Source organism: Rhinatrema bivittatum, chromosome 18 (assembly GCF_901001135.1).
Source record: "Rhinatrema bivittatum chromosome 18, aRhiBiv1.1, whole genome shotgun sequence".
Classification (NCBI taxonomy): Eukaryota; Metazoa; Chordata; class Amphibia; order Gymnophiona; family Rhinatrematidae; genus Rhinatrema; species Rhinatrema bivittatum.
In genome coordinates this window covers 33,583,901-33,655,989 of record NC_042632.1, presented here as the reverse complement: position 1 = coordinate 33,655,989, position 72,089 = coordinate 33,583,901, and positions in this window count along the sequence as shown.

The following is a 72,089-nucleotide window of genomic DNA, read 5'->3' as shown; positions in this document are numbered from 1 at the left end:
GTGTTGAGTGCTTTTGCTTGCATTTATAAAAAGAACTAAGATATATTTTTTGACCGATGGTTATACCTATTGATACAGTATATGTATAATCTCAGCGTCATATAATGACGGTCAGTTTTTTTCTAACAATTGTTGGTAGCTGCAATTTTCACTGTTTAGGTGGAATTTTTCCTTGAATCAATTAAAATAAAACCCAGATCTGCAGGTAAAACACTGCTTTATCCATGTAAACACTTTTGAAAATTACCCTTCAAATGATTCTCTGTATCTCAGAATTACCTTGGCTCTGTCACAGTCTGGCAAGTTAGGCCCAAACTGCCACATTGCAATTGGTCTTAGTTACAAAGTGGCAGAGCTTTTAGCTTCAATACAAGCGTCATCAGATCCTCTGGAGCTTGGATTATGAGAGAGAAACTGGACTGAATGCCCGATATTCTGAGCAGTGTCCATTCATTCATACTGGAGACATCAACAAAATGCAGAATGCAAGGCCGGAAAAAGCTGCAGCATTTCTTTGCATAATCTGCACCACAGCCTAATCCACCTGCAGCTCTTCCTTCTATACTGCAGTTGTCCAAAATGTCAGGCTTAGGTGGCGGCAAATACATTTTAATAGAAGGAATACCTGGTAAGCTCCCAGGGATCTTGTGATGAGCTTCACAAGGGTCCTTGCCCTAAGGGATGTGGGAGGATGGTAGGCTTCATGACACTTCAAGCTCTGCATGCAAAACAAGACACCACTCCATTGCATATTACCAAGAACTTCTTTACTCCTAAATTAACAGCAATTATCTTGCAGTAGATACATATGGTTCTGTATATCCATGGTTTTTTTTTTTTTTCACTTAATACATAATCTTCTAACAAAATCCCTTTTATACTTTGCAGAGGAGAAACCAACAGGAATAATTCTGACCGGTATAATTAATTTCCTAATGAAACAGCAAGATCACATCTTCTAGTCCCAGCCAGAAGAATATTTCTTGCTTAAAACATCAATTTCAGTTGTTAGGTAACCAGCTTTCTTCCCTCCTTGTCATCAGCGATTCACATCATACAAAATACCTGGATGCAATCCATGACTTGCTCTGCAGGCTGCTCTGAGGGTCTGGAATTTTGGGGGAAATGGCCCTGCAATGCCGTATGTGGGCAAACCCTGCCAATAAAAGGGCCTGCTCTTTGGCAGACAGGTTGCCACAATTGTTGTGTTGGAAGCAATGAGAGGATCCCAAAGTGGCTATCTCCAGAGCTCCTCCTGAGACAAGCCAGTATAGATCCTCACTCTCTCATAACCAGCAGGCAATGCCTTTTCTCCCTATATCCTCCTAGACATATTTCCACTCCACAGCTAATACATACATATATATACATATAATTAACACCCCCCCATAGGGGCGCACAGTACTAGATATACTTCTCGATATACCACCACATTTAGCAGAGAAAAGTCATCTGAAAAGTCTACCCTAGCCATTTAAAAACCCATTTAATTGATAACAACCTGGTGTTTTTGACCTCCACTTGTTGAAGAATGGCGGATATGTTCAGGCAGAGGTGGAGGTGCTAGCCTCTCTTGCTGCTGGCTCCTGCACCCAGAGTTAGAGCATGTCATGCTGGGGCTGGAGGAAAGAAAATAAAGGTCAAATCAGAAAGGATGTCCCACATACAGAGACAAGGGGGGAAAAAAGCAAAACAATATTACTCAGCCACATACAGCTACACCTTCAAAAGGGGCCGTCTCTTCCACTCCAGGGTAAGTCCCAGGGAATGGACAGCAAAGATCCAGAGCAGCCCTGCACTGTTTCTTCCCTATCTGCGCACCTCCTCATTTTCTGGATCCTCCCCTTCTCCTCTCCTCCTTTCCTCTGGCCTTCAGCAGTGGTAGAAAGGAATCGGCAAGAGGCCTGTGAGCCAGGGCACGCAACGGACCCTGCAATGACCCTGCCCCCTTCTCCCACCTGAGCTTCCTGTTACCAAGGAAACCTGTGCCGAGGGCAGAGCTGCAGCAGGGCCTGTGAGCGTGTGCTGGCTCACAGGCCCCGCGGTGACTTCCTTCCGGCTGTGGGAGTGGTGCTGTCTGAATCCCTGCTGGCAGGCTTTGAGCAGTGCCCTGGTGCTTCCATTAGGCAGTCGCCTAGCACGCAAAGATTTTGGGAGCGGCAAAAATCCTGCCAGCACGAGGTGATGCTGTCCCAGAGCCAATGCCACCAGCAGGGAGGGAGCACCGTGCCGGAGCTATTGCCAATAGTTGGAGTGCACCAAATATTCTTGCACCGGCCCTGCTGGTGCTGGCAGGTAGCTTTCAAAATTTGGTCCCATAGGCAATTGCCTTCCTCGCCTATGCGGAAGTCTAGGCCTGGATAGCCCAGTACTGGGGTTTTCCCTGCTATAAAGGAAAGCTGGGAAGTGACATCAACAGCCTCTATCCTAAGTCTAAGAAATAATAATTGATAATTGGAAAATTCAATAAAACACTTAGAGGCTTTGATTGATAAAGTAAAATAATTGCATTATGTAAGCTTGTTAAAGCACAGGCATTAGCTTCAACACACGCATGCCTGCTCTCTATACATACACCCTGTCTAACACCAGCTATTGATTGGCCAATCAATAGAAATCACTGGAGAGTAAGAGTTTTGATTTTTAAAGTTGATTTTTGCAATGGTGTCTACAAGCTTTATCTTTTATGCAGTGTCCTGATGAATTCAGTTCTTAATTCACCTGAAGAAAGGAATAATACAATGCTATGCAGTCTAACGAGTCTGATGCGATTAGGATTTGGTGTGTGCTGATTGCTGAGTCCCCTGAATAGGGACATTTCTATTGTACATGCAGTCCATATGTGTATCCCCTGTTCCACTGGCTACCAACACTTTGGGGCATATTCAGAATTGGTAGGGCAAGCAGATCCTCCATGCTCCATTGGGTTCTTTCCTGACAAGGAGAGTGGGGAGGGGGAGAGGATAGGAAGGGATGAGCTTTGAAGGCTTTTAGGCTGTTTGGAGGTCTTGTGCCTTAGCCTCAGTAAGAAAAAGGACAAAACGACATAGCACACCAAATTGGGATGTTCAAAAATAAATCCTTTTACTTGACTGCAGATAAAACTTCACAGCAGGTACACTTTGGAATAGTGCACTTCAATACAGAAAGGAAAATTAAAAAAAAAGCAAAACAACCAGGCTTAAGCAGTCACTGGTGAATCTGCACTCCCTAGCAATCGGCACTTTTGACACGGGGCTCTCCCTGGGCACTTCCTTGGATGCTACCTGCAAGCTGGATGCAGTCTCCTTGCCAGAAGGAAAGTAGAAATTTCTCCAGAGACACTTCACAAGAGTCTGTGCTGACAGGTTCTTCCCAGACTGGCAGTCCCCATGCTGACTCCTCAGGTTCTTCCCAGACTGGCAGTCCCCATGCTGACTCCTCAGGTTCTTCCCAGACTGGCAGTCCCCATGCTGACTCCTCAGAACTCTTAGGAAATCTCCCCACGTAGTACAAGGAATACGGGACTAACTTCCCCCTTCTTTTGGATCAGCTCTTGCTCCTTGCCACTCCAGGTCCCAAGTCCTAGGGCCTGGGTGTCCTCTACTCTTGGGTCCCAGGCATCTTCTCTGGACAGGAGCCTGAAGGAACAGAACCTGAGCCACTCCCTGCATGACTCCTCCCACTGGAGAGCCCTGTACAGCCCCACTGTCTCTGATCTCACACGTTCAGCACTCTGAGCCATTCCCTGCATGACTCCTCCCACTGGAGAGCACTGGACAGCCCCACTGTCTCTGATCTCACACATTCAGCACTCTGAGCCACTCCCTGCATGACTCCTCCCACTGGAGAGCCCTGGACAGCCCCACCGTCTCTGATCTCACACGTTCAGCACTCTGAGCCATTCCCTGCATGACTCCTCCCACTGGAGAGCACTGGACAGCCCCACCGTCTCTGATCTCACACGTTCAGCACTCTGAGCCACTCCCTGCATGACTCCTCCCACTGGAGAGCCCTGGACAGCCCCACTGTCTCTGATCTCACACATTCAGCACTCTGAGCCACTCCCTGCATGACTCCTCCCACTGGAGAGCCCTGTACAGCCCCACTGTCTCTGATCTCACACGTTCAGCACTCTGAGCCATTCCCTGCATGACTCCTCCCACTGGAGAGCCCTGTACAGCCCCACCGTCTCTGATCTCACACATTCAGCACTCTGAGCCACTCCCTGCATGACTCCTCCCACTGGAGAGCCCTGGACGGGCTAGCCCCACTGTCTCTGATCTCACACGTTCAGCACTCTGAGCCACTCCCTGCATGACTCCTCCCACTGGAGAGCACTGGACAGCCCCACTGTCTCTGATCTCACACATTCAGCACTCTGAGCCACTCCCTGCATGACTCCTCCCACTGGAGAGCCCTGGACAGCCCCACTGTCTCTGATCTCACACGTTCAGCACTCTGAGCCATTCCCTGCATGACTCCTCCCACTGGAGAGCACTGGACAGCCCCACTGTCTCTGATCTCACACATTCAGCACTCTGAGCCACTCCCTGCATGACTCCTCCCACTGGAGAGCCCTGTACAGCCCCACTGTCTCTGATCTCACACGTTCAGCACTCTGATGGATAAAGCAAGGGATGCTTTGGTGACACCCTTACACACATCTGGGAGATCAGAGGTCTCTGTGCTCACCAGAAAATCTTTACCTAGGCATAACACTTAGCATTTTTATAGTGCTACTGAACAATCACAGCATGGTACAATTTTTTTTATATTGTACCTCTTCCACTGGTAACAATAAAACATACATAAGATTAAAATATGCAACAGGGACAAAGGCTAATATGGCATTAGTTGGAAAATTGGATGCTTAATGATTAAACAGTCAGTAGCGGGCTGATACAGTAAGGACGCGTAAGAAACAGTGCAGCAGTGCCGGTCGCCCGCTAGTTTGCCGTGTGCACATTTTGGTTCACAAGCCGCTCGATTCAGTATTCAAATTAGACGCAAATCCAAGCAGCGTCCAAAGCGCGTCCATGAAGCGGTAGGTGTGTGCAATCCATTTTACTGTATAGAGCAGTATACAGCACCTATATAGTATCCAGGGTGCGCTGGTACCTGTAATTTCAAATGTCATTCCACCAGGTAAGTGGATGGTTCTTTTCTACAGACTTCACTGCCTTGAACGCCCGGCTGGACGGGCTCAAGGCAGCGGGAAGGTCCATGAACGGATGCCGCGACCTCAGACGTCCGAGGTCGCGGCGTCTGTTGATGGACCTTGAGCGCCCGGCCGGACGTCCGAGGTCGCGGCTTGGATGTCCAGCCGGGCACTCAAGGCAGCGGGAAGGTCCATGAACGGATGCCGCGACCTCGGACGCCGAGCATTTCGAGCATTTCTCATTCGATCATTTCTCATTCTGCTTCTCAACCAAATGAAAAATAGCGCCAGAGCAATAATATACATGTTGTCCATGGCGCTGTCCGGTACGAAGCTGACAGAACACCACACTAACGCCAGGGTCAGGGTAGGCGGTAAATATGCAGGTTAAAGATGCGGCAAATAAGCTGGTTAAAAAGGCGATAATCTGGGCGCACGTTACTGTATTGGAGGGAATAGCTAAATGGATCATTAACATGTCATATACATGCGGCAGGCAGAGACGGATACGCGTCCATTTCGGCAAGCGGAAAGGACGCGTAAAACCAGATTCTGAATCGCGGGTTAGCCTTGTGCGTCCAATGCGGGTTAAAAACAGGGTAACCGCGGCCGCGCTTTACTGTATCGGCTCGCTTGTGAGCTATCATCTGGCCAATATGAGACTACGCCTGACCTGCTCTTACCAGAAAACACTGGCATTAAGTCCCTACCCCAAAGATCTTAAATGTTCGTGGGTACCTGAGGCAATGGGAGATAAAGTGACTTGCTCAAGGTCACAAGGAGTGTCAGTGGGTGAAGCTGGATTTGAACCCTGGCTTATCTTGTTAGCAGCCTGATGCTCTAACCATTAGGACACTCTTCCTCATGCAAAGCTTTCTGCGTTCTACATCAACCATTCTGGGATTTGTAGCCTTGCTTTTCTGGACATAGCCACCCCCCCCTTTAAAAGGGGACCAGTGACTGCTGAGCACTGTCAAACTTGTTACAGTATCTGCAAAAACATGGATTTATGATATGATGGAGGGTGAGGGGGTGGAGATGAGGCTCAGGGGATCACACTTGGTCATTTCAAAGAAAACAGTTCTCTCGTCAAGTGTTGTGTTCCACAACAGAGAGAAAAGCTTTACTAACAACTGAAGTGTTCCAATAAAACAAACAAGCACAGGAGATAGCTCTTCAAAAATCAGAAGGCACAAAAATGGCACACACACAGTCCTTTATCAGCTCACAGTCTCAAAATAAAATCCTCATGCACCATGGCAAGAAGATTCAGTCTTCCCTTAACTCTGAAAAAGGTATCCTCTTAATCAGACCCTCTCCGAAATCTTCTTCCCAGTGGAAGCCAAAAACACCTGGTTGAGCACTCAGTCTCCTGGACAAGTCCCCCTTCTCTGGTGGATTTTAGGGAAATATACTCTCCAGAGTCCTTGTGACTGAATCCTTCATGGAATTCTTCACCAATCAGATGAGAAAGTAGGACATGCTCTTTTGATGTTCAGGAGACCAGGCCTCTTGACCTCTCCTATCTTGAGAGTCTAGAAAAGTCACAATCTAGGGCTGCCTCTCATTAGCTCCTCTTGATGTCGACTCTCCTAGTGACTCTTTGAGTCATCTATATAGACTCCTGCTTACTGACCCACCCTTTAGGGAATGGACCCAAACTGTCACTCCTAAGATGTATTCCATGCATTAAGAAAGGTGGAAGGAAGGCCAAACGATTACCAGTATGGTAAAAAGGAGAGGTGAAAACAGCTATTTTAGTAAAAAAACCTTCATTCAAAAACTGGAAGAAGAATTCATCTGAAGAAAATAGGAAAAAGCATAAGTATTGTCAAGTTAAATGTAAAATATTGATAAGAAGGGCTAAGAGAATTTGAAATGAAGCAAGAAATCTGTGAGGGAGTTGTTTGGATTGTTAGATGATCAAGAAGTTAAAGGGGTTCTTAGGGAACATAAGGTCATTGCGGAAAGACTAAATGAATTCTTTGCTTCTGTGTTTACCAATGAGGATATTGGGGAGATACCAATTCTGGAGATGGTTTTCAAGAATGATGAGTCAGATGAAGTGAACCAAATCTTGGTGAACCTGGAAGATGTAGTAGGCCAGATTGACAAACTAAAGAGTAGTAAATCTCCTGGACCGGATGGTATAAATCCCAGAGTTCTGAAGAAACCCAAAAATGAAATTTCAGACCTATTAGTAAACATTTGTAACTGGAGGGTGGTCAATGTAACCCCAATATTTAAAAAGTGGTCCAGGGGTGATTTGGGAAACTATAGACCAGTGAGCCTGACTTCAGTGCTGAGAAAAATAGTGGAAACTATTCCAAAGAACAAAATCACAAAACATATAGAAGGACATGGTTTAATGGAACACAACCAGCATGGATTTACTCAAGGGAAGTCTTGCCTCATAAATCTGCTATATTTTTTGAAGGGGTGAATAAGCATGAGGATAAAGGTGAACCGGAAGATATGATGTATTTGGATTTTCAGAAGGCATTTGACATTCATGAGAGGCTTCTAAGAAAAGTCATAGGATAGAAGGCGATGTCCTTTTGTAGAATGCAAAAGGGTTAAAAGATAATAAATAGAGAGTAGGATTAAATGGACACTTTTCTCAGAGGAAAAAGATAAACAGTGGAGTGCCTCAGGGATCTGTACTTGGACCTGTGCTTTTCACTATATTTATAAACGATCTGGAAAGGGATATAAGTCAGGTGTCAGATTTGCAGATGATACAAAATTATTCAGAGTAGTTACATCACATACAGATGTGATAAATTGCTGGAGGACCTTATGAGACTGGAAGATTGGGCATCCATATGGCAGATGAAATTTAATGTGGACAAGAGCAAGGTGATGCATGGTAGGGAAAAATATCCCATGCTGTAATTACACAATATTAGGTTCCATATTAGGAGCTACCACCCAGGAAAAAGATCTAGGCATCATAGTGGATAATATATTGAAATTGTCAACTCAATGTGCGATGGTCAAAAAAGCAAACAGAATATTAGGAATTATTAGGAAGGGAATGGTAAATAAAACAGAGAATGTCATAATGTCTCTATATCGCTCCATGGTGAAACCGCACCTTGAATACTGTGTGCAATTCTGGTAGCCACATCTAAAAAAAGATATAGCTGCACTGGACAAAGTACAGAGAAGGGTGACCAAAATAATAAATGGGATGGAATGGATCCCCTATGAGGAAAGGCTAAAGAGGTTAGGGCTGTTCAGTTTGGAGTTGAGAAGGCTGAAGGGGGATATGACAGAAATCTATAAAATCATGAAAGATCTAAAATGGGTAAATGTGAATCGGTTAATTACTCTTTCAGATAACAGAAGGACTATGGGGAGCACTCCATGAAGTTAGCAAATAGCACATTTAAAACAAATTGAAGAAAATTCTTTTTCACTCAGTGCACAATTAAGCTCTGGAATTCATTGCCAGAGGATGAGGTCAGGGCAGTTAGTGTAGCTGGGTTTCAAAAAGGTTTGGATAAGTTCCTAGAGGAGAAGTCCATAAACTGCAATTAATCAGGGTGACTTAAGGAATAGCCACTGTTATTACTGGCATTAGTGTTATGGGATCTACTTAATGTTTGGGTACTTGCCAGGTACTTGTAATCTGGTTTGGCCACTGTTGGAAACAGGATGCTGGGTTTAATGGATCCTCGGTCTGACCCAGAGTGGCAACTTCTTATGTTCTTAACGACCCCTGCACATATACCCCTGTCTCTGGAATGTTCCCATCTTTACTGCATGGTATAATTTAGTGAGCTTTACAGTGAGAACGCAGGAGTAAAATATCCCCAAATGTTCTAGAGTGGGATTTTTTTAAAATCAGGGATAGGGTGAAATCTATCATTGTTCATAGAGAAAAAGGTTGTGATTTTGGAAACTGTTTGTGAAGGGTCCTGTGCTATATATAAATGTTGCAGAATGGTCAAGGTACCCTCCTGTGAGCAATTATGGGTTTCTCAACATAAAGTGACTTTAATATTTTGGTGACTTAACTCAATGTTCCTTGCTAAGACGACTCCAGAAGATGTACTTCCTTGATGCACCTTTCAGGTGGACAATAGGCAGAGACTGAGGATGGAAAAGGTTAAAACTCTGCAGCTACAGTAAAGCCAAATTTGAAATCTTTGCTTCAGGTTTTTGTAAACCATTAGGGACAGAACAGAAAGACTTTTTAATTTAGTTTATCTTTCCCATCATATATATATATATATATATATATATATATACACACACATTACAGACACACACACACAATATATATATATATATATATACACACACACACCACACACAGCCCTGTACACAAACACATATGCTTTCCCCATACTCTGCAGCTAAGCTCTAGTGTTGGAGTCTGCAGTCAGTCAGATGGACACTTGATGATTAATCCTGGCAGAGTGGAACAAGCAGGCTGCATCTACGGCAGAAGCCCCAGAGAGGCAGAGTAATATTCACAAGTGGAGAGAAAGAACAGCCAGCACTGCAAATCACTGTCAGTGGCTGGGAAGGAGCACAGATCGTTTCTGCCATCATCTTCTCGGTGGCAGCTTGTGTCGGCAGTGTCGTGATTTAGAAACTGTCGTGCTGGCACACTGGAGCCACGCAATTCATTGCTATTAACGGGTGAGGGATGTGGCAGTAAAATGCCCTCTCTTGGCTCCTTACTCCCAGTCTCTGCACTAACTCTGCACTAACGCACCGGATACATGCACAGATACACAGAGACAGGTGCGCACGTATGCACAGAAAGAAATACCAGTACCCGTCCCCTGGACATGCACCTGGCCAAACACACGTCTATTGCCAGGCTGCGCAGGTGCAGAAATGTGAGCATATACACAGAAAGCCAGGCTTGCAGACAGGGGACGCAAGGAGACAGAGACTAGTGTTCTGTTATGTCTGTATGTTGTCACTGGCTGTTATGTTTACAAATAAACATACACATTGTATTTACACGCTGTGGTTCCCTGCTGCCTGACCCTGACCCTGCTGCACTTCATTGCTTCCCAGCAGGGAGAGGACACTGCACATACTCTCTCACTGTCTAGTGACTGCTGCCTGCAGCTTCTTAGAGGCATTAGAAGAAAGGGAAGGAGGAGGAGGAGGAGCTGGGGAGAAATAGGAAGAGAGGGAGTTCAGCACACTATTGCTCCAGACCCCACAGCAACTATTCAGAAGGTTGAGGGGGCTAGAGGGGGAATGGCCAACGTAATAGGGACTGCTGCCTGAACCATAGGTAAAGGCTGAGAGCAGGAAGGGTGCTAAGGAAGTGAGATTTAAAACAACAGGCAGGAAAGTCTGGGTGGCAGGACGTGACCAATGGCAGAGGTAACAGTAGAGGGTCTAGGAGGACATAGAAATAGGGCAGGAGAGAGGTGGGTGAGGTCCAAAGAAGGCTAGCAAATATGTGGTCCCCCCACTCTGGACTAGGGTAGGAGCAGTAAGGATCACAAGTCGGGTATAGGGCTAGGATGGGGGATGGGGATGTTCATCACAGTCACACGAAGGGGGTGCAACTTCAGCAAATTTCCTCAGGTGCCGCTATTATTATTATTATTTTCAATTTAGCTCAGGCCTTTTCATTTGTAGCTCAACACGATGGAGCGGCTCCATCATGGCTCTGCTTCCACGGCAAGGGTTAGGGAAAATTGGATCCGGACAGCATCCAACGAGGGTCTTGATTTGTACGGTCTGGGAAACTGAGAAGCATGGGGGTAACCTGCATGGTGCAGCAGATCCTGGCATAAGCTTGCTGGGCAGAATTGGTGGGTCATTTGGTCCTTTTCTGCCATCATTTCTATGTTTCATTTCAGGTACTACAGGTGTTTTCCTGTCCCTGGAGGGCAAAGTGATTTGCCCAATGTTACAAAGAGCATTAGTGGGGGACAGGGGGGTGCCTGAGCTGGTTATGGCCATTTTCTCCGATAGCAGAGGATAGTTAGGCATTGATATCATTTTAGTATTGACTCAGACCATGCTTGGGGGGGTCTGGGGCAGGCTGTATAAAAGCGAGGCGCGGGCGTCGAGAAAGGAGCGGGCCATTGTCGCATGCTTTTAGCGGCAACATCCATGGAGCGGGACGCTGCCTGGCAAGTGCCTTATTAGTTGAGGGATTAGTTAGAAAGCTTCAAGCTTGCCTAGGCTATGTCCTCCTCCCCACCTTGCCAATGGGAGTGGAGGTACCGAAGCGGGTTGTTTGGCATAAAAAGCTGCATTTGATAAAAGGTTAAATAAAGCTGCTGTGCCTGGTGAGTTTGGAATGTGTGGTTGTGTTCGGTGGAGGGTAACGGAAGCACGGGCTGGGCTTCAGCTCGCTTGGAGGAGCCATTTTCAAAGGTAAATTGGCCTGTCTGAAAATCGCTAAATCATGTGCACAGGGTTCATGATGTTTGTCTTTTTAGGTGTCCTAAAATGGGGGACTCAAACAGCACCCACCCACCTGGTATTTTCAACCAACCCCTCCCTCCCTGTCCCTCACAAAAACAGCAGGCGCAAAGCACGTGGGGGCGTTTTTAATGTGCGCACTTTACGCCAGCTAATTTTCAGAGGGACTCGTGCGCGCTTGTACTGTGCAACTACTCCGCATTGCTGCCCCCCTCCCCCATGCTGCACTCGGTTACATTCCTTAAAGTTAAAATCTGAGTGGCTGTGAGAGAGCAAACATCCTTCTGCCACTGGAACAACGTCTCTGTCTGTAATATCAGGGCAACATGAGCAGTAAGCTCCAAGCTCATTGGCTAGACTTCTGCCCAATCAGGGAGCCTGTCCTACCAGAGCTGCTCCATCATAGGCTCAGCCGGCAGGGCATGCGCCTGACTGAAGCCATCTGCTTCTGGAAAAAGTGATGTTCTTTTTTTTTTTTATCATGTAAGGGTGTACAGCTCTCAAGAAGTCATAAGGGGCACCTCACCAATGCAGCTGGCTTTCAAATTATCCGTGCTGAAGGGTTGTTTTATATATTAGCACAGACCTAAAATGAGGAGGATCTTCTGGAAGCTTTATTTTATTATAAACATATGCAGCACTGGGACAGATTTAGCAATTGTCCCCGCTGCCTTTGGCCTTTACCAGCTCAGAACTGGGCAGGACCTTGCTGTGAAAATCACAACACATAGCTCAAGCCACAGATAACCAACCTCCTGTAGACAGTGGCGTCTTTAGACAGACATTTTTTTTTGGGGGGAGGGAAGGGGCAACAAGGAGGCAAACTAGTATAGAGAGGGCCGAGCCAACACCTACCGCATGGCCCTTTTCCTTTCAATTGGCTATAAAGATGCTACAAGAAAAAGTCCTAAGGGTCTTCATTGTAATAAAGAAACCCCAGTCAAACTGTCATTACAATGATTTGATAGCATCATTCAACCAAATCTATACGGGAGTGTGAAGCCTGGAGCCTATACAGGAAAGGACAGAATCTTAAAATAAACCCTGCGCCTCTAGTCCTGCAACAATGCCGCATCTACAGAAACTCCCCCAAGACTTGATGCAGAGCAGAACATTTACTACATCTTTCCCTTCTGATCTCAACATACAAAAAATGTATTCAAATTCTGGTGTTTCCTCAGTAATAGTAACACAAACTCCCTCCACTGTCAGACATTGTGAAGTAACACAAAACTCTGTAAAAAAGACACTCAGAACCTGAACATACCATAACAGCACTAAATCCCAGGACTCCAACCCTTCCTATGTAAATATCACACCAGGTCCTAGTATCCCGATACACCTCCTATTAGGAAAACAGAACAAGCTTAAGTGCTACAGATACATACACAGGAAGTGCACGCTAGACAAGAAGGCTTGCATGCAGAACACAGACCGACGTTTACCTAATACCAGAATAAGGGACCAGAAATCAGGAGCACAAACTGAGATGGAAACCCCAAGAAGCCAGACTCTGAGAGTAGTGTGCAACAGTGAAGAAAAGAGAAACAGAAATGCAAAGATATAAGAAATGCACATTCCCAGCACTGACATCTTTCAGTCACTAAAACTGAAAATAAAATGCTTTTTTTCTGCCTTTGTTGTCTGATCATTTTATTTCTCTCTTTGGGTTGGTACAGTCTTTCTTTTCCACTTTCTTCTTATCAGTCTTCTAAGTACTTTTCATTTACTGTTTTTTCTCTCTCCATGTCTTCTTCTTCCCCATATCTCTGACATTGATCTTTCCCTTTCTCTTTTTCCATTTCTCTATCCAATCTCTCTATAGTTAGATTTTATACCTCCTTCTCCCTTCCTTTCCAATTCTGTCACCTCTTTTCACCTCTCACCTATTTCTTTCCCTCTCCCACTCTCATCTCCCCAGTCCTTCCATTTCTTACTCCTTCCCAGTCTATTTTCTCTGTTTTCCAGCCACTCTTGTCTCCTGTTTCTAATCTCTGTACTCACCCTCTCCTCAGCCCTTATCTACCTTCCTCTGTCTCTTGTCCCCTCACCATCTCCACTCCCTTCTTTCTCGCTTACTCCTTACCAAACTTCAAATTCCCCCTTTATGTTGTTAGGGTTTTGGACCCTTGTGTTGGCTTGAGGTTTGCGCACCCTATAGGAAAGGCCGTGTAAGTCCTCACTGCCAACTGGCGGAACAGATGGTGCAGAGACTAAGCTGGAGCTTCACCTTTACCGGCCCCTTGCCTCTTTGGGTTCCGGGGGCCTGCAGGTCTTAAGTAGCAGCTTCTGAGGTGTAAGCTGAAGAGGGTTTCTGAAATCAAGCTGTGATCAAAGCAGGTGGAAAGCAATTATGGTTGGTGGTCAGGCTGTGGTTGAGGCAGGCGGCAAGCAAGGATAGTAGGCGGCAAGATAGGATGGTCAGGCCACAGGCTAAGGTCAGATCTGAGAATCAATCCAAGGGAAGTAGGCTGAGAGAAGAGAGACGATGGCAAGGGGTAATACAAGGCAAAACTGGACGAGGCTGAAGATGAAGGACAAGGCTGAAGGCGAAGAAGCAGCAACTCTCTTATCTATCCAAAGTCCTTCATGCTGCAGTGTCTGAGGCTTCAAGTTATCGCAGGCTTTCTCATCGTGCCCTCGCAGCTAAGGAGGTGTTGGTGGTGCCTCCAACGCTTTGCTTGCTGATCTATTCTATCCAATTTTTTGCAAAGCTTTAGTTTCCCAGGAGTTTCTTGATGTGAGCTGGTCAGAGGGGGGAACAGTAGGGGGGCCTTTTGTGTTTTACAGTAGGGAGCCATGAGCTTTCTTTATCTTATTTCATGAGGATGGAACTGTTGATGTCTTTGTGTGGTGAAGGATTTAAAAATTTTTTTTTTGTATTCAGCTTGGGAGAGCAGGTTGTGATTAATAACTAAAGATAGAAGGAAGTAAAATGCAGGTCCTACACTTGGACGCACTTATTAACAGACAAGCATACAGCAAAGTCAGGGTGACAAAATTATTACAGATCACCAGTGACATGAAAACAATACACTTTAAAGTACAAGGCAGCCTGAAAATTCCAGCTAATGCCTGCTTGATTCTTCCAGTGCCTGAAGTAAGAATAATTCATGAAAACACAGAAAGACCTCGGTGCACAAAGAAGCTCCCTAAATAATAAAAAAAACCCCCAAAAAACAAAACGACAATATAAGGCTGTTGAGAACATATAGATTTCGTCTTCATGAGATAAGGTGGAACTAGAGTTCTCAGTCACAGAAGATTTATCCTTACAGGCTGTGAGACCACCTCTGTCCAGACCTGGTATATTTTTCATCCTCAGTTTCACCATGGAAGATAAGAAACTGCACTCAAAGCAGTGAGGTATGTGAACATTTCATGATGCCTAGTAGAGATGTGAAGCGGAACCAGAATCGGTTCGGATTTCAGTTCCGATTCACATCTCTAATGCCTAGTTTCTGTGGGACAGACATTTGCACATTTCTTCTGTGGATCTCTGAATAAGAAGTACATTATTAGCCAACATTAGAAAAGATTTTTTCCCCTGTACGAAACTAGGCAAGAAATGGAGACAGCAGGCGACAACAGGCAGTAGCCGGTGACAACAGGCAGTAGCCAATGACAAGGAAGCTTTAAAAATGCTTGGTGTTAGTCAATGGAAGGGCAGCTGCAGAACTGTTCAGTGCCATCACAGTGTGCTCGGACCTCCGTGATATTTCAACTGAAATGGCCTGAATCCCTACAGAAAATGAATATGAATACTGGGAGCATGAAGGGCACATGAAGAGTGTGAGGTGAGGGTTACTGCCACAAATACGAGTGAACGGTTCAAAATGTTCCAGGGGACACACGGACAAGGTGGTTTCATCAGGCCAGTTTGCCTACAGGAAAGTAATCCAAAAAGAGAACATCAAAGGTGAGGCACTGAGATTAAATATATTGGCAGGAGAGGAGAAAAAAAATCCAAGCAGCCTCTATTATGTACACCAAATTTTTAATGAAAAAACCTTTTTTTTTCTCAAACAACCAGTGTTTCAGTTTCAGACTGAAAACTTCCTCAGAAGAATCCTTGAAATAGTTGTTGAATAAAAAATCATTTAAAAAAGAAGTACATACCTCTGCACGATCCAGAGTCTTTGCTTTTTTAACCACAGTTTCTCTACGACCTATATTTAATGAACACGTGTAGAAAGGTAATAGAAAGTGCTAGAAACCTTTGTATTCAATTGATCTAATGTTCTCAGAAATCTGCAGCACGCATGGGATGAGGATACAGTTGATATGCATTATATATGTTGATACCTTTCGTGTTCCTTTGACTATGCATATGAAACCTTGGCACTCATACCCAAAGCAGTCTCAAAGGACCCCGAGGACCTGCCCAGGACCCTCTGCACTGTAGCAGTGGCTGAAAGACTGCCGATAGTAAGAGTATGGAAGCCTCAGGTTATCAACAACAACAAAAAAAACCACCCCAAAAAGGAAAAACTACCTCCAAAAAAACACCCCAAACGCCTGCATTAGTAACATAACAAGTGAAACACAGACCTTGGAAATCAACTGGCCTAAACAGGACCCAAAGTGCAGGCAAGGAAATCTGCCACTGAAAGTCCAGTTGCAAAAGAAATATGAAATCTGCAGTGTTCTCCTGAGCAGGCCTGGCTAGGCCTCTGCATCTGATCGCTGCCCAGAGAGGAAACCTCAGGGTGAGAAGGGGACAGCGTCCAGAGCCCAGCAGCGTTGTCAATAAGGATACTGGATTCAAAGTCCTTGGAAAATACAAAGCAATCACTTGCTGAAAAGCTGCTTAAAAGATGCATTACAAATCGGGAAACGTATATACAAGACTCTCAGCGAGATTGCTTCACGAGATAGTACTGCTGATAAGCTGAGGTCCAGTCTAAAATGCTCTGACTAGCATGAACAAATCGATTTCTTTCTTCGTTATAATCATTATTATAAACAATAAAAAAATATCACTTCAATTAATAAAATAAAAAAAGAACTTAGAAAGGGCGGAACAGAAAAACATGTACAGTACTTACTCACTCAGAATGCGTGACCATGCATGGCCATCACCCAAAAACAAAAAAAAACCCAATCCCTTCTATTTTTTTTTCACATATTCTAATGATGCCATAGTTTATTTTTTTAATGTACATTTTTTATTCAACTTTTATGTAATGTATGCAATGGATACATAGTTTCCAAAATACAATTGCTTCGCCTACCAGGCCACAAGATAGAACCCATTACAACCACAGAAACGTAATTTAATTTTTAACATTATTATTTAGGAAAATGTAGAAAACGAAATGAAAGGTCTCGTTTGCCTCACTGTGCTGATTATTGAGCACCCAGGGCTGAGACGATCTCTTATGTGCATTTGGACACTAGTGCTGTGCATTGTCATAGCACTACAGCAATGTCAAAGCAGCAGTTGTGCCTTCCTTGCTATAGTCAAAATGCCATCAACAAGGAGATTTATAACCCTCATCCCCCTGCACTTAATTGTCTTTTCAAACAAAACAGCTCCTCAATGAAAGGACACTTAATTTTATAGGGTTAAGGATGAGGCAAGCATGAAATGCCCTCAGGAGCAGTGAAAGGAAGGCCTGCTCTGCGCCCTACTGACTGCTGGATACAGTCTGCTGTCCACGTCAACACCAGACAGCGAGAAGCACGTTCAGAAAAATATGATTGCAAAAAAAAAAAAAGGATCATTTTCCTGAGTGCTGAAAATGACTCAGGTCTTTAGGACTTCTGTCGGAAACTCCTTTTACCATTTTAAAAGCCTTCTTCTATGATACGAGCACTTTTATTTTTCTCTTTGTCATAATGCACGAAAATGATGGGCTGCATTATTTTCTTTTTTTTTTGGAGGGGGAGTGGCCGATTTGTTTTTTTCCTTCTCTTTTAGGGCTTCCAGTTCAATGCTAATCTCCTTCCAGAACCCTGCAACCTAGGGCCATCAATCTGTCCACTAGGTGCCGCCATTGCACGATGACCAGACCTCCCTTCCCATAGGGGTCCTGAATGCTGCCTTCATGGTGTCCCCCAACCTTGGAGAGCGGAAGACTTGGCCTGGCAATCAAACCCAGGGCTACTGCCTGGCACTCTGCAGCCGCAGCACTGAGCTGCCAGGCCGGCCCAGTCAGACTGTGTTCCGTTCAAGCAGCACTGCAGCATGAAATGATCTGCAATGCGATGAGATCAGTGCTGTGCCTACAACCCGCTGACCTGTGAGCGGGCGGCAGGGCATCCAGAAAAATAAATCTCTGCTGTCTGAAGCTAGAAGTACTACATTATAACACAAGTGTTATTATGACAGAGTGCTGACCAATATGGTTGCTTGACTTTTTATAAATGCACACACACACACATACATACATAGGTATAGGGAGCATAGAGCGAGACACAAAAATTCTTAGTATATTACAATTATTTTATTTATATCACTCTACTGAATGACCCAAGGCAGCATGCATAGATATTTGACTTTACAAGAAAGCTGGGCTGATTGTTGGAGTGTGACAGGAACCAGAGTATATCCTCTTCCTAATGCCGGCATAAGCACACTACAGAAATCCTTCAGAATTGGACACACCATAGAAGACAGAAGTCTAGATTGCAGGAGTATATTGGTTTCCAGTGAGGTGTCATAGATACTCAGGGATCTCCACAAAGCAATTATGGATTAACCATCTCTGCGGTGTGCATCTCCCCCTGCTCTCTCTCTCTCTCACTCACACACGCACACACACATAGGATTCTTAGGAATAATGTGCAACTTGCAATGCAGCAGCTTTACTCTGCTAAGGAAAAAATGAACATTTTACTTACATGTAAAGTGTGAAAGAAGCCGAGTGTGAGCAGCGGAGGATTATGACAGAACAATCCTCCAGGAGGATTACAGCAGCTGCAGCACATTGCACAAACCCGTTTGTTTTCTCATTTGCAACCCGACGAGCCGCATTGTTAGCTAGAAATCTCCATTTTCAGGAGGCCGTGCAGCTTTAGCAGGAGGGGACATGCTTAGTGCTCAGGACTGGAGGGGCTCGGAGTTTTACGCCGGTGCAAAACCAGGAACAGAAATGGGGAATCTGATAGCAGATAAGGACCATAAGGCTTATCCAGTCCACCCAGTTTTCTTCCTTTGGGACCTTAGGACCCCAAACTATGGCCCTCATTTAAATATAGAATCGCGCGCACAGGTGAGTGGCCTGTGCGCTCGCCGGGAGCTCTCCTGCGACTTTTACTGTATCGGCCCGTATGTGAGTTAAATTTTCTCATGTAAATGATTAAAATTCAGAGCACAAATACGAGAGTGGAACTGAATTGTGCTACTTATCTAGATAAATTGTGGTTTCTCCGGGTAAGTGGCAGCCTTGCTGCCATTTAGAGAAACCGCTAGTTATCCAGCTAAGTAAGATAGGCGGATAAGTGTTAACATAGTACTTATCTGGCTATGTTTGTTATTACATGCTGCGTATCTTTTAAATATGTGAATATCTTATGCGTGCAAATGCACGTGTGATATAAAATGCATGTGCTTACATACGTGCATCCACATATCTGTGATGTGGGCATGTGCATGCTTATTTTAAAATTACTCTCCCTGACTCCAGATACTTAATCCCATACTATGAACTTTGGATAGAAACATAGAAGCATTGAAACCTGATAGCAGAAAAAGACCATACGGCTTATCTAGTTTGCCCATGCTCACCAAATCCTCAGCTCTACAAAGCCTATGACTCCCTCAGAGATTTCCTGTACTTAGCCTGTGTTTCATCTCAGATCCTGTCCTTGTCTCCAGAGGCCGTTCCATGCATCCACCACCCCTCTCTGTAAAGAAATACTTCCTTAGATTACTCCCTTTCACCCTCATTCCATGATACCTTGTTCTACAACTTCATTTCTTTAGAGATATTTAAATATCTCTATCATATCTCTCATATATCATCCTTCCTCTAGGGTGTACACGTTTAGATCTTTAAGCCTGTCTCCATATGCTTTATAACGAAGAACATTAACTATTTTAATAGTCACCCTCTGGACAAACTCTATCCAGCTTATATACTTTTGAAGGTACGGTCTCTGGAATTATACACAGTATTCCAAAAGAGATCTCACCAGGGATTTATACAGAAGCAATATCAGCTCCTTTTTCCTGCTGACAATTCCTTTCCCTATGCATCTATGCATCTGTTTTGGCCATCTCCTTATCCATCTCTGGCCACCTTAAGACCATCAAATACAGTCACCTCCTGATCCTACCTTTGTTTTGTGCATAGAAGAATTTCATCCCCTATGCTGTACCATTTCCCTGTTTTTTTGCAGCCCAAATGCATGAATGCATTTATTTTTAGCATTAAATCTTAGATGCCAGACTCTAAACCGATCCTCCTTCCTCATGTTTTCCACACCTTCCTGGTTGTCTACCCTGTTGCAGATTTTGGTACAATTTGCAAAAAGACAAACCCTTCCCGATAATCCTTCTGCATATCACTTACAAAAAGAACCAGTCCAAAGACCAATACCTACACATCACTCTTCTCAGAGTGAATTCTGTTTACCACTGTAACCTCCCACTCAACCAGATCTAACGCAGTCAGTCACTTTAGGGCTCATTCTAAGGGCACTAAATGTATTTAAAAGTTGCATATGCAGAACCATGTCAAAAGCATTATTGAAATCCAAGTATATTATATCTTGCTCTTCCCAATCCAACTGCCTGATCTTCCAATAAAAAAAAAATCAATCAGATCTATCTGACAAGATCTTCCTCTGGTAAAACCATGTTGCCACCTCGGATATTGTAATCCATTGGATTCCGGAAACTGCACTAGCCTCTGATTTAGCAATGATTCCATTCATTTACTCACCACAGAGATCAGACTAACTGGCATGTAGTTCCCAGCCTCCTCCTTCACTTTTTGTGAAGAGGAATCACATTTGTCTGTCTCCAGTCCTCTGGAACTTCTCCCAGTTCTAAGGAAGCATTGAAAAGGATAGCCAGCAGAGCTGCTAGAACTTCTCTAAGTTCCCTTAAAACACTTGGATATATTATAGCTAGCCCCATCGCTTTATCTATTTGTAATTGAGCGTTGCTGTTGAGAAGGTTTGTCTCTCTATTGTGGCCTTTCAGGGCATTTTCAAAATTCCTGCTACAGCAGACCTCAGAATCAAAGTTGTCCCCAACAGGCAAACACAGACTCCCAGCCTTAGTAGAGGGAATGGATTGGGAGGTTGTTATCTCTCTGGAGTATCAACACTGCCTTGGGGGGCATGTCTCTTTCATGTCACTATTCCAGTCAAATTGTCCTGGGAAAATAACAGAATCCTTGCTCTACTCATGATTGACTCTGGAGCATCTGTTTGTTTTTTGGACCTCACAGTCACTCAGCAACACCAAGTCCCCATACGACAGAAGGGATTAAGTATTAAAGACCATTGATGGCTCAACCTTATCGTGAGGACTAGTAACTACTGAGACAGAACCTCTTGTGTTAATGACAATATATAACCACCAGGAAGCTCTTTTATCTTATCAGAGTGCCACATTTAATACCCCTAGTGGGTATTAAATAGTCCATGTTAGTGAATTAATCTATCATTAACAAAATTGCAGTCTTCCCTTGTGAGGGTGGTGTATCGGTGATAAAGTCCATTGATATCCATTCCTATGGTCTTGAAGGTACTGGTAATAACACAAACAGTTCATGAGGATGATGATGATGTGACACCTTATTCTGGGCACATACTTCACAAGAGATGGTGTATTCAGTTTTGTCTCATCTCCATCCTGGCCACAAAAATTCATGGGAAACTAGTTCTTTAGTTTTGTGGCAACCAGGATGACCCTCCAATGGGGAATCATGGCAGCTTTGAAGTACCTTCAAGTACCTAGAGTGGATTTTTCTATAAAGGAAGGTTTCTCACCAGCTCCAAAGAGTATCCTATTCCAATTCCAGCCATTCTCAGTCTTCCATGGTTGAAATGACATGAGCGACACATCAATTGAAAGATCTGTCAGGTGATATTCCCATCAACATATTGCCAGAAGAATTGTATGCCCAATGAAGAGAATCTGGGCCATCTGTGTTATCTAGTCCATTTAATACCCACTACGGTTCTTCCCTCCTCCTGCAAAATGGCAGATCCACTAGTTCGCCAAGTAGTGCATCTCCATGGTCTGCCACCTCATATTGCCTCCGACTGAGGCTCCCAGTTTGATGAATATTTCTGGTGAGAGAGAACTAAACTCCTGGATGTCCAAATTCATTTGTCATCAGCATATCACCAACAATCTAATGGACAGGCAGAATGGTGACATCAGACTCTAGAGCAGTATCTTCACTGCTTTTGCAACTTTCATTGGACGAACTAGGTGCAGTTACTCCCTATGGCAGAGTTTGTGTTTAACAACTCTGAGCACTTGGCAACTAAGACCTCCCTGTTTCCACTTGATTTAGACAGGGATTGAAAATGGGAAGAACTTTGGTGTATAGGCAGGGCTAGATGGACCCTTGAAGAATTGAACCACTTACTGAGCTGTATAAATTGTGAATATATATATTTAGGATTTGTTAAGCCTTTTGGCTTCTTTTTTTTGTTAAGCTCTCTGTCTTCTCTGGAAAAGTAAACCACTGAATTTTGTGTGCTTGAAGTGAGTCCCTGAAGCCCTCAGGAAATCTACATTACTGAGTTACCTATAGGTCACATTCTGCTGACCTTTTTAAGCCAATACCTGGCAGGGCCCTTCTGCCCTATGGCTGGAATGCATGGAAAGAAAAACGTGCACAGCATGACTGATGGCTGGATATTAGAAGGAAAGTCAGACAAAGAACAGATATTCTATATAAACCACCTTATGAAACCAGTACTGGTGGTAATGGAAGATATTCATGACATGCCAGTGCTCCAGCAGTAAAGTCCTAAGAATTTGACTGCTCCACTGCTGAGATTCATGGGACGACCTCAGGGAAGTGAGCAGATTTAGTTTTGATTTACTTATTCTATGCATACACTTTCTTATATCTTATTTTCTATTATATTTCTATTATTTTTCCTTGTTTATATTATACCTTATTTTTATGTGCACTGCAATTTTTATTAGTTCTGGATTATTATACTTATACTCAATTTACTGGGACAATAAATGAGAAAATCAGCTAAGCACAGTGTATAGATATTTTATGTTTGTCTGTGAGAATTAAGAAATAAAACATCACCACCTAGTGACCTTAACAACTCCTCTGCCATTACATCACTTAAGGGAGGCTCAACAGTCTAGGGTCCCTGCAGGGACACAATGGGTCAATGCTTTAACCAAATTACATGTACAACACCAATGTGAATGGAATGGGCTAAGAATTCACAGATAGACAATGACCTCCCCCCCAGTTGCAGGGAACAAGGTCTGGGTCTCCATCAGGCACATAAGAAGCAAGAGATCATCAAGTAAGCTTGAACAGAAGTTTATGGGACCATTCCTAATTCAGGAACAACTCCAGTGGCATTCAGGCTTCAGTTTCCAGCTGATCTACATATTCACCCAGTATTCTATGTGGCCCTTCTGAAATCTTATAAACCAAATCCTTTCCCAGGAAGATGACCCCCTCCCTCCAGCACCAGTCATGGTGAAAGGGCACCATGAGTTTATTGCCTGAGAGAATCTGGATGCCTGCATTATTTGATGGACTGGAAAGAGTATGACCCTGAGGCCTGCAGTTGGGATCTGGCCCAAAATGTCCACAAAAAGAACTGGTGGCAATATTTTACCTGCAGCCTCAGGTATTCAAGACTAGGGGGATCTTGCAATGGAGCCACAGGGACTGAATCAGTGAGAATCCTCTAATAAATATCAAGTGAAGCAAAGTTAGGGAGATACCCCTCCAGAAGCCTCAGCATTAGGTGTGGCTTTAGTAGACAGCTATATATAAGGAGCGCCAGCCTGCCACACCTTTGTTAGTCCAACAGTCAATACTGAGTTTGCTCTGCATTATCCTGTTGCCTGGCTGTGTTCCTGCATTCCTGGTTCCTGCTCCCATCTTGGCCTTCAACTATTCTCCTGCTTCCTGATTCAGTCTTGGCCTTCAGTCCATTTTGGCTCCTGTTCTCCCTTGGAAGTCCTAGCAGCCACTTGTACCCAAGGGTTTGATCTGCGGGTAATGACGGTTGCCTTAGGCAGAGGATAGCAGCTTCAGACCACCCGGCCTATCAAAATGCACCTTTGCTTAGCCACTGCACCTTTCCTCCATCCTTAGCAGAGTGGGCCATGGCACCTTTCTATTTATCTGCTATTCCAGCAGGTCCTCCAAACAAATCCTTTGTTGATTCATACTGCACCTCATATAAATCCTTATTCAACTACAAACAAACAAGGAAACAGCCCTATCACATTGTCAAACAGAAAGAAATAAACGTCAAAAGATATGAATCAATAAAACAAATGTTCTAGAAAGAAAGAAACTACAAAAGTAAAATCAAGCAAAATAATGTCCCAAGCAGAAAGAAATAAACTACAAAAAACAAAATCGATTAGGAAAACTTCCTTAGCAGAAAAAAATAAACTTCAAAAACCAAGCAAGCAAGCAAATGTCCCAAGCAGAAAGAAATAAACTTCAAAAGACCTAAATCAAACAAGCTTCCCAGCAGAAAGAGTTTAGCTTGTGCCAAGTCCCAGTCTCAGCAGCTCCTGCTTCAACAGCAACTCCCTTGCTGATTGTGCGGGAAAGGGTAAAATTAATGTAAGATTAGTTAAACCAAGTTGTTCCATGCAGGCAATAAAACTGTGGCTGTGATGAACAGATATCAGTAGAATCTCGGAAGGTCATGTTCTTGGAAGGCTACTGGATAAATACCAGCCACAAAGGGAACTCAGATTGCTTATGAATTCTGACTTTGCTCAGCAGATGCTATTTCAGCACCACAGTTACCAGCCTAATCTGTCTTTGTATGTGATGAAGCAGGTTTATTTCAATTAACTCCACAATTAGAAAGATCTTTAATTCTTCCTGCAGAAATATTGAATCCCTTGGTCTGACTTGTAATGTTTCAGATGGCAAAGATCTCTATTTCAGACGGAACAGAATGTAATAAGTAATTGAGAAATAAGTCATGACAGGTCATAATTTTTCTCTAGGCAATTACTGCCCACCGCAGGTGAAAGCATAAGGCAAAAGTTTGCAAGTCTAGAGTTTCCTGTCACCTTTCAGGTCAAACACTCCTTGTCTATGTACAGTTTAAGTGTTTCAATGTTATGAAAAATGTTCACGGACCTTTTCAATAATGTTCAACTTAATCTTTGGAGTTAAGAATATTTTAAAGTGCCTTTGATTTTCCCCCACAGTAGCAGTGTGGTTACATGACTTGGATACATTAAACTCATTTGACAGTGTTTAGAGTCAAATGTAGATAGGCAGCAAAGCCCCTGGTTGGAAAGGGAACTGAAAACCCGAGTGCCTAAACCAGCTGAGTGAGAGGCCCATTTCCTGGTGTATAAATATGTGAGGCCCTGTCAGAAATTTGGTTTCATTAACACTGAGATAAATGTCATCAAGGAATCCCAGTAGAGTCGAGGATGCCTTCTGGATGATTTGTATCCCTGGTATGAGAGGAGACATTCTTACAAAATGAGACACAGAATGGAAATGTACACCACTGCTTCCTGACTGCCTGTAATTGGGCCCTGGAATAAGGCTTAACTAGCTCCGTACTTTCACATGGGACCCAGACTGAAAAGAAGCAGCAAGCTATGTCAGTGTCAGAAAAACTTTTAAATGCATGGCCATGCAGGAGATTCTATTTCACTGGATTTTACACCTTTAATCAGCATTTAATTTCTTGATGGAAACATTTGAAACCTTCTCTAGAATAGCCTTGTAGGAGCTTTGGAAGCTAAGCAGCATGGAATAAGCATAGCAGTCACAGACCTACTTTCATAATTGCTTTCTTTGCTGGCCATACGACTGTTCCAATGCCCTTCCTGAAAGCATGACTTCAGTTTTACAGCAGTTTGACTTCTAATAATACGCTATTTTGCTCGGTTATTATGGCATAATGGCTATGTTAGGCTATCATAACCATGGTAAATAAGGAGGTGTAGATGGCAGCATTAAGAGTGATCATGTGCACTACAGTCTTGGGTAACAAGACAGCTTCTTGTCAAACTATCCATTTTCTGCTGACCGAGCCAATTGACTGATTAAAATGATTACTGTGGACTTCTACATGTCACAGGTTTTTAAAATCTCCATTACTAAGTCATCTTTCTTCCGTGCTTGTATTTTTAGACTGTATCTGGAGGAAATGGTTATTGTCTATTGTAGTTAAGCATATCAGTGTCAGAACCGTGGACAAGTCCTTCGGGCACTATTCCAAAACCCAAGTTAACTTTCACTTCTCTGTTCCTTGAGGATGGATTTAGAAGTTTGTGTGCTGTGCATATGAGGGATGCGGCTGCCCGAACACTGTCTTCCCTGCTACGCTACTCATTGTAAGAAAGTACACATTTTATAGTTTTAAAAAGACAGTGCCAACATAAATAAATCTTGGTTAAGGGCCACGGACAGCTCCTGAGAGCTGCCCAGCTAGGCAAGCATGAACTAAAGTACGACTTATTAATGTGATCGGGAATAATGACATTTCAAGGTCCCTAAAGACACTGCTCGGTGGGCACTGCTGATTTCTTCTGATGTACAAGTAGAGACCCGCTGGTACCGGTGTCTCTTATAATGCGGTTGCTGTGATAGTCCACCTGAATCTGTAGTAGAGATGTGCATTTGTTTTGTTTTTTTTTGTTTTTGTTTTACAGTGGGCACTGTTTTTTTTATTTTCTTTAAATATGCACTAAACGGATTTAGTGCCCACTAAAAATGAAAACAAAATGAGAAAATCCCAAAACAAATAATAAAAATGAAACGAACCCAAAGCAAGTGAAAAATGTCTGCTTTCTATGACCTCCCTCCCCATCAGTTCTCTCAGCAGTGCCACAGGTCCTGGTTTCTGTTCCACAACTGAGAAGGACATTTCACACCCCCCCCCTATGTTATTCTTCACAATTAGCACCAACAATATCGCCCCCCCCCACTTGCTCCTTCCCAGTAAGGACACTGGGAGTGCTGCTCAAGGAGAAAAATGTATAAACTGCATGAGATGTGGAGGCTTTCTTATTGTGTAAGAGGACAAGCACTGTGAGGATTATGGTTCTCTATAAACAGTCCTGTGAGTGATACCTTTAATATATTATATTATATTATAGTAATAGGCAATATCCCCCAAACATCTTAACTTACATTTTACATTTGTAGGTTCCATAGAAACATTTATTTATTTAAAAACACTTATTGTCCGCTTATAATAAAAACAATCAAGCTAAGCGGCTCGCACCTTAACATATACCAATAAAATCCCCAAAACAGAAATGTGATGGCAGGAAAAAAAACCCCATACGGTCTGACTAGTTTGCCCATCTTTACTATACAGGTTTTTTTTTTGTTTTTTGTTTTTTTAATTATTTTTGGAAAATAGAACAAGGAGAAGATTTCCTAGCTTACAGGGGGATGATGCGGCCGCCATTCTACGGACTAGGGCAGCGCGTTGGTGAAGCAGAGGGGTATTTGTGTCAGCCAATGAGCAGCCTGCATGCAGGGCCCTCCCCCCCCCTCTTCTCCCTCCCTCACTCCTGATTGTGACTGTGAGGGAATTCAAACTCATGTGAGTGCCTGAACGCCCGAACTGGAAGAGAAAGCACAGCCGGCCTTGCTTCCCCCGTTAGTTGAATTGAAAACTGAGTTATACAGTTCTCACAGTAACAAAACAATACTTCGAAGGGAACTAGCTTCACGGCTGCTGGAGATTAGGTGGGAAAGTACAGGGAACGGTAAATAGGTACATGGTCATCAGAAAACGGACCCTCCCTGCTTATATAAGGAAACCCCTGGTGCTCAAGAGGCAAAATTAGAATGTGACAAAATAAATAAATAAATACATTATTGCATACAAAATATTACAATCTTAAAATCCCCTACTATGGTCAGTGAAATATGTAAACCTGGCCTCAGATATTAAAAACAGCACTAATCTTATTTGGAAAGTGCCACAAAAATAAAAGCCTTAATTTTCAAGCTTTACAATGACCTTTTAAAATGCCTGGAATACAAATGTTCCTGGTAAAATGATGGCTTGAGTGACGCTCTACAGTGTTACTGTGCGACCCCTTAACACACTGCTGCTACAAATGAGCGCACTGAGGTACCTTAATCAATCTGCTGAAAGCTACAATAGATAGACGGGCTCACCTGATCCTCTTTTAAAAGGCAAATCGTATCGGGGACCTTGCCGTTCCCCGTCCCCTGTGATTTCCACGGACCTCGTTATCCCAATGTGTCAACGTGATCCAATAAAGCCCACCCACTGGAATATCCACAGATTGCAGGTGGGGACTTGCGACTGTGGATTGTGATTCTTCACACCATCTCTGCTTAGAAATACATTTTAAAAACATCTAAAATATGTAAAGCATGTTACTGTCGTAGCCTACATGGGTATTTATAGTTAGATTACACATGCACATACACCTGGAGTGCTTAGCACCCAGCAGCACTGCAAATGTCATCCCCTTATGAATGCATATAACCCTTCTCCTTGTATAATTGCCTTAAACTTAATTAATCATTTCACACTTACTTGTAGTGTTAACCGGTTTGCAATTCTTAATTGTCATGAACACTCTAAAGATAGTTGTTGCTCCACCGCATGAAAGAAACCCACTGCTAAATCCAGAGGCATCCTGCTCCCCCAATCAATGATTTTAAATTCTAGATCGAGGCTGCGCTTACTTTCTCCCCCAGCTAAAAGGCCAGTATTTAGGTAACGCAAGTAGAACTGGAATAGCAGGATATAGTGGTTCCCACCCTGGGTATTTAGGTAATGCAAGTAGAACTGGAATAGCAGAATATAGTGGTTCCCAGCCTGGGTATTTAGGTAATGCAAGTAGAACTGGAATAGCAGAATATAGTGGTTCCCAGCCTGGGTATTTAAGTAACGCAAGTAGAACTGGAATAGCAGAATATAGTGGTTCCCAGCTTGGGTATTTAGGTAACGCAAGTAGAACTGGAATAGCAGAATATAGTGGTTCCCAGCTTGGGTATTTAGGTAACGCAAGTAGAACTGGAATAGCAGAATATAGTGGTTCCCAGCCTGGGAATTTAGGTAACGCAAGTAGAACTGGAATAGCAGAATATAGTGGTTCCCAGCTTGGGTATTTAGGTAACGCAAGTAGAATTGGAATAGCAGAATATAGTGGTTCCCAGCCTGGGTATTTAAGTAACGCAAGTAGAACTGGAATAGCAGAATATAGTGGTTCCCAGCTTGGGTATTTAGGTAACGCAAGTAGAACTGGAATAGCAGAATATAGTGGTTCCCAGTCTGGGTATTTAGGTAACGCAAGTAGAACTGGAATAGCAGAATATAGTGGTTCCCAGCTTGGGTATTTAGGTAACGCAAGTAGAACTGGAATAGCAGAATATAGTGGTTCCCAGTCTGGGTATTTAGGTAACGCAAGTAGAACTGGAATAGCAGAATATAGTGGTTCCCAGCCTGGGTATTTAGGTAACGCAAGTAGAACTGGAATAGCAGGATATAGTGGTTCCCAGTCTGGGTATTTAGGTAACGCAAGTAGAACTGGAATAGCAGGATATAGTGGTTCCCAGCCTGGGTATTTAGGTAGCGCAAGTAGAACTGGAATAGCAGGATATAGTGGTTCCCAGCCTGGGTATTTAGGTAATGCAAGTAGAACTGGAATAGCAGGATATAGTGGTTCCCACCCTGGGTATTTAGGTAACGCAAGTAGAACTGGAATAGCAGGATATAGTGGTTCCCACCCTGGGTATTTAAGTAATGCAAGTAGAACTGGAATAGCAGAATATAGTGGTTCCCAGCCTGGGTATTTAGGTAGCGCAAGTAGAACTGGAATAGCAGAATATAGTGGTTCCCAGCCTGGGTATTTAGGTAGCGCAAGTAGAACTGGAATAGCAGAATATAGTGGTTCCCAGCCTGGGTATTTAGGTAATGCAAGTAGAACTGGAATAGCAGAATATAGTGGTTCCCAGCCTGGGTATTTAGGTAACGCAAGTAGAACTGGAATAGCAGAATATAGTGGTTCCCACCCTGGGTATTTAGGTAACGCAAGTAGAACTGGAATAGCAGAATATAGTGGTTCCCAGCCTGGGTATTTAGGTAACGCAAGTAGAACTGGAATAGCAGAATATAGTGGTTCCCAGCCTGGGTATTTAGGTAACGCAAGTAGAACTGGAATAGCAGAATATAGTGGTTCCCACCCTGGGTATTTAGGTAACGCAAGTAGAACTGGAATAGCAGAATATAGTGGTTCCCAGTCTGGGTATTTAGGTAATGCAAGTAGAACTGGAATAGCAGAATATAGTGGTTCCCAGCCTGGGAATTTAGGTAACACAAGTAGAACTGGAATAGCAGAATATAGTGGTTCCCACCCTGGGTATTTAGGTAACGCAAGTAGAACTGGAATAGCAGAATATAGTGGTTCCCAGTCTGGGTATTTAGGTAATGCAAGTAGAACTGGAATAGCAGAATATAGTGGTTCCCAGCCTGGGAATTTAGGTAACGCAAGTAGAACTGGAATAGCAGAATATAGTGGTTCCCAGCCTGGGTATTTAGGTAGCGCAAGTAGAACTGGAATAGCAGAATATAGTGGTTCCCAGCCTGGGTATTTAGGTAACGCAAGTAGAACTGGAATAGCAGAATATAGTGGTTCCCAGCCTGGGTATTTAGATAATGCAAGTAGAACTGGAATAGCAGAATATAGTGGTTCCCAGCCTGGGTATTTAGATAACGCAAGTAGAACTGGAATAGCAGAATATAGTGGTTCCCAGCCTGGGTATTTAGGTAACGCAAGTAGAACTGGAATAGCAGAATATAGTGGTTCCCAGTCTGGGTATTTAGGTAACGCAAGTAGAACTGGAATAGCAGAATATAGTGGTTCCCAGCCTGGGTATTTAGGTAATGCAAGTAGAACTAGAATAGCAGAATATAGTGGTTCCCAGCCTGGGTATTTAGGTAGCGCAAGTAGAACTGGAATAGCAGAATATAGTGGTTCCCAGCCTGGGTATTTAGGTAGCGCAAGTAGAACTGGAATAGCAGAATATAGTGGTTCCCAGCCTGGGTATTTAGGTAGCGCAAGTAGAACTGGAATAGCAGAATATAGTGGTTTCCAGCCTGGGTATTTAGGTAACGCAAGTAGAACTGGAATAGCAGAATATAGTGGTTCCCAGCCTGGGTATTTAGGTAGCGCAAGTAGAACTGGAATAGCAGAATATAGTGGTTCCCAGCCTGGGTATTTAAGTAACGCAAGTAGAACTGGAATAGCAGAATATAGTGGTTCCCAGGCAGGGGAGTCCGTGAGACTATCGGGCCCACCTGAAGGGAGGCAAACCGAACTGCAGCCGCTGAGAAACAGAGCAGGCTGACCTCCTCTGCCAGGGGAGAGGAAGGCTGCAGCCTCGAGAAGCCCAGGCTGGCGCCGAGAGAGGGCAGAGAAGGGTGCAGCTTGCAGGAGGGAAGCCACCCCTGTCCCCCAACATCTCCAACAGCTGCCGCTCTGCATGACCACCGGCAGCAGCCAGCAGGGCCCGGACTCGGAGGAGCACTTCTGGCGACTCCTCGGCGTGGCTCTGGCTGCCCTGCCGGCCTTGACAGTGAGGGGAAAAGCTGCACTTGAGGGAACAGCGCGGTCATGGGGAGGGGAACAGGACAGAAGTGGCAATAGTGGGATCAGAACCCTGGAAGGGGCAGAGAAGAGGGCAAGAGGGAGAGCATAATAGTGAAAACACTTGGATGGAGGTTGGCAGGAGAGTGCTATAAACTGCTTGGCACCTTATAGGGGTGACTTAAACATGCTACTACAACCTATTGTTTTACTGATATATTTGTATTTATATGAGTGCCTTGAATATACTGAGATGTCTGTATTTTTATCTAATTAACCCTGTGTTGATTTTATTGAGTTGTGCTGTAACTGAAAGATATCAGGTTTAATCTTTACTGAAGTCGTCACAATACTAGAACTGATAATCTGCTACACTGCCAGGTCTGACTGTACATTACCTTTCTAATACACTCTACCCCACCTTGGACACATTTCTTAATCAAAAGGTTGGGTGTGAGGGAGTATACAGAAAGGACCGGGCACAGCTGTCTTGCCTGGTCCTCCTTAAGATTGAGACCCACAGGGAATCCTGGGTAGGGTTGCCAACTGGCCCCAGGACAGGTTGATACAGTCCTGGTTTTACTCCACTGCATGCAGGTATTCATAGTCTTGCTTTACTTAGGGAATCAGAATGAGTCCCAGCATGCAATGGGGTAAAACCAGGACTGGAGGAGCCCTTCACCAGAGTATAAGATCTCAGGGCCTAGAAGGGTTAACTGGGCCCCGGGGAAGAGAGAGAGAGAGTTCCACCATAAGAGAAGACTGCTACGTTTAAGTTTGGGACTTGCCTGAAGTCAGTCAAGGTGTGACTGTTTTGCTCTGCACTATTCTTTGTTGTTTCTGTGATACCTGAAGCTAAGGTGAGCTGCCTAAGTTATTTTGCTTGGCAGTGCACTGTACTTTCCTTTGTTTTCACTGTAAATAAACTGCACTTAAGGAACAGCCAGAGTCTGCCTCCTGTTTTCCTCTGGCTGTCTCCGCTACCGCTCGAGTTACCACAGTGGTCAAATTTCTTAATCAAATCTATGTACATAAAAGGCTAGTGTCAGTCTGTCGTGCAGTCGTGTCTATCTGTGGCCACCAAGTGGTGCCCGAACAGTGGAAGGTGCCCTATGCAAAGACAATATGCTCTGTCTGCAAAGCACTGTTGCACACACACACAAGCACAGGCATCCATACACATATAGGCTGATACATACAGGCAGGAGCCACACACTCAGGCACAGTCACCCCAACACACACAGGATCCCCGAAGCGCACATACACACAAGCACCGATGCACATAGGCAAAGGCACACACATACAGAGGCTGTTACTGACCAGACAACCGGAGCAACACTGAATAATGTTCACTGATATTGCCTGTGAAGCCCTGTCTCTCACACTCCCACACACAGAGACAGGGAGACATAGGCACACACAAGAGCGCACACCTTTCACAAGCACACGCAAACCTCGCACAAGTGTGCACAAGTGTGCACACATACACACACAGACTCGCACATGCATTTGCACACACACACATGGGCTGGTACAGAGATACACACATACACAAAGGCACCCACAGAGACAGACAAAGGCACCCATCACACCAAGGCCCAGGCCCACACAGACACATAGATTGTTATAGACCAGATTACCTGAGCAACAGTGGGCACCTTTTGCTAGTAAATATATTAAAGAACATGTGGGATGGAGCCATGGAGAGGGTGAAGGACCAGGGAAGGGGGGAAGAGGACAGGAAGCAAAGCACTCAGGAAGGAGCAATGGGAGGAGGAAATGAGGAAAGGCACTTGGAAGGGGCCAGGGAGGAAAAAGCGCAGGAGAGGAGAATCAGGGGAGGGACCACAGGAGGGGAAAGGACAGAAAGGAAGGCATTCGGGAAGGGGCCATGGGTGGAGGGAAGCAGGGTAGGAGAGTGAGTACTCAGGAAGGGGTCACAGGAGGTAGGCAGGTGGGACAGAGCCAGAGGAGGAGGTTCGGGGGGGAGAGCACTCATGAAGTGGCCATGAGTGGAGGGAAGGCGCCTTGGGAAGGGGCCATAAGGATGGTTAGGAGCAGCGCAGGAAGGAAGGCAGTTTATATCAGAAATCATTCTTTATTTAATATTAAGCTGCATACGTTACAAATGATTCCGAGGCGCACGTTATTATTTATACCTCAATCGGTTTTCCATAAAAATAAGAGAGACGCGTGGGGGCCCGTGACATTTTTGGGGGGATGAAAAGGGGGTCCACACTCCCCAAAAGGTTGGGAACCCCTGGCACAATATACTGCAATAGGCCAATTAGCAGCTATAGGAGGTGAACAAACAGCTTATATTCCGGCCCCTCCTCTTTTTCATCCTCCCACACATCTGGCCCCGCCCCCTCACACCCCAAATCATTAAAATCCCAGGACGACCCGATAGCCCAAGCTGCCCAGAAGAAGAGTCGGGCCTGTGGGTTTTCAACAGGATTGCCCTTGCCAGATATTTTCCTCCAGCCAGCCCTTAATTGCACAGAAACTGGAAATCTTGCACCTGGGGGGGGGGGGGGGGGGGGTGGAAAAGAAAAAGCCTGACATAGCAGCTTGGGAATGGAGCCTGACACTAATTGATGTCCATTGCTCTGCCCTGTCAGAGCTCTTCATTTCCAAGACCATCTGACAAGATGCAGGCCCAGAGAAGGCAAAGCTGCCATATGCTAATCAGTGCCGGGAAGCGGGCTGTCATTTTCAATCACCCCAATAAATTGTGAACTTTGCGAAAGAGAAAAAAAAAAATAAAATAAAGTGGAGGGCATGAACCTGACATCTTTTTTTCGCTTTAACTACATCTATTTAATGGTATCCTGGAGGCTCTTGGAGAGAGACTGTCCAGGGCACCTGGCTTGTTGGACAAATAGCAGTCATTGCTCTGCACTGATGGTGTCAGTCTTGGCTGGCCCGGATAATTGTTTCAGATTTTATTATTATTATTTTTTTTAAATTATTGTTCTGTTTTCCGATTAAGTATTTATCCGTGCCAGGAGTTTTAGCTCATCGGATGCCTCCCCACCACCTTTTGCTCACATAAAAAAAAAAGAACTTGCACAAAGAACTGCAGTTATATAAAACTAAATCAACATAATGCATCACTCCATTAATGCTGATGGCTTAATTAATGAGAAGCAGGCATTTAGAAGCAGGCAAACTGACAAGCTCCCTTCTGCCTGTCTGGCTAATTCTCGCATCTGTAGACATGTGCTGGTAACTGGGATCAGGGGCATGCACCTCACGTCTGAATCAGCCTTTGCCTTTTTGTCCCCAAAACCAGAGGTCAAGTACCTCCCAAACCAGCCAGTGTCCCCCCGTTATGGCTCCGACAAATCCTTGTGTGACAGCAGTCAGGTCTATCTATAGACATTTCCAGCAGAAATCATGATCATATGTTTAAAACGAGGCACAGAGAGACCTTATATTATATATCTTGAGAAAATTGTTTAAAAAAAATAAAAAAATCCCTTTTACATGGGAATTCAGGTCACCCCTTCCATTATAAGCTTCATCATAATGTACGTGAGTTTCATTCTCTCTGTCCCGATATGCCGAGTCGATTTCATGACATCATCAGAGCAGAGGAAGTGCAATGAGCCTGCTCCAGCCAACTCAGGCTAAGGGGGAGATGTTTCCCATCTTCAGGCGTCCCCTTAAAACTTATTTTTAATCCACTTTAGTTTGCTTGCCAAGTCACCGTAGTTCACGTCTGTGCCCAAGATCCTACTGAACTGTGCAGAGTTATTCATCTATTTACCAGTTCAGTGTTTGCTCCTCTCCTCTTACTGTATTAGTTCAGACACTGACTGCTCTCAGCTTCTTGCTCCTGAGCCCAAATTCATCTCTGTGGCCGGGTTTTCTCATGGCCGTTTGGCAGAAGAAAACTGCCCACAAGCAACTCAGAATTGTATCATGTAATGAAAAGAAATATATCCAGTCTATGTCAGTTGGATAAACATCTCCTTTCATGGGTGTGTACAGAAGGCCATGTCGCTACAACCAATGGACAACTCATTTACATGTCTAATCAACGGCGAGACGGACTGGACAGTGCTCAAGGACATCACAATACAATTGTGAAGCTTCTGCACAAACGATCTAGGGCCCTAGCACTAGCAACTGCAAATGTCACCCCCCCTCCCCCCAGGCTTCCTGGTGCATGAGCTTCTTTCCCCCAATATCTGTGCTCCTCTGCCTTTGAAGCTGACAACCCCTTGCTGCTGAAACTGCAGTTTAATGGAGATTTATTCACCCTTCGTTTTGATGTCAGATTAATAGGCAAATAGCTCTCTGGTCTCAGAACGATAGGGGAACAGCAAATAGATGCATGCTTATCTTTTCCTATAGGGAAGAATGACACTCCATATACAATAAAGAAAATTAATAGGCTTCCCTGTAAAACAGCATTGCAATAATGCAGTCTGAATGCTTTTCAGGTCTGCTGCCAAGAATTTCAAGGACTGTTTTTCCTGTGTCGATAAATTGGCATCTCCAGTCTGTCTGTTGTCCCTCTGAAATCCCACAGGGCTCGATTATCAGAAACATGTCCAGCAGAAAGCTATTCATTGACTTCACTGAATAAAAATAATCACATCCTATGTTTAAAACTGAGACTCAGAGATCCTATATAGCCAGGGCTGGTGGAAGCACTAGGCGGCTGCCCAAATTATCACAGGTTTGAGGGTGGCATGGCAGGGATAGGCCCATAGCCAGTGCTGATCCTCCTTCTCCTTCCTGCCCACACAAACCCAGAACAGGAAGTCAGTGCTTGGGCCTGCACGGATGGGAAGGAGGAGGAGGAGGAGCAGCAGCAGCCCCCCCTCCAGTGTTCCTAACCCTTCCCCTGACAGCAGCGACTGAGACCTCCCATATGTGTCCCGGGTTCAGATCTGCCTCTCTGAGGGCCCTGGTTTCCCCAACAAGAGAGGTCAGGATAGGTTAGAGCTTCAAGGAGGAAGAGTGGCACATCCTGCCCTGTGGTGCGTAGCATGGAAAGCTGCTGACCGTGGTGCAGGACTCTTCCTGCCCCCGTCAGCTGGTTCTGCCACCTTAGGGAGGAAAACTGGATTTTAGGCAGACAGATCAGGCAGTAATCTGTCCCTGATCTCAGACAAAAACAGGTGAGCATAGGTGAGAGAGTATGTGAGTGTGTGTGTATGCATGTGTGTGACTGTGTGTGTATGTGTGTGTGTGTGAGTGAGCATGAGTGTCAGTATATGTGTGAGTGTGAGAATGAGTGTGTATGTGAGAGTGAACATGAGTACGTGTGTGTGTGAGTGAGCATGTATGAGCATGAGTGAATGTTGGAATATTTATGGGGGTGTGTGTGAAAGAGTGACAGCATAAGTTAGCATTTGCATGTTTGCAATTAGAGTGAGAACAAAGGTAATTAGCTTATTCTTTATTTTATTATCTGATCGTGCATGCACAGGCAGTACATATACCGGTTACTACAAAAATATGAGAGCTCTGAGGCACACATTAATGCTTCACACCTTATAAATGATTTTAAGCCAGTGCTAGCATGCACTGGACAAATCAATGGACAGCATACCAGAGTCTACATGAATATATACATAAAAATCTCCTGGAAATTCCCTACTGTTTGCCTTGGCAGGCTTGACATCACTAGGCGACGCGCTTTCTCAGCTGGCCCCCTACAGTGGAATTCCATCCCAGACTACCTAAGACAGATAATGTCTCACAAAGAATTCAAAAAACATCTAAAGACATATCTATTCTCTTAGCTTTAGGATCAATTTCTACCTCCTAATAAATCTGCTTATTAATTCAGGTTTTCTCCTTTTGTACTCTTATAATTTCTTTTTTAGTTTTTAAGGTGCCAGTCCACCGATGTTTATTTTGTCGTTCATGTTTATTTTTACCTTTCTACGGTATGTCAATTTTTATGTTATTTTACTATGTATATTTTAATTTTTTGTAAACCATTTTGACATTTTGTAAAGGCGGGTATATAAACTCTTTTAATGAAATAAGTAAATAAATAAATTATATTTCATCAATATTCATTAATTCTCAAGAATCTTATACCCAATTCCATGTAACTAATACCTACGCATAAACTCACATTTTTCCTAAGAAATTATCGTAACTTTTTGGAGTAAGCAGCTCTAACTTCCTCCATATATGGTCAGGCTTTTGCTACTTAAAGATTATATTAATACATAATTCCTAGCATGCTGTGGCTATGTCATTTTACGTAATTCTGCCTTTTAGCTGTTACTAGCTAGGCCTAAAAAGCCCAGCCTCAATCCTTATGACAGTAGATAGCAGAACCTAACTGGGATTTCAAGCCTGGAGTCCAGAAATTGACATCACATGTGCAGAATACAGACAGACCTTCACCAAATACAGAATAACATACATAGTGAAAATAGAAATACAAAGAAGCTAGGACAATCTGTACAATAACTAATACACAGTCAATATAAGATGACACTGAATAAAATGCCCATTACACATCAACACCCATTGGTGAAACAGAATTTTTTGTACTCATATGATGTGTAATGGATAACTAACGTGGTCATACAGTTTCTTTTGAAGTTCTCATTGCCAACTGTTTTCCACTTGATATTATTTTTGAGAGGTTGCCCTTGACTGAATAAAATGTTACATGCTGTAAGTGATATTCTTACCTAGGAAGAAATGTTTATCCTGTGTGTGGGGAGGATTGACGGGAAGGGAGCAAGGCTGTAAGGTTCACCTAGGGTGCTTTATATCCTTGTACCAGTCCTTACAGATGATACAGAACGCTGCAGCAAGAATTTTGACAAGCACCGACCAGAGAGACCATATTACGCCCATCCTCCGTAATCTACACTGGTTACCAGTCAGTTACAGGGCTCTACACAAATCGCTAACTCTAATCCACAAATCAATTCATAACCTCCTCCATCTCGACCTCGAATTCCCACTCAGACTCCACACTTCCAACAGACCAATGAGGGAAACCTACAAAGGAGCACTACAAGCCCCGCCATCTAAAGCCACACGACTCATCTCTACCAGGGACCGAGCTTTTTCTACAGCAGGTCCATCCATCTGGAACAACCTCCCCTCAGAACTCAGAATGGAACCGTGCCTAACAACATTTAAAAAAAAACTCAAAACTTGGCTCTTCTTACAAGCCTTCCCTGATCCATCAAACTTTCACTAGATAACTACTCAGCTTTTGAATATGGACCTTCGCCCCTCCAATATTCACCTCATTTACTAGTTTGGACATAACACAATGTAATTAATTTAATACCCTCTTAAGGCTTCTCTTTTTCCAGCTGAACCAGCTTCCAAGTTCAAGGTCCTTGTTATTATGTAACTTTTTGCTTCTCTGCTTTCGTCTCTAACCATAAAAGTTGCTCCTTATGTTATGTTACTTTATACTGATCTACCCCTGTTCGATGTAAACCGACCTGATATGGTATTCAACCTTGATAGATATTCAACCTGGTATAGAAAAATGTTAAATAAATATATATATATATATATATATATATATATGACTGGCAAACTACAGCCTGGGGGAAGCTTTTGTCTAGCCTGTGGCTTTGCAATGGGTTCCAGTTCATGGCTCCAATCACTTGTCTCTTCCAGCTAGAAAGGTCATGTGGTCGGCACAGCATGCTGGGACCAGTCTACAGGGAACGAGCGGGGGGAAGGGGGGGGGGTGGTTTAGCCCAGGCAGACACCACTGACATCAAGAGCAGGATCCAGCAAGCCCCTGGCAACGCTGGAGAAGCTGCTGCACTGTTAATGTTGGGGATGTGGATCAGGGCTGGGGGGCGAGAAGGAGGAAGGGATGCGGAGAGAAGGCATGGAGGGAGAAGGAAGAGAGAGAAAGAGAGCAAAACCAAAACGTAGATTACAAATTAAAAAGCAAACTAAGCTCCAAAATAACAAGTAAAACAAACAAAGTGAAAAGGTGAAAAAAATGGAAAAAAATTCCCTGCTCCCTTAAACATTTTGGCTGTTCCCCCCCCCCCCCCCCCAAAAACACTTGTAGCCGAGCAGAGGACTCCAGCAATGAGATCTGAGCCCCTGGAAGGGCTACGACTATGCTGCAGCCGCCACTAGACCCCTCTGCTCTTCCATTGGGGGGATGGGAACCTTCCTGTCCCTGGGTAAGCAACAGCCATTAATGTGGCTACTGGAGAAAAAAAAAAGTTAGCCCACCCCTGCTGTGCATCTTTGGAAAGCACAGACATACCTTCTATGTGGGATTTTGGTCAGCCCTTACATTATGAGCCTCATTACAATATGCATGAGCCTCATTATCTTTGTCCTGATATGCACCAGCGGCAGCATCTGAAATTGGGCAGAGGAAATGCCAATTCAAACTAAAGAAAAGATGCTAGCCATGTTTGCCTGCCTTTTAAATATATTCATAATCACTTATGTAGCCCTACGTTATAGGACACCATGGGGGAAAAGGGGGGGGGGGGAAACCCCCCCTAGTGCTTGGATCACAGTTCATAAATTGTCTTTACTCATAAAATGTCTTAATGGTCTCATCATTTTTAGCTGATTGAGAGAGGCCTTGACGGCTCTTTGTGTTTGTGTTTGCAGGGTCAGAGCAGAATCTAAATATACCCCAAGATTACAGCACTCCCTCCTCATAGGTGCATCACATTTTCAATTTGCAGTGATGGGGGAGCTGAAATACTACCTTTCTGCCGTAACCAAATGAGTTTTGTTTTTTGAACCTTTAACACTAACATATTAGCTTTCATCCAACTCGTAACCGAGGACATACTATGAGCAAACAGCTCTTCCAGCAGCCTTCAGTCTGTACCACAGAGCAGCATAAATAACCATAAAATAGCCATCAATAATAATCATAAGACATAAAATAGACAATTAAATTAAATTAAAATAAATATAAACATTATTATAAATGGAAACAAGCAATAATCATCAAATAAGATAAACTGACTGTAAAATTGCCATCACTGACTAAAGGGCAAGATAATACATCGTATTAATGACTGATCTCAGGACTCAACAGACACCATGATCACTGGCTAAAAAGATCAATGAAAAGCCTTCATAAAGCAGTATATTTTAAGAGCCTTCTTAAAAGTCTTCAAACATTGTTCAAGGTGTGGAGTTATAGGAAGCTGATTCCAAAGAATAGGTCCAGTAACAGCAAACAACAACCTTTCCCTGGATCCTCCCAGGTACATCCTAGAGGCCTCGCCCAGCAGAATGGAGGGTGATAGATTTTTATTAAGTTACTGATAATGCATGTTTTGTGGACTAAAGCTTCCTCTCTACAAACAGCTACACCTTCTGCTTTCAAACTTATGCTAAGTGTGCTATAACAGTTTTTTACTTCACTGAAATACCGACTCCTCTGTACCTGCAAGGGTCACTGCAAGAGCTCGGAGTTTGCTGGAAGGTCTGCGGCAAAGCCATCTCGTTGCTTCAATTTAATTCTGTCAGATCCTTTCAAACAGCACAGATCAAGCTGACAAGCTAAGACCACAGGATAACAACAGGACACTTCCACAGAACCAAGTCATATTTTACTGGCAGAGTTTAGCAAAAATGTGGGATCCTACCTGTAATAGCAGGCAGGAGGATGTGACAAGCTTCTTCAGAATGGTTTACCTCCAAGTCAGCTGTCTAGTCTTAAAAACACAGGCACGCCTCGCTTTATAGGGAAGAACGAAACAGTTTAACACACTGTTATTACAATTTGCCAAAGAAAATAATGACGCAGTCTCATGGTAAGATTACTACAGTTCAGACGTTTGGCCTTTAAGAAGACAATAATCCAAACTGCTGTGTAGACGTTAACTCCATGGGTAGTTTGTACCTGAGGGGTTTGCACCAATAATCAAAGCAAAACTATGCAAGTAGGTTCTGCTTTTATTATCACCTTAGGAAAAAGTACTCACAGAGATTTGCACCTGCTTTTTCTGTGAGCTCTTTTTCTGGCAAAAAAAAAAAAGAAAATTGCATGTAATATTGAAAAGCCAAAAATTCATGAGCTGTTTTCTTTCCTTCTCTAACCCCACCCTTGGGAATGCCTCCAAAAAACGTGGGTAAAATTACATGTATTGTTGAACCACTTGCATAATTTTTACCTGCAAGCCGTTCTTTGTTCACACAAAGCTGCGGCCCTGTTCCCAGGTCCATCGGATAAATGAATGCTATCGTTGCCGCACTGCTGAAAAAAAACTTCTTCGGATTGGTGTGGCTCTTTAAGAGCTCAGATGACATCATCAAAGCATTTCCAGTTAAGAATCCTTAGCACATTAGGCAGAGTGTGATAGATGGATCTGTCGAAGGAAGTATTTCAGACCCGCTGGCCTTTGGAGAAAGATGTGATCTGAGCTGGAAAAATATTGGTGATGTCATGGGAGCTGTCATACAGTGCAGAAACCCGACCGGCCTTCTAACAAATCAACTGGTGTAATGTCGTCTGCAGTATAACACAATGTCTAGTGAGGTAAATCATTTTAATTCTATTAAACTTATTGAACAGTGAAAATGATTATTTATATATCGCTTTTACCAGGTCCAACTATATCCTCAGACAGGGAAGCCATCATCATAAACTCTATGGATTACCCTAAATCATGTATGAATGTAAATCGGGAATATGTTTGACAACAGATAAACGGTGTAGGGCCCATCACCATCTGCCAGCTTACGCTTTCTGCTATGGTACCACAGGGGCCATCCTGCTTCTGGCTTTACCTTCTTTTTCTTGAAAAGAAAGCTCATCTATGCTTATCCCAGGCTTTTTTGTATTCTGATAGTTTATATCCACCATGCTGGCTATTGCCACTGCTTCCTCTAAGCTGTGCACAAGTATGCATGCACACAGGTCGTGAACCCTGCGCTCACAGCAAAACATAGCATGCACATAAAATGGCATAATAGCATATATCTCTTTACTATATGATTATGCTTAATTATAACAAATATAAAATCAATGTATTCTATTTGATGTTTTCAATGTATTTAAAACAAATGATATGCTGAAATAATTCAATACAGAATTATTTTTCTTAAAATCCTAATATTATTTGCATTATACTTGCTCAGGCGTACTTGGCTTATAGTGCACAAATCTGAACTCAAATTCTAAAAAGTTGCACAGAAGAAAACGTTTGCACATACAGGAGTAAATTTTCAAAAGCCCATTTACGTGCATAAAACCCAGCTCTGTGCATATAAATCCTTTTGAAAATTACCTCCATAGCCTGACAAAAATTAGAGGGAACATTATTAGTATTCAAAGGTATGTAAGCAAAAGCAAAACAGTAACCTGATTCACATTTCTGCATCCCTTTCCTAACCCACACTGACAGCCACCTTTCCTGGGCGCCCAATATACACCCACAATATACACGATCCAGGCCATGTATATTTTGGGTGTGTATTGTGCCAGTAGTGGGAGAAAACAGACGCTCGTATTGAGCATCCGTTTCCTAACCCACACTAACAGCCACCTTTCCCAGGCACCCAATGCCGAGGAGGCTCTGGGGACGTATCATTTCCCTTACTGCCTCCTTTTTACCGCAGCAGCTAATTTTAAATCTTAAATCAGGCGCCCGGGAAAGGTGGATCGGCGCACATTAGAAGAGCGGGTGCTCAATTATGAACAAGTGGCACCCTAGATCTGGGATGAGGGCAGTCAAAAAACAGAAGTTTGTGTGTTTGTATTAATTAGGTAGTCAGAAAGGCAGGCACAAAACAGAAGTTTGTGTGTTTGTATTAATTAGGTAGTCAGAAAGGCAGGCACAAAACAGAAGTTTGTGTGTTTGTATTTTCCACCCCTCTCCCACTCACCCCTAGCTCATCCTTTAATATATAGGCATGTGTCACTTTCACACTAAAAAAATAAATAAATACATTATTCAGCCTTTTAACATATTCAGAAATAACCCACACCTTATTGAGATTTTAATCATTCCCTGGTAGTTTACTACCAGATATATAGAGAATACACTAATACATTCCTACTCCCATAGCAAACTAAAACTTAACTAGGAACTAATCAAATATAAGATGAAGGCAGCAGTCCAGCAGCAAGAGGGGGGCCCCTCCCAGTCTTTTGCATCGAGTGTCACATGTTTGATTTTTTACCCACCGGTGAGAAATTGTACGTGTGCATCTGATACAAAGAGCTCCTGTCTCTCAGTCCGATTTCTGTAGGCTAGAGTGGCAGACCTGGAGGAGCTGAGGGAGACAGAGAGGGTAAATAGATGAGACCTTCAGGGACATAGTAGCCAAGTCCCAACTCCAGTCTGGCAGCCCTGGTGCTGCCTTGGAGGAGGATGGTTTCATGATCGGAGAGCATCAACCTGGTGCAGCAGGAAATGATCCTGTAGCAAGGACCTGCTCTCCAGGTGGTGCATTGTCCTCTCGCACCAAGGACGTGTCTCCCAGGGCTACTGCCCAGGAGGGAAGGGTAAGGTCGGCCATCAAAGTTGGTGATTTGATTATTAGGAATCTAGACACCTGGGAGGCTGGGGGCATGAGGATCGCCTGGTAACATGCCTACCTGGTGCGAAGGTGGCAGACCTCACGTGTCACTGTTGTCGATCATCCTGCCAGGAGGGCAGAGTTAGCAATCTGTGATAGTTGTTCCCCCCAAGGGGAGGGGCTAGCAATGTGAAATGGTGAATCCTTGGGCTGATGGCAGATGACAGCGCCCTCAGGAGGATATCATGAGAGGGACCACCGACTAGGCTGGAGTATGGAGACAGACACAGATAGTTCTTTATTAGGCAGGTAGTAGAACCACCAGAGGTGGCAGTAGTGAGCTGATGTGCCCAGCAGGGCTGAAGTCCCTCAAATCCTGGAACTGCTAAATCCGGGTTTGCTGAGCTGTAGAGAGAGACTCATAGATAGTGAGTAGACAGGGTATGCTGGATACATAACCAGAAGTAGATGACACACTCACATAGATTAATAAGAAGGCTCAGTAGCTGGAGAGAGTTAGGCCCTCGAGGAGCGAGTACCTGGTTCCAGCGACAGCTCTGAGAGAGCGATGGTAACTCACAGTTATCTATCTCTGTAATGGTTTCTAGACAATAGAGAATAGTTAGTATATTCAGGAACAGGAGCCTCTAGGCGAGAACTGGTTCCTATATGCAAACTGAAATAAGAACTCACAATATCTGTATATGAAATAGCTTCTGAAATAGAAGAGAGTCTTCGGAGGGTTTTAGGAACATTGGCCTTCGAGGAGCGAGTACTGGTTCCTATCTGCAATCTGTAATAACTCACGATCTCCGTACCTGCGATAGCGTCTTAGACAGAAGAGAGTCTTCAGTTCTAGGAACATGGGCCCTCGAGGAGCGAGTACCGGTTCTTATATGCAACTGGAATAGAAACTCACAATGTTCACATCTGCGATCACTTCCAGGCAATAGGGAGTCTTCTGAGCATTCAGGGACGTAGGCCCTTGAGGAGCGAGTACCGGATCCCGTTTTAGCAATCTGAAAACAAGAGGAGAGAGCGGGGCCCCTGAGGAGCGGGTACCCCTGGTAAGTTCGAGAAGGCAGAGCAGCGGAGAATGAAGCGGGTTGAGATGATCCCCGCAATTAATCCCTTGCTAACTTGATTCGTAAGCGTAAGCAAAGACCTTTTATGTTGGAAGTAGATGACGTCACCATGGGGGGACACCCCCAAGGTTCACGCCCTTGCTAGTACAAACTTCAGAATGCGCGCGCGTGCCCTACATCATCAGGAACATGGTGGATCCACAGCGTCAGGCCAGCCCAGGGACTCTGGGAAGAAACGGCGAGGAGAAGCCATGGAAGCAACTGTCCATCAGACTCGAAGGGAGTCGCCTCAGAGGTAGAGAGGGTGGAGCGAGGGCAAGAACAAGCACGAATGCAACAGTCACCTAGATAGGATTTTAGACAGTGCTGGGGAGGAGCCGGCTGTCGTGGTACATGTACATGTGGGCACCAACGACAAAGGAAAATGTGGGAGGGAGGTTCTGGAAGCCAAATTTAGGCTCTTAGGTAGAAAGCTGAAATCCAGAACCTGCAGGGTAGCTTTCTCTGAAATGCTGCCTGTTTCATGCGCAGGTCCCCAGAGGCAGGCAAAACTCTGGAGTCTCAATGCGTGGATGAGACGATGGTGCAAGGAAGAGGGATTCAATTTTGTAAGGAACTAGGGAACCTTTTGGGGAAGGGGGAGTCTTTTCTGAAGGGGTGGACTCCACCTTAACCAGGGTGGAACCAGGCTGCTGGCGCTAACCTTTAAAAAGGAGATAGAGCAGCTTTTAAACTAAATCAAAGGGGAAAGCCGACAGTCGCTCAGCAGCGCATGGTTCAGAGGGAGGTATTTTCGAAGAATACTAATGAAGCATTAGAGTTAGGGCATCCCGACAGTGAGGTTCCAATAATTAAAAAAGTAGTCCAAGTGCCTGTAATTAAAAACTCACCTGAGCTAAAAGATTCCAATTTATCCCTTCAACTGAAAAGCAGAATGTAAATACAAACAAAAAACACACTTTGAAATGTTTGTATGCTAATGCCAGAAGTCTAAAAAGTTAGATGGGAGAATTAGAGTGTATAGCAGTGAATGATGACATAGACTTAATTGACATTTCAGAGACATGGTAGAAAGAGGATAACCAAAGGGATAGTGCTATGCCAGGATACAAATTATATCTCAATGACAGTTCCCTGTACGTACCTGGATCAGTCTAGACCATGGGTTGAGCCTCCTGTCCAGCAGATGGAGACAGAGAAAAATTGAAAGGGTGTCCTATATCAGGACAGAGCCCACCCTGCGTCCCTTCAGTATTTTTCTGTCTCCAGCAGATGCAGGCAGTTGAACCTGCGGTTCCCTTTCTCAATTTGTTTCTCTCTGTGAGGTTTTTTTCTTCATGTCCTTTTAGGATCAAGCAAGTATTACCTCTATAATTATATAACTTAAAAAAAAAAAAAAAGGATTTTTTCTGTGCAAGAATTCAAAACTTGTTTTCTAAGGGAGACAGCTCTGTCTCCTCGCTCTTATAAGGTCCTAGGGGGGCTTGCCCCTTGACTATTCAGCCTAGAATTCCCTTCCCCGGTGACCTGCTTGTCTGGATTGGGGTGATACTGGTGGTCCAGTCACTCCCCCTCCTTGGCTGCTCCGACCCTTGAGATGTTTAATGCCTCGGGTCCCATAACAGGGAAGCTTTAATCTCTCTGCGATTGTACAAAAAAAAAAAAAGGCAAAAGACAAGCACAACTTACTCTCGGCTCGGAGGACAAGGGGAAGCAGTGTAGCAGGGTTCACTCGCCTGCTCCCACTCGCTTTTGCAGCCAAGCTCAGCTGATTCATTTCTCCACGGCAGCCCCCCCCTTTGTTTATGCCGCGTTCCACTTGCTGCCTAGCCTGTCGGGAGCCTGCTTCGCGGCTCTCCCACGATGGGCTGTGCTCCGATTGTTTACCCGGCGGGGAGGGTCCCTCTGCGGCGACGGCGAGGTCGGCGGTCGGGCTTCTAAGCGTGTGTCTAGGCCGGTTCCCTCACGAAAAACCGCGGGAACGGCGGACATTTTGGGTTCAGGTTTAGCAGCGGATTTGGGGCTAGAGGACGGAGGGGAGCCTGTTTTTGCAAATTCTCCACTAGATTTAACTCCTGTAAATTCCCCGGAGGGGGTTTCTGACCCTTCTCCCTTAGTCCCCCCTCCTCCATTACCCGGGAAATCCAAGCCTTGTTTTTCTACTGAATTTGTGCTTTTAATGCACAAATCCTATCTGGCCAGTCTGCAGGAAGAGGATAATCCCTCTCAGGTTCCCCTCTCCAGCGAAGATCCTCGGATGTCCATGCCACAGCCTCCTGCTGCTCCAGATTTGCAGGGCTCTGTCAGGGTCAGGACCAAATTGGTAGTGCAGTAATAATGGGAGATTTCAATTACCCTAATATTGACTGGGTAAGTGAAACATCAGGACATGCTAGAGAGATAAAGTTCCTGTATGGAATAAATGACAGTTTTATGGAGCAATTGGTTCAGGAACCAACAAGAGAGGGAGCAATTTTAGATTGAGTTCTCTGTGGAGTGCAGGATTTGTTGAGAGAGGTAACGAAGGTGGGGCCGCTTGGCAATAGTGATCATAATATGATCAAATTTGAATTAATGACTGGAAGAGGGACAGTAAGTAAATCCCTGGCTCTAGCGCTAAACTTTCAAAAGGGAAACTTTGCTAAAATGAGAAAAAGAGTTAAAAAACATTGAAAGGTGCAGCTACAAAGGTAAAAAGTATGCAACAAGCATGGGCATTGTTAAAAAATACCATCCTAGAAGCACAATCCAGATGTATCCCACGCATTAAGAAAAGTGAAAGGAAGGTCAAACGATTGCCAGCATGGCTAAAAAATGAGGTGAAAGAAGCAACTTTAGCCAAAAGATCTTCATTCAAAAATTGGAAGAAGGATTGATCAAAGAAAATAGGATAAAGCATAAGCATGGCAAGCTACATTTTTTGTAAACCACTTAGAACCTATACTACTGTATAGGCGGTATAGAAATAATTTTAAATAAATAAATAAGACATTGATAAGACAGGCTAAGAGAACATTTAAAATGCTGGCCTTATAGGCAAAAACTCACAATAAAAACTTTAAAAAATATATCCGAAACAGAAAGCCTGCGAGGGAATTGGTTGCACCGTTAGATGATCGTTAGATGATCGAGGGGTTAAAGGGGCACTTAGGGAAGATAAGGCCAATGCAGAAAGATCTAAATGATTTCTTTGCTTCAGTGTTCACTGAAGAGGATGTTAGAGAGATACCTGTTCTGGAGACAGTTTTCAAGGGTAATATTTCAGATGAACTGAACCAAATCACGGTGAACCTGGAAGATGTGGTAGGCCAGATTGACAAACTGAAGAGTAGTAAATCACCTGGACCAGATGGTATACACCCAGGGTTCTGAAAGAACTAAAAAATGAAATTTTCTATCCTATTTCAATGAATTTGTAACCTATCATTAAAGTAGTCCATTGTACCTGCAGACTGGAGGGTGGCCAATATAGCCCTGATATTTAAAAAGGGATTCAGGGGTGATCCGGGAAATTATAGACCGGTGAGCCTGACTCCAGTGCCAGGAAAAATTGTGGAAACTGTTATAAAGAATAAAATCACAAAACATTTATATAGACATGGTTTAATGGAACACAGCCATTATGGATTTACCCAAGGGAAGTCTTGCCTCACAAATCTCCTTTTTTTGAAGGGGTGAATAAACATGTGTTCAAAGGTGAACCAGTAGATGTGGTCTATTTGGATTTTCAGAAGGCGTTCGACAAAGTCCTGCATGAGAGGCTTCTAAGAAAACTAAAAAGTCATGGGATAAGAGGCAATGTCCTTTATGGATTGCAAGCTGGTTAAAAGACAGGAAACAGAGAGCAGGATTAAATGGTCAGTTTTCACAGTAGAAAAAAACAGTGGAGTGCCTCAGGGATCTGTACTTGGACCGGTGCTTCTTAATATATTTATAAATGATCTGGAAAGGAGTATGATGAGTGAAGTGATCATATTTGTAGATGACACAAAATTATGTAGGAGTAGTTAAATCTCAAGTGGGTTGTGATAAATTGCAGGAGGACCTTGCAAGACTAGAAGATTGGGCTTCCAAATAGCAGATGAAATTTAACGTGGACAAGTGCAAAGTGATGCACATAGGGAAAAATAACCCTAGCTAAAGTTACACAATTTTAGGTTCTATCTTAGGAGTTACCACCCAGGAAAAAGATCTAGGCATCCTAGTGGATAAAACATTGAAATTGTCAGCTCAATGTGCTGTGGCGATCAAAAAAGCAAACAGAATGTTAGGAATAATTAGGAAGAGAATGGGAAATAAAATAATGGATGTCATAATGCCTCTATATCACTCCATGGTAAGACCATATCTTGAATACTGTGTACAATTCTGGTTGCCACATCTAAAAAAATATATAGTTGCACTGGAGAAAGGCGACCAAAATGATAAGGGGCATGGAACGGCTGAGTTTTGAGGAAAGGCTAAGGAAGTTAGGACTGTTTCAGTTTGGAGAAGAGACGGCTGAGGGGGGATATGATAGAGGTCTACAGAATCATGAAATGACTTGAACAAGTTAATGTAAATCAGTTATTTTCTCTCTCAGATAATAGAAGGACCAGGGGGGCACTCCATGAAGTTAGCAAGTAGCTCATTTAAAACAAATCGAAGAAAATTCTTTTTCCCTCAGCGCATAGTTAAGCTCTGGAATTAATTGCCAGAGGATGTGGTTACAGAAGTTAGAGTAACTGGGTTTAAAAAAGGTTTGGATAAGTTCCTAGAGGAAAAATCCATAAACTGCTATTAATTAATAACCAATAGCAGCTTGAGATTTATTTAATGTTTGGGTACTTGCCAGGTTCTTATGGCCTGGATTGGCCACTGTTGGAAACAGGATGCTGGGCTTGATGGATCCTTGGTCTGACCCAGTATGGCATTTCTTAATGCTCTTATGTTATGTTCTTAATTGTTTTACCCTATTATCTTAAACTGCAAATCCCAAAGCTGGTCTAGATCCAGATCCCCAAGTGGTCTGGACCCACCTAGGGCAAGTGAGCACTGGATGTCTGGATGCTTTTTCCACTGAGTGCATTGCACAGCTAAGAGGCTCCGAATGAGAACACCTGGCTGGCGAGAAGAGGGATCAAAGTTCAGCCGAGCTGAAAGAAAACAAACTTATGAAAAGGGAAAAATCTGCTGCCACTACTGTCCCACCCACGCATCCTAGTGCAGCCTCTGTTGCTTTCCTCATTTGTCATTGCCTGCTTATATAGCAGCACAGGCGTAAATCTCCAGAGTTGTATTTCGGTAGCGTCTTACAACCTCTGTCTCCCCCTTTTCCCCCCCCCCCTCCCTTCCACATCAATTCAATGCAAAAAGACAGAACTAATGAAAAATTAGCCACAAGACATTGCTCACTGTAATTAGCTGACAAAATATTCAGTGTCTCTTTATTTTTCTGCTGGTGAGTTTCCCTTTGGGCCCCACTGAAATCTCTGATGAAACTTTAATGAATTTTGCGCCTGCAGCTGGGATGCAGACCTGCTCCGAGGACTGAGCGAGAAAGCATAATAACACAGAGTTCTAGAAACTGCTGGTCCTGGAGTAAAACTTGCCTCTTTGTAGGCTGACATAACTCTCATTGGACCGGCATAAGAATTATTCAAAAAAAAAAAAAAAAAAAAAGTTGACATTTGAAGAAGGGTCCCATGTGGTCTCAAGGACTGAAAGCAGAGAAAAAGAAAGAGCTGGAGAGCATGGAAGAGTGAGACTGAAAAAAAACAAACCCCTTGTCCTTGTTATTTCTCTTCTGTGTTTTGTAGTTCTTTCCATGTTTACCACAAAGCCTGATTGACTTAAGGTTTTGTTCTCCCGTTCTGTGTCTACGGGAAAAGACCTTGATGTTGCAGGAGCGTGCCAGCACAGGCCGCCATGCCGACCGCGTGCAGTGCCTCGGTGTGGATCGCGGCATCCCCAGCTGCGACACCTGTCAAAGGATGGCTCCCAGAATGTTAGGCTGTGAAGACATTGGGAGGAACGTACCTTGTTGTTTTCATTGATTCTGTACTTCGCCTCCAGTGATTTTTTTTTTTTTTTTTTTAAATCAGTGAAGCGAGTCATAAATATGAAATAAACAAATAAATAAATACATAAATCAGGTCCTTAATGTATGACTTTCACAACACTTACGGTTTGACATAGAAATAAAGCTTTGGGAATTTTGAATCCCGAGAGATAGAAAAGCAAGGGAGACAACATGTACATCTGCATGCGTATGTGAAAATGTGAAGGGATGTAAATATAGGTTTATATCTGCTGGCTTATCTCCATAGTTATTCGCAGAGTCTCGGAGAGAGAGGGGTTATAGCACTTGTGTAACCCTCTATTTGAGGACCGCCCGGAGGGCCACTCTGGGGCCGCTTTTACTCCCAGATCTTCTCACACAAACAGTCCACATGCCTCGGGGTGCCAGGGCTCGTTCCGGCAGGGAGAAGGCTTACAGGGGTGGGCACCAACACACCAGGATCTCCTTGGTTGCTTTCTCAAGTGAACGCACTATTCTGATGTCCTAGGTTTAGGGCATCTCGGACTCTGAAGAAAGACACCGGACATGCTTGGTGGCGTGCTCAGCAAAAATGTACTTGATCTAAAAAGACGTGAATTCCAGTCCACCACCAACATTCTCTTCACACAACAACAGTCTTTCCTCAGTTTTATTAGCTGAGTCAGAATCCTTTAAGTTGACAAGCACTAGGTAAAGACCCAACACTCCTGGGATCTCCTTTCTCTTTCTCTGTTGGTAAAAGCTGGACTTCTGGTGGTAGAATGTCCCAAAAAAATCTTAAAAATTCAAAACCCTTCCTCCTCCTCTTCAGTGGCAGCAGATGGTGGCAAAGGAATTCCTCCCAAAACAACAGGAACAAATCTGTTTGCTAAATATTTTTCTTTTCTCTCAGGTCACTGCTGAGCCCTCCTTAGCTGGGTGGAAGGAATCCCATCACCTCAGCCTGACCTCCTAAGGCCGGGGTGGAAATCCTCCTTAGAATAAAATGCTTTGAAAAAATACACAGTTTTTTCCAAAACCTCTCTTCCACTCTCTTCAAGACAATCCCCACAAGACCTGGAGGGTGCTGGCCAGGGCGGAGTCTCATCAGGTGATCATGCTGTGAAGCCTGAAAACAGGGATCAAACACCACACCAGTCCTCCAGCAAGAAACTCCAAAATACTGCGTCCCCTGTATCAGGCGCAACCTGAAGCACCCCCAGCTTCCTTGAACGTCAACAACAATAAAAAAACAAAAGCCAACTCAGAAGGCCACACTGCTTTGATAACGCACTGCTGACCAAACCAGACAAAGCCTCCTGTGGAGGTGCCTGCAGGGATGGTCTGCAAACTACTCACTCCCTACAAACATTCTAACCGAAACTCAGCTAGGGAAAAATGGCTAGCGGAGACCTCGGCCCCTCCATACTTCTATACAGAGGAATATTCCCATGTGCCCTGGGATCTGTAAAATATAATGTCCTAATTTCCTAAGATATTTCTCCCATTCTGTCTCTCAGAGGAAAACAGTTTAGTGAATCAGGCCCTGAGGTTGCTACCTCAGTCACCCCAAAATACAGTCAACATCTTGGCCCCTCAGATAGGCCTCCACGTCCACTTCTACGTCTATCCCAATGTAAGCCTCTACCTCCTCCTTCCACGGGCCTATTTCCCCTCGCAGAGGAGAGAGGAGGAGAGCAGGGAAGTGAAAGCAAATCTTTGTCTGAGCAAACAGCAGAACTGCACAGGAAACATTCTGCATATGTGAGGCCTTTTTATAGACTGGCACCTGTGCAGGTGCGGCTACCTTCTTGCTGTTGATGCAGCCATATTGATACAATACAATTAAGTACACCTCTGGTGTGCAGTTTATTTGTGGCATTGAACCCATGTTAAACCTCACAGGATTTAACACTATTATCAAATCCCATGTTAGAATGTTTTGAGGCCATTTGCATGCATTAGCATTTCATCAACTCACTAAGATGGGCATTAGTTAGCCTGTTGCTAATTTATTGTTCCCTGTAAACCGAGGTGATGTATCTTCTTACGTGCCGCGGTATATAAAAACCGCTAAATAAATAAATAAATAAATAAATTAGGATTAATGCAAGGGTGTTATTATTATTATAGTGCAATGTTAGGACCTTGCATGTTTACTGATGTGGCCATCAATGTACGTTCAATGCCCACATTAGTACTAATACCCTTTGGTACATAGACTCCAAAAAGTGCTGACTAGTTGTGTAAGGCAACCCCCATGGGCTGTGATTATATTCCATTGCCATGTAAACTAAACAGTGGAATGCACCATGACATGCAACTGAAAATGCAAAAAAACCATCCAATGAGTTGAAATGTATATCCTGCACTAGCCAAAGTTCAAGATGGGTTACAACAATACATTTATAAAATCAATAAAAACAGACACTCGATCAGACAATAAAACAAACAAACAAAAACTTGTACAATGTTAATAAACAGGAAACCTTACGCTAAGGGGGTCATTTTCAAAGGAGTTACGCATGTAAATGTGACATACTATCGTAGCAATTTTCAAAAGCTATTTACTCGAGTAAAGTGCACTTACTTGAGTAAATCCTATGGACAATTCAATGGCATATATTGTAGCAATTTTGAAAAGCCCACTTACTTGAGTAAAGTGTATTTACTCGAGCAAAAACCAGTTTTGCTCGAGTAAATGCTTTTTAAAATCTACCCCTAAATGTCTTCATTAGCAGGCCATGTCATTCATGGATGCCTACCGTACAATTTCGCTACAGTCGAAAAAGCTAGCTGAAAGTTTTCTAAAGGATTTTGTGCAAGTAGTTAGGCGCAGTTGCTCAGAGAGACCGTTCCAAAAAAGGCCTTATCACGTGTCTTAGTCAAATGTGCAGCTTTTAAATGTGGAAGATCGAGAAGCCCAGAGTGTGATGACCTTAATGTCATGTGAGGGATTATAGAACCAGAGGATGGCACTTATCCATGGGGATTCAGACATTCCCAAGAGTGTATGTATTAACGGGCCTATTTTGTATTGTATCTTCCAGGCCACAGGCAACCAATGAGGGTCACTAAGAATATGTGTAATATGTGTCTTCATCCCTGTACCTGTCAACACATGGGCGACTGCCTTTTCTGATTGACTTGCTATGATCTCCAAATTCACACAAGGATGACCTGTAAGTTCCGTAGCAACTGCAGTGCTGGGGTGTGATACAGCAGACATTTCAGCTTTTTGCAGTTTGAGATCAAAAGTCAAGTTTCATGGCCTTCCGATCTACAGATAGGAATGTAGGTGTTCTGGGTTTTTGAATGATGTCTCATTTATTAAACACATACACATTGAGGGATGTAAAGTACATTATGAGAACACAATGACTAATATAGTAAGACTAATGAAATAGAAATTATCTGTCACAAATGACTTTCTTAGCCCTCTAGTTAACATGTTTTAGATGTTGTCCTAATATGCATGTCGCTTTTGTAAACTGTTGTGATCTATAAAATGCATAGTAAATAAATAAATATATATGGATGGATGGCTGTGTATATAAATGTGTGTATCTTAATGCGGTATGTACGGTTTGTGGTTTAATTCCTATGGAATATACTGCAGATGAAACAAAGACCTGTTTAATGAAACTCACTAGCCGCCATCACTTTCACTTTAAAAGGTCAGTTGTGTGTTCATTTCGTTTCTGTTGACCTTCTGTCCTAGTTCCCTCTTCTTAATCAATTTTTAAGATATGAAAGTCCAAGCATCTTGCCATTAAAGTTAGGATTTGTTTGAAGGCTGGTATGGGTAAGTGGATTATTATAATGTAATTAACTAATAATTGAAAGCTAATCCCATGGAAGCAATTATGGCAGAAGCCCAGCAATGGGAGCAAAGCCAGAGGAATGACATGACACTGGTCAGAGGCCTTTGGAGCCTCCCCTCCAGCTGCCCAGAGACAGTAAACATAATGAACCATGGCAAAATTGGACCTGGGAAGGAGACGGGGGTCAGACTTGGCCGGTGGGCAATAAAGGGATGCTAAAAGGCCGCAGAGTGTTCCCATGTATGCATACATGTGTGTGCATGATGCTGGTACTGATGGTGTGTAAGGCTGGATCTTTGGCCATGCTTGTCTTGGTTTTTGTTGTCAGTGTGTTTTTGGCTGGGTGTTCATGTGACGTGTGTGCGTGGCTTATCCTACGTGTAATGTGCATGTGTATCTGATGAGTGCAGGTGTGTAGCCATATGTTTGGGAGATGTACAGGTGGACGACAGGTAATACGATTGTGATCATTGTGTGATGATGGTATATCTACGGGAAGGGGTGCTTCGGCTGTCAAAGCAGGTGGTGTTTTTATGGTGTTTTCTGTGGGGAACAATCTCTTCCGCCATGCAAGAGTGTGTGTTGCACCGATGTGCTTCTGGTGTTTAAACGTATGGGGTAGGGAAGATGGAAGAAAGACAGGAGCCGCTGGTGTTTGTGCTGAGAATGGAAATAACAAAACCCGATGATTGCTTCTTGCTTATTTGCTGCCGTTTTTTCTTTTGCAGAGGATTGATAGTGCGAGGGGAGCATTAGAATCCACAGTAGCGGTGTGCAAAAAGTGGTTTGTGGAGCTCATCAGTGACGGATTTAGGACTCTGACACCCCTAGGCACTGTAGTTGCTGACGCCCCCTTGCCTCCCCCTCCCTCCCCGATAAGGGATAATGGAGCAAAAGGTATAAGGCACAGGATTTTTTTTGCTCTGCTCTGTCTGCTTCAGGCTTACCCCCTCCCCTCATGTCCCTAAATACAAGAGGAGAGATTGGGGGGGGGGGCAGGATTAGGGAGCAGATTGCCTTTTCTTTGTCCCCCCCGCTGTCTACTGTGGCCCCATCCTTCTCTTCCTGTTCCCAGGAGGGGAGGGAACAGAATAATTTGTCTTTGCTCTGCCTCTCCTCTCCCCTCCAGTTCTCTGCACTGGGGGGGGCTGCAGCAGGAAGCAGAAGGCCCTGCTCCGAGGAGTGAGAACATCTTATGTAGGCCTGCTGGCCCCCCCCCCTCCCCGAGGGCACAGGCCTAGTGTGCCTACTGGGGAAGTCCAGGCCTGCAGCTCAAAGAGCAGAGAGAAGGGTGAGCAGGTGAGAAGCAGGGCTTCTGATTTTAGGGGTTTATGAAATGCAAATTGAGTGCGTTATTTTTCTTGCAATTAGGGGGTTTTGTGGGGGGGGGGGGACACCAAAAATAGGTGTTTATTGGTATTTTCATAATGTAAATGAATATTTTGGGTGCTTTTTTTTAGGTGGATTCAGGTTAATGAGGTGTTAATTTTCCATTGCTGTGCTGTGAGTTTGGTGTACGTGGCCAGTGTGAGGGTGGTAGGGGGTGTGTGTGTGTGGCTGGAGGGGAATGGACATATTGGGAGGGGGTGGCAGGATGTGTGTGTGTGTATGGCTGGAGGGGGTGGCAAGGTGTGTGTGTGTGTGTGTCTGGAATGGCAGGGTGTATATGTGTGTGTATGTGTATGTGGCTGAAGCAGGTGGCAGGTTGTGTGCGTGTGTATGGCTGGTTGTGTGTATGTGTGTGTGTGTGTGTAGAATGGCAGGGTGTATGTGTGTGTGTGCATGTGTGACTGGAAGGGGCGGCAGAGTGTGTCTGTATAATTCACACAGCAGCACTATACATTTCCAATCAGTTGGCATTCAGTCAGTAGAGCTGAAATGCTGTTCACAAATGACTCACTTCAAAAGTGTGACTGCCTCCAGAAAGGATTAAGCTTTCCTTGTCCCATGTTTAAAGAAACACCTACTTTGCCAAAAGAGTGGCAGACGTGGGAATGAAATCTGAATGTCCCTCCAGCAGGGTCGCCTCTCTCCTCCTCCTCCTCAGAACGAATCAGCTCCCTCGCTCTGCCGCAGGACTTCCGCTTCCCTCCCTCCCTCTCTCTCATCCCAGAGCTGCTCCCCCATTTTTGCTGCTGCTCCTCTTCTCTTCCGGACCCAGCCACCTTCTTGAAGATGTTTGCCATGGCCTGCAGCGCGAGGTTCCTGGGCCGCTGACCCCATGGGCTGGCGGGGTCTGTAGCTCTCACGGTGCCTATTGTCTTGCATGGGAGCTTGGTCTGCCCCAACAAGGGGTCATCTGGCCGCTGCTCACAGCAGTTGTATGACGTCACTGGAGCCCCATAAGGTGGATCTGTTTTCAGATGTTTTCAGTTAAAACCAAAAACTCAATTTCCCCACTGGGGGAATTTTATTGGGATTTTTTTTTTTATTATAAAGAAAAATTTGAAGCCTTATTTATAAATAGCAATAGTATTCTGGTACACTATAGCTTCAACAAACCACTAGAAGTCATCCGATATATTTGGAGATCTTTGTTTTCAGTTTTTATGTTCTTTTTTTTCCTGGGAATATAACCATTTTTTTTTAAATTAATAACAAACAACAATGGGAGAAAATCAGTGGAAAAAAATGGACTCATTTTTTTTTCCACTGATTTTCTGCCATTGTTTATTAGAAAATAAACCACTGATAAATTTCCAAGAAAAATAAAATAATAACCGAAAACGAAGATCCCTAGATATGTCCGGGTACACTAGAGCCTTGACTCACTGGCTGGAATAATGCATTAGAAGGTGCTAGAGCTATGGAATATCGCACACTGGGTTCAGTGGCACCATATACACTGCTAACTATGTGGATATAGCACTGAGAGATGTGAGAATCTGCAATCACCAAACGATTGAGTTATTAGCCATAACAAGTGTTTTTGGACTAATACCCTTCGCTGTTGACCACAATCTTGTATTGGCTGTCTGCTTTCAGCAGAACTGGCACATGATCGGTGGAGCAGCAGTGTCTGCTACCTGATCCAGGAATATACGGATGGCTGTTCACGGATTGAAAAGGGCCATGTGCATCCCGTCCCTGTCTCTCCTGGCAGAAAAATGAGCGCAGCTTTTGCCTTGTGTGTGTTTTTTTTTTATTTTATCGATTGCCTCTGCTTGCTGCTGCTTATGTGTGGTACTAGTTTAAAGTTGAAGCAATTGGATCTCCTGAGCATTAAGAGCCAGATTCATTATATTGTTTTTTCCCCCCTCCCGAAGACACAAAATGGGAGAAAAGCCTTGGTGCGTCTCGCCCTTCATCTAAATTTTATGCAACAGCATTGGGACACGGGAAGGATGTGCGGTGAAAAGCCACACTCCATGCACAACAGCTGTTGTCAGCTGCTGTTCCCAGCGAGGAGCGCGCGCTCCCCATGGAAGAGAAGCCCAGAACACAGTGATAGGAGCCCTCTCGTGGGATAGGTCTCTCTATGGCGGTGTAACGGGAGCCTGGCATCTTGGCATTCAGGCGAAGTTCCTGGGCTTTGGTGATCCGTTCCCCTGGCCTCCCACCCCGCACACGGACGCCTGAAGCTTCTCTCGTCAGAGCGAGAGGCCCCTGGGTGCCGGGGCTGCATCTGGTGAAGAACGGCAGCTAGAGCGTCCGAAGCCTGAGGCTCGGCTTTTCCTCTGCCACTTGGATGTGTGCCTATTGATGCAGCTGGGTCAGAACTGCCGCCTCTAGGACCGGTTTTATCAGCATTTGAGTGGCCAGGGAAAAAATGGCTGCCTAATTTTACTTAAGGAAATAGGTTCAGGGTAGATAACTCTTCCCCAGCCTTCCAAATAGTCGCAAACTTTCCAAAGCTACCCCTAGAATCTGAGTGGCGGTCCAAACTCAGTGCTTAGCGTGATTTCTCTCTGCTAGTCCTCCATTCCCTTCTCTCTCTTCTCAGTCTCCAGCTCGTCTCCGCTCTCTGTTTCCTGCCTTTCTCGTTTCTGTGCCCCACTGCTTCTTGTGCTCTACCTTTCCCCACCTCCTTGTCTCTCTCTCTCTCTCTCCCTCCCCCAGCTTCAGGCTCTGCTGCCTTCCTGGCTCTGCAAGCGGTGATTGCATTTACAATACGGGGAGTGGAAAGTTGGGGAGCAGGGAAGTGGGATGAGTGGCAAACAGCAGCTGGAACAGGCAAATCTCTCTCGTCGGGCAGCCCAGGCTCTGGGCAATCCTGAGATGCCAGATGTCAGCTTTCATTGCTTAATTTTCTGCCTTTTTTTTTTTGCCCATTATTTTACCATCATTAAGTTCTCCATAATAAAACGTCTCTTTTGTTCCCTGAAACGGCAAAGAAGTCCGCCAGGGCCTGATCACAAAGGATTCATTGCCGCTGAAGCTGCTCCCTGGCTCCCAGGCCCCCCCCCAGCCGGCTGCCGGAACGCAGACCCTAATTAGAACATCACTTTCTCTGATATGAGTGGTGACAGCAGATCTGAGGAGTCTTTAGGACTGGCTAATGAGGGGAATCATTTCTGGGGCCTCTGTAACTGGCGAGAGGCCAGCGTACAAGTGACTGAGGGCTACCACTCCCCATTCCACTTCCCAGCATTTCGCCCCTGCTCCTCCTTTCACCTTGTCCTCTTGTTCTTCTCCCTCGCCCACAGGCACCTTTCCCTCTTTCCCTTTGCCTGTTCCTCCATTCTTTTGCTCATTCCTAAATTTGATGTCTTAATCCTTACCCTGCTGCTTACCTTTGTCACACCTCCCTCCTCCATATTCCTTCAGCTTTTATTTCACTTCTCCCCTCCCCCCTTTTCCCTACCTGGAGCTGGGCAAACTGTACCTTGCAGATGTGCTAAACTGCAACTTTTTTTTTTTTTTTTTTGTCAGGCAGGGGCCTACTCCGCACGTAAAAAAAAAAAGTGCTAAACGCCTCGCAGTGCACAAAAACGGTGCTGGTGCGGCCTTTTCGCACGTGGGGGAGTGTTGGTGAAAAATGGCACAGGTTTTTTTCTCCTTTGCAAGTCCCTAAAACTTTTGCCCAGAGTTTCGTGCAATTCTGAACTCATGAACTGCTGTGAAGCGCTTCCGTGCAAAACAGGTCATTAATTCAGACTTCAACTGGCACACGAAGACGTCTTCACATGCTGGGTTTTGCAAAAAAAAAAGAAAAAAAAGATAAACTACACTTCGGTGAGGTGCAGTTTATCTTTTACTGCCGGTCCCATAACAAATTTCCTCACGCAAGTTTGCTACAGAGCTTATTTGCAGGAAAGAGGCTGCTAACCCGCAGGAAATCTCATGGGTTAGCACATTGGCTCCTATAGAAAGAGTGGCAAATCTGTGCCAAGTAATTGGGCCTGCCTTTACTTTACTAGCCAACGCTGAAACATTTCTTTGGGGAAAAGCGACAAGCTACACTAACTTTTCGAGGACTAATATAAGTTGCCCTGCATGCCATTTGATCACATTGTTTCTGCAGCCAGAGCCATAATCAAGGTTGCTGAAATCCCAAGGCAGCAGGATTTGCCGTAGAATCTCCTTGCTTTAAAATGATGAAATAAAAAAAAAAAGCTTTGACATTAATATTTGAGAGAAAAGAGAAAGGATGATTAAAAAGAGAAATGGTTTAAAGCCACATTGAAAGTTGTTAGACATTACTATAGGTGTAGATGTCAACACATTGGCCAGGCAGAGCAACTGTTAGCACCTTAATTAGGTGCAAATATAATTTAGCCATCTTTCCATGAGTGATTCAAAACATTTCTTTATTTAATTCACATTACAGTAAATCACAAAATGCATGGACCTAATCAAGTGAATATAACTCTTGGAAGCTAGTTATCAATAGATTAGGTTAGTCCAATAGAAAGTTATCACCAACAACCTAGTGAAGTGACATGACAGATTACTCCACTGGATGGGCTGCATAGCTGCTCTATCTTCCTGCCTAGGATTAGGGTAACAGCCCACCTTTATATTTTATTATTTGCCACCGTGCTTTGGTGAAAATCTGAAAACTGCTACTGTTCACTGCAGAAGTAATCCTCCTCCTTTCCCTTCCCTACCTCCCGTGTACCAAACCAGTAGCCTAGCTGCCGTCAGCTCCACTTTACCCTTTGAGTCTGCCAAGTATGAAACTTAATAAAGGAAGACCAACAAGGTAAAACCTTGCAAATGCAGCTTCCCCCTTTCTTTGAGAGTTAAAAAAAAAGTTAAATAAATAGTTCACCACTGGCAATTTAGGAGATCTTGATTAGAAGCAACTATTGCTTCTAATCAAGTTATTGCACCCCCTTTGTAAATTGGCATGATATGATTTTATCATGAATGCCGGTATAGAAAAGCTTTAAATAAAAAAATAAAAAAATAAATATTGGCCCTTGTAATTATGGAAGTAACACAGTCCCCTCCACTCCCGCAGTGTTTTCTGTGTGTTGGCAAGGGCACCTGGGGACAGCAGAGAAAAACACCCGCGCTTCGAAGCTGTAAAGAGAGAACTTGCTGCACTCTGTTATCAGTGGGGAATCCTTGAGATGCACTGCTGACAGGGTGTAAGGGATCTGTGTGCAGTGCTGCCCTTTTGCTAGCAGGGGGCTCTTAGTGGGCCATAGTCTGGGCTGCTCGGACCTCCAAGCCCTATGGTTTAAAGCCACATTGTCCATGCACAGGATGGGGTTGAAAGTTGTTAGACATTACTGTAGGCATAAATGTCAACACATTGGCCAGGCAGAGCAACTGTTATCACGTTAATTAGGTGCAAAAATAATTTTGCCATCTTTCCATGAGTGATTCAAAACATAATTCACATTACAGTAAATCATAAAATGCATGGAGCTCCTGCTGGCAGTCGTGTTTGCTCCCTGCCTCAGGCCGATGCAATACTCTGCGCTGGCCACTGCACACGGCTCAACACGTGTTTCGGGCGCCCGGGAGAGGTGGATCGGCGCGTGCGCTATTTAACGCACTCCAATATTGCATCGGCCTGTATGTTGTGGCCACTGTTTCTTCTGGGCTCTCAGTTCTTGCCTTGCTTTGAATTTGGCCCCAGTATAGCAGACATCTCGTTTGCTTCCTTGTTTGGCCCCGTTTCAGTGGCCTTCTGGTTTAGTCTGTGTTTGTTTGTCTTGCTTGCTCCTGTTCTGTTCCCTGCTTTTGGCCTGAGTATTGAGGCCTTCTGTTGTTTTGTGTTCTGCCTTGGGTTTCCATTTTGCCCTGCCTCTGGTCTCTGTTCTTGTCTTGGTCTGTGTTTGTCTGTACACACCTTTCTGTTTTCTTGCCTTTTTATTCTCTCAGTCCAGTCCTAGTAGGTGCTCCCTGAACCTTTCACGTGCACCACCTGTTAAATCTCAACCTGAGGAGGAGGTGGCCAGTCCAGGCAGAAGAACCTGATGCCAGACCAGAGCTGTTCCTGGGTCCAACTTGCTCCTGCCCTGGGGGGTTGTCCTTGCCGGCACGCTGTGCCCTGACATCAAGCTGAGGACAGCATATCCCACAGGAGTGGCAAAAAAATGCACCCTCTCGAGGTAGGTTCAATGTTTTTCAGGCCTGAATCAAGCCAAGTGCGTTCCTCCTTCTCCTCATTGAAGGAGGCTGCTGCTTTTCCTCCCCGCAGTCTTCATGTCAGCCAGCTCCAGAGGACACCAGCCAGCCAGCCTCTGCCGCAGACTTCATTCCAGCCAGCAAAAGCTGTTTCAAAGCTTGCTCCAAATCCATCCCAGCCAGCAGCAGCAGTAGCAGCAGCAGCAGCTGTTCCAACCTCTGTTTCAGAGAATCCTCTCCAGCCAGGCTCCGGCTCTGCCACACCGTCTGCTCCGGAGAAGCCACTCCAGCTAGGATCTGACTGTTCCACAGTCTGTTCCAGTCAGGTGCTGACTCTATCCCAGGCCTTGTTCCTGATGCCTTAACTCCGGTTTCCTCTTGGGATCTGGAGGTGGGAGGAGGGGGGGGTGGGGTGGGGGGGTGGAGAGGGCTCATATGGTGGTCTGGAATCTGTCCTTTTTAGGAAGGGAATGTAAAGGATTGTGTGCAACGCTGTCCTTCTGCCAGCAGGAGGCCTTGGTGAGTCATGGACTTGCCTGCTCAGTACTCCAAGCCTTATGGTTTGGCGGGCCTGCTGATAGCCATTTTTTTTCAGCATTGCCTCACTTCTGCTCCCTGCCTCAGCTTGGCGTCTCCGACTCTATACTGTGCCCACTGTTTGCTCTGGGTTCTTAGTCCTTGCCTTGTTCTGTATTTGGCGCCAGTATAGTAGCCATCTTTTTTCCCTTGTTCTAGTTCTTGTTCTGTGTTTAGCCCCATTTTAGTAGACTTCTAGATTAGTCAGAGTTTGTTTGTCTTGTTTGTCCCCTGCTCTTGGCCCAAGTATTGAAGCCTTTTGTTTTTTTGTGTTCTGCCTTAATCTAGTCCTAATTCTGTTCTGCCCTGTCTCTGTTCTTGTCTTGTTTGTGGTGCTGTGTTTGTCTGTGGGCACCTTCCTGTTTTCTTGTCTTAGTATCCACTCAATCCAGTCCTAGTGGGTACCTCCTGTACCTCTCTTGTCACCATCTGTTAAGTCCTGGCCACCAGCACCTAAGAGCTCAAGTTGAGGAGGAGGTGGCCGGTCCAGGTGGAAAAACCTGATGCTGATCAACCCTGTTCCTTGGTCCAGCCTGCTCCTGCCCTGGGGAATTATCCTTACCGTTACGCTGTTCCCTGACACGGGGGAGTCCACCGTTTCTCCAGGACTAGCCTGTTATAAACAGTGATGTGATAGAATAATGTACACACAGACACAGGCTCTCTCACACACACAGACACAGGCTCTCTCACACACACAGACACAGGCTCTCTCACACACACAGGCACACAGGTTCTTACACATACATATATAAACAGATATAGGCTGCCAACTCCAGGCCTCAAGATCCACAAATAGGCCTGGTGTTCAGGATATCCAAAATGAATATGCATGACATAGATTTGCATGCACTGTCTTCATTGTATGCAAATACGGTTCATGCATATTCATTGTAGATCGAAAACCAGGCCTGTTTGTGTTTCTTGAAGCCCTGAGTTGGCCATTCCTAGCATAATGGAACGGAGCGGTATTCCTGTCCCTGCAGGGGTCATTTTAGGGAATGGTGAAAGAACCTAGTGGCAGGAGGTTGGCATTTCATTCCAGGGCTAGTCTCTCCTAGTGTACTGCAGGATGGGATAAGTGAGCCCTCCCCTCTCCTTGAAGGAGAAACCACAGGATGTCATCTCCCAACCCCTCCCGTGCAGCATTGCTGTGGCCTACCCATCCTGGACCTCAGCTTCTCCAGTTTCATCCTCCTCCATCCTCACAGCAAATTAAATCAAAAGCCAACAAAAGTAAATCATTCCCACCTCACCGGCAGCTGTCATCGACTTTGTTGTTCCCTGGGAGATTGCTGGAGATGTTCTTCATTATGGGATGGCGACAAGCTGTGGGAAATGGCGCAGAAACGCTGACTGCCGGGAGGGTCGCGGCTTGCGCAGGTATAGCCGTCCCCAGCAGGGGGCGCTGTGGGGAGTGGAACGGGAAGGATCTTTACCTCTCATATTGCCGCTGTCTCCCGGCGGCCGGCGCTGCGAGAATAGGTGCTGGCATCCACCTTTGGCTGGCTGGAGACCCACAACGGCAGCGCGCGAGTGTTAGCCTCCCCCCCTGTATCTTACGCTATTTCTGAAACCAACTGCTGCTATCTCTAATGATAAGATTAATGTCCATGCAATTAACACAGCAGCTCGCTTCATCTTAACACCTCTCTCTTTGTTCATCATATTACTTCTTAATTTTCAGCCCCCCCCTCCTTTTAACAGTAATTACATTCTCTCTTTATGTTGTAAAAATTAAAAGTGACTATTTTGAGGGCTGCTAATTGCTGGAAATGAGGTGCATCAATTACCTGCTAGGAAACATGTTTACTTAACAAATACAGTGACAGGAAATAGCAGCTTCTCTCTAGGGACAAGTGTCATCTCAAAAGAACTGAAGGAAGACTGACGAGAGCCTGAGCTCCTGAATCCGTTTGCACCCTTCACCTCCAGTGACTGACATCCTCCATCACTCCAGGTATTCCTTTTTTATATTCTAAATATCTTGTTTCTGGGTGGCCTCGCATTGGGTTCTTTTGTTTGGAGGTTTCCTTCTGCTCCTTTCAGGGTGCCATGAGGTTTCGTTTCATTTATTTATTTATTTATTTATTTATTTATTTAAAAGTTTTATATACCGCACAATGGGTAGGTAAACTATCCGTCTAGGCGGGTCACATATTCAGACATACATAGTTTAATCACATATTAAAAACATAATTACAATACTTAAAACAAACAAAATTAAACAGTTGAAAGTTATATACAGTAATGTGGTATGAAGATTTTAATATAGATTGTATGCACTGGAGAAAAGGTGGGTTTTTAGTAGTTTCTTAAATTCTAAACGGTTGGCTGTCAGTCGGATATGCTCTGGAAGTGAGTTCCACATTATTGGGCCGGCTACAGAAAAGGCTCGTTTACGGGTTAGAGATAAAGTAGCAGATTTTAATGTTGGTATTTCTAAAATACATTTATCTAGGGAACTGAGTTGCCTAGTCGGTCTGTAAATTCTTAGGAGTGAGCATAACCAGATAGCGTTAGTGTTGTAGAGCAGATTATGAATTGTGTGGATAGAATTTTGTAGGTTATACGATATGAAATGGGAAGCCAATGCAAATATTGTAAAACAGGTGAAATATGGTCTCGTCGAGATACATTACACAACATTCGGGCAGCGGTATTCTGTATTAGCTGTAATGGTTGTATGGTTGATTGCGGCAAGCCAAGGTATAGTGAATTGCAATAATCTAGAGAGGATAGGATTAGAGCTTGGGTGACCGAGCAAAAATCTTTTGGAAGAAGAAGTGGTTTAAGTTTTTTTAGCATATATATTTTGTAAAATGATTTTTTTTACAGTGTCCGATATGTGATTTGTCATTTGCTGTTACTTGGGGGTGGGGGCCTGGGTGCTTATCCTTTTGGTTCCTCCCCCCCCCCCCCCATACCCATCACAGTCATTGCAGCAAAAATAATCCGTCTGGGGGAGACCCGGACGATACATAGGAGTGTGTCCTAGAGTTGGCCGCGAGGTGTCACTCTTGTACGATGGCTGGTACTCCCCTCTTTCCCAGCGCAGGGCGAGTGCCGCTTCCCCCTCCTTCCCAGCCCGGGTGGCAGGAGCGGGGTCCCGGCAATGGAGCCCAGGTCTCCGGCACAGCAGCGCTGCCCCTGGGCCAGCCCCAGACCTTAGGCTGATTTTCACTCCCTCCCACGAGCTCCTGTAGGGCAGTGATCCAGGACGTTAAGGAGTGCCATGTGCTGACCTCGTTCTGGAGATCTCCTTTACCCCAAAAAGTGTAAGAAGAGAAAAAGAGAATGAGCAGTGCACGGAATTCAATCGATCCCCTTTGGGTATCATTTTTCAGATTTGATAGAACTTCAAGTAGTGCAATTCAGAAAACATATTTAGATAATAGATCTCTTTTCCTGCAGTACACGGGGTTAAGGTGGCTAGTTCAGCTTTATTGGTTTCAAACTGTGGCTGTTTCCAGCTTCATCCCTCTTTCGCTTGTCTTGAGTTAACTGGTAAAAGCTTTTAAAGTGTAAACAGCATGCAAAGGTCAGAAGGTGTTCTTTCAAGAGCTGATAACATCAGGCAGCTCCCTTTCATAATTATTATTATACTAGCAAAACCTGCCTGGCGTTGCTTGGGTTGTCTAGTCCATAACTGCTATAAATTTTAAAACTGAACAAAAGTTAATACAATAAATATTGTTTGATTTGATTAATTAACAACAAGCACATAGAAACTTAGGGAACTGCTCCATAAACTGCATTGACAGATTATTAGATGCTTTTCATTGCCCTCCTGTAGAGATCTCTAAATAGTGATTGTTCCAGAAGAAGATTGAAAAGTATCAGTTCTAGCACCGGTTCTACCCAGGCCACTGCGCTGTTTACTGTCCCCCATTGAGAGAACTGACCACTTAGTTGTACTCTTGGTTTCCTGTCTCTTGACCAGTTCACAGTCCACAACAGTGGCATAGCCACGGATGGGCCTGGGTGGGCCATGGCTCACGCTCTTAGAGGGCTCAGGCTCTCGCAGTCAGGGCTGCCTAATGGCCGCTGCAGTTCCCGTCCTGCGGCCGCCAAAAGAAGGAAAGGGGCTGCCACAGATCCAATCTCGCAGTGGCTGAAGAAGGGGGTCTGGTGGTGACTGAAGAAGACGGCCAGGGTGTGTGTGTGTGTGTGTGTATGAATCGGAGCCTGAGCGTGATTGTGCACGCGTGTATGAGGCCTTGTATGCGTGTACATGTTTGAGGGAACTTGGGTGTGTGTATGCATGAGTGAGAGCCTGTATGTATTTTATGTATATTATTGTATTTCCTCCTTTCAGTTCAATGTAAGCCGGCATGATGTGCCTTATGAATGTCAGCAAAGAAAAGCCTATACATATATAAATAAATAAATGTATATGTATGGATAGAGTCATATATCAAAGACACTACTGATTGTATTAACCGGCTATCAAAAATTAATCGTCTCCAGTCAGACTGGTGGTTAGTCACTGCAGACATTGCTGCATTATACACAAATATTTCACAAGATGATGCTGTAATGATTGCTAAAGAAACTTTGAATGACATTGATATGACAATATCAAAAAAAGAACTTTTAGGACAGCTAGCTAGTATAGTGCTTAAAAATTTTTTTCAATTGGAAGATGAATTGTACCATCAAATCAAAGGCATTCTGATGGGATCTTCTACGACCCCATCGTTGGCTTGTTTATATGTAGAACGGTTTGAACGACTATACATTTACCCTTCAGAATATTGGCAGTACATGATTATTTGGAAAAGGTATATTGATGATATACTGTGTTTGTACAGGTTCAATTAACATCTTGCAGCAATTTACACAATGGATTAATAATCTGGATCCAAATCTTCATTTTAGTTTTCAATATCACCAGTAAAACAACTGCTTTTCTAGACTTATGGATTTATAAAAGTCAAGGTAATCTACACACCTCTACGTTTAGAAAAGCCACGGATAGAAATACGTTACTTCATTATAAAAGCTATCACCCACAAAGACTTAATGAAACATACCCATCGGGCAGTTCTTAAGACTCCGAAGGATTTGTGCAACAGTGGTTCAGTTTAAAAATAGAGCTGAGGAACTAATATGTAGATTTCAGGATGGGGGATACACAAAATCATGCATTAAAAAGGCGTATAAAAGAGCGTTGTACACCAGTCGAGCAAACTTATTGATACCATCTGGGAAGTCACGAGTTTCACGTTTCATTTGTGCGATTCCATATTCGCCATATACATACCGTATGAAAGATATTATTCGCCAGCAATGGTCCATTTTCAGCCATGATAACCTTTTTAAAGAACCTCCAGTTTTTGCCATCAAAAGGAATTGCTCCTTGCGGGATTTTCCGACGTCTTCCTGTTTATCTACATTAAGCAATAGCTCGTCGCTGGCTACTGGACAGGTCAGGGGTCGCGAGATCTCTCAGTTCTATGTGTCATCACAACGTAAGTTTTATAAGCTTCGCGATTTATATGATTGTCAGTCTGCACAAGGAGCGTATGCAGTAGTTTGCCCCGGTAAATGGTTATATAGAGGAAAAACAAAAAGAAAAGTAAGAGCAAGAATTTTAGAACATCTGAGCTGCATCTGTATTGAAAAAGGAGGGGGGCCTCTCTGGTTAGCCATTGGAAGTCCAGTAACCACACTACTGAAGATCTAAAATTCTTTGTTATTACTCAACTGAAAACATTACGGGAAGGGGACATTTCCGAGATTCTTACCCGTAAGGAACAAAGATTCATTTTTGAATGGCGGACTTCTGAACCAGTTGGACTAAACCATGATATTGAATGGATCATCTTTCTTTAATGGTTTAGTTGTTTTCTTGCGATGTAGCTATGTGTAGCTCTATTTTTTAGTATATTTTTAATACTGGGGGCATTTTTTGTTTTAACTGTTATAGATGGTTGTGGTTATTTTGTTATAATTATTTTTGAAGGTTATAGTGAAATCCGTATTTGTGACAGTAATAGTTTTCTTTAGAGTCTATTTTAAAAGTTAGCCCGCGTGCGCAGCGGCTGCTTAGTTCTTTGAATGAGTCGTGCTAGCTAGAAAGTAAGCTATTGGCCCGTGAATTCTGGGTGCCTGTTGCTTAGTATCATTATCATTCTTCTATTTGCTAATTGAAGCGATCGTACAGTCTTGTTAGACTGTTCTTACATCGGCTTGGAGAAATAGAATCGCTGTGAATCATCGGCCTTTGTATGTAGTAAGAACGTGATACGAAGCATTCTTTGGGACAGATTTTAAAAGGGTTACATGCGTAACCCTTTAAAAACCCTCCTGTGCGCGCCGAGCCTATTTTGCTTAGGCTCAGCGACGCACGCAAGCCCCGGGATGCGCATGTGTCCCAGGGCTTTGAAAAAGGGGCGGGGCGTGGGTGGGGTGCTGGTCCGGGGGCGGTCCAGGGGCGGGACTGAGGCCTCCGGCATGGCGGCCGTGCTGGGGAATTGCACGCCGGCAGCTGGCTGGCACGCACAAGTTACGCCTGCCTCGGGCAGGCGTAAAGAAAAGAACAAAGGTAGTGGGGGGCATTTAGGTAGGGCTGGGGGGGCGGATTAGATGGGGAAGGGAGGGGAAGGTGGGGGGGGAGCGAAAGGAAAGTTCTCTCTGAGGCTGCTCCGATTTTGGAGCGGCCTCGGAGGGAACGGGGAAAGCCATCGGGGCTCCCCTAGGGCTCAGCGCGCGCAAGGTGCACAAGTGTGCACCCCCCTTGCATGCGCCTACCCTGGATTTTATAACATGTGCATGGCTGCACACGCATGTTATAAAATCGGGCGTAGATTTGTGCGCGCCGGGTTGCACACACAAATCTACGCCCGCGCATATCTATTAAAATCCGGCTCTTTGCCTCTCGATGAAAGTTTTTACACGTCTGCTTTCTATTGTGTTTTGTTTGGGTATCATTAGTCTTGTTTTTCGGGCTCCATTTATTTTATTTTATTCTTTTTATTTAGATTTATATTCCACTTTTTGCACTTTTTTTCAGCACATTCAGGTGCTGTGTTGTTATCCTGTAGGGAGTCTGCATGCGTGGCGTTTGTGAATCTGCTTGAAGTCCCTTTAAGCCTCAATATAATGGCCATTTTGGAAGAAATTCTCTTTCTAGTCAGATCGTGTGAGCAAGTCCACACGCATGGCATTTTTGAAGTTGCCTGCAGTCTCTTTGAGTTGTAAATTACTCACAAAAAGGTGATTTTTTTTTTTTTGTAGTTTTTGTGTTCTTAGTTCTGGTTGGCTAAGCATTATTTGTACAGTCATGGAATTAATATCTAGCGTTTGTTGGCAGATTGGTTTGCATTGACAGTGATAGATAATTCCCGCTAATAGTTTTGCGGTGTTGAAGTGGAGTCTGAGACGGAATATTCATTATTCCATTTATTTGTGTCATATGTTTATATAATTTTTGTTTAACTTTTTTGAATTATTTCATGTTTAACATTTATATAATATTTGTTCTTGCCTAATAGATCTGTGAGGTTCAATTGAAAATGCCGGATATCCCGTTGTGAAGAAATATTGGGTGATTTATTGTCATCTTCTTTGTGCACTTCATTTTGAAAAGTGGTTTTGTTGAAAGTGTAAGGTAATAATTTTGAGAGAGCATGTTTTGAGTACACTTTATGGTTTGTATTTTCTTTAAGTATGAATTTGACGTATTCGTTGTAGTACACACATCAACAGATTTGATAGTGAGTACGACAGGTATGTGTCTAGTAATTATTCTGCAGTCACAGGTAGTTATAGCTTGTTACAGCTTTCATACAATCTTTAATAAGCTGTTTTATAAAAGGATGATGGTAGTGGAGTGATAATAGGGTAGAAGTTAGGTATTTTAGGTTGTTCTAATATGATATTTTTCCTTCTTATTTTTATAGCTAGAGATTGACAGCGCTATGAATATTTGGATCTGGACTATATTTTAGTCATATCTCATCAAAACCCCTCCCTCTAGACACCGGTGTACCACAAGGTTCTGCCCTTTCGGCCACCCTCTTTAACATCTATCTAATTCCTCTCTGCCACCTCATCTCCAGTCTTGGAATAACTTTCTTTCTGTACGCCGACGACATTCAGTTCATCATACCTGTCACCAACTCAATAGAAGACGCTCTTCGCACAGCTGCCAAACACCTAACCACAATTAGAAACATGCTCAACAAGTTAAAATTATGCCTAAACATGAATAAAACTGAATGTATCCTCATTGGAAGAAACGTCTCAGACCAAACCATTGCCCACAACTCTCTTCTAATCAACAACATATCCATACCTCTAAAAAGCTCAACAAAGGACCTCGGCGTATGGATCGATAAAGATCTCAACCTAAAAACACACATAGCAGCCAAAACCAAGGAAGGTTTCTATAAACTTCATGTACTAAAACACCTAAAGCCGCTCCTCCACCATCAGGAATTCCGAACAGTTCTACAATCCCTGATCTTCAGCAGCTTAGACTACTGCAACTCAATGTTATTAGGTCTCCCCAAATCCACCTTAAAACCGCTGCAGTTACTGCAGAATGCCGCTGCAAGAGTACTGACCGGAAATAAAAAATCGGATCACATCACCCCAATACTAAAAAGCCTACACTGGCTACCAATCATTCAAAGAATTGAATACAAAACCCTGACGATCATCCATGACGCTTTACACAATTCAGTTAACTCCGCAGTCAGTAAAATGTTCCACCCCCACAAACCTCAACGGAACACCAGAACTTCTGAAAAACGTCTACTCGAAATACCCACATATCACATGGCTAAGCTTACTAACACCAGAAATAGAGCTCTCTCCATAGCGGGGCCTAAACTCTGGAACGCCCTACCATGCTACCTCACCACTATCATCGAAAATAAATCATTCAAAAAAGAACTGAAAACCTGGATCTTCAGCCAGACTTTCAATGATGATTTAAGCAATCCACAATTGTGATGCCTCATGCTTCCCATCCTTCTCCCCTCTTCTCTTCTCCGCTTACCTACCCCTTCCTCCTTCCATTACCTACCCCATCCCCCCCTCATTTCCTACTTTTCCCATTCAGACTATCTTGTATTCAGAGCACGAGTTTGTACATACCTTCCTCGTTTTTCGTTTCTATTTTCTTTTTCGTTATTTGAATTAAATTATTTTTTAGTTATTCCTGTTACTTCCTTCTCCATATGCTAGTTGCATATACTTTTGTTTCTCAAATTGTTCTATGTATCATTGTTTCGTTCCAATGTAAACCGGGGTGAAGGCATGTGCTAAA